Source organism: Panicum virgatum, chromosome 1N (assembly GCF_016808335.1).
Source record: "Panicum virgatum strain AP13 chromosome 1N, P.virgatum_v5, whole genome shotgun sequence".
Classification (NCBI taxonomy): domain Eukaryota; kingdom Viridiplantae; phylum Streptophyta; class Magnoliopsida; order Poales; family Poaceae; genus Panicum; species Panicum virgatum.
In genome coordinates, this window is record NC_053145.1 from 29,015,153 (window position 1) to 29,086,569 (window position 71,417).

Below are 71,417 nucleotides of genomic sequence, written 5' to 3' on the forward strand. Positions count from 1 at the left end.
TTGTGTTCCTTGTACCATCGAGTTCTAGAGCAATCGATCCCTACCTACAAACCCTACTGCTAAGGGTATCCCTGAGCAGGCTTGGCGGTAAACACCGACAAGCACCTCGGGGCTCTTGATGCGCCGCTGGAGGATCTCGATTAGGCTGCTCGGGGGGGGGAGGTGGGCACAAGGCGGCGGCGTACATGCTCGCTATGCTCCTGTGGCAAGTAAATCGTGGCGCCGAGGACGACCTCCGGACCAAGGAGCTCCTAGCGGAGGCGGCGGACGACGACCCAGCGCTCGCCGGCTGGAACAACCTCGGCATTGTTCGTCCACGCTAGCATGTTATCGAGATGATGAGGAGGTACGTCTAGCCTATCAGGCAGTCCCCGTTCGTCCCCGCCATGCCTAGGTCAGCCTGGAACACCTGCCATTTCCTCTCAATCTCTTCTAGGGAGCAAAGGTCATACAAAAAAAACCCTGAACGCACCCTTCAGTGTATCATTGTGAATATTGCACACAAGGTTCAACTCAATATGCCATCCGCATAGCCTATGCGGTGAATTCGGCCACACCACACTGATTGCTCTCTGCATAGCAAGGTCTCCATCAGTGATTACGGAAACAGGATGCTTCTGAGCATTAGCTTCGGTAAATGTTTTCAGCAGCCACACATATGACTCAGTATTCTCATGATAAATAATTCCACATCCGAAAATAATTGTGCGGTAATGGTGATTCACCCCAATGAAAGGCACATGGGGCATGTTGTACCGATTTGTTTTGTAGGTGCTATCAAATACAACGACATCACCAAATGCTGCATAGTCAAGCATATATTGAGTATCACACTAGAACATTCCCTGCATGTGTCCTTTCCCATCAGTTATGTACTTGAAAAAGAACTCAGAATCTCTGTTTTGACATTCCTTCAGGTGACTGATGACTGTTTGAGCATCACCATCAGCAATTATCTCCTACTTATAGAGATGGCAGAAATTATACAAGTCCCTTGATGTATAGCCAACCTTGTCATACCCACCATACTGCATTTCCATAATTTCAAAAATCTGGTGTTTGCAGATCCCAGCAACCCCCAGCTCCACAATTTTAGCTTTCTGCGCATCGCTGATTTTTCGATGTGAACGCAGCAGGCAACCAAGGTCGGCTGGAGCCAGCGGATGGTTGTGCTCATCGATGAAATTCTTCACGTACCACTTCCCGGTGTTCCGGTCCAGTGCAATTACCAATTTTGCAGGGCATCCAACACGAGTTATATCCCTTGGCCTCCGCTTCTTAATCTCCTTCTTCACGTACTTCTCTTCACGGTAACCTTGACGACTACAAACATACCTCCGAAGGGTCAGCTCAGTGTGCTCACTGTTCCACTCAACATACTTTTTTATCACACTAAATCCTTTACCAAGTGCGTGTGTGTTATAAAACTGAAATCCTTCATCTTCGTTTGTGAAAATCTTCCTAACAATTTCATTGTACTCCAGCAAAGATTCAAGATCCGCCACTTCCTTCTGCATCCATCAACAACATTAAACAAATGAATGATTGCAGTATACTGATTAATTCCAGTTATGCTGTATAAAAAATGAAATCAAAGATTGTAGTATAAAACCCAAAGATCAATGAGATGTATATAATTCACATATAGTTAGCCTAATACAAATGTCAGGGTGATTTAGATGAAGAGAAATAGGGAAAACTCGAAAAAGGTATAAGCAACGGGATACAATAGAGCCAAGGGAACTAGATGCAGCAGAGCCAAAGGCAACATATCAATAGCCACTTGTTTGAACTGTAATATCAACCAGAACTAGTAAAAAGTAAAACTAGTAAACTTTGAGATGTATGTACAATGCAGACCAATTACATGAAGTGAACAATATTATTATAACCATGTTAGCACTCTGAAGTTATACAAGTTAGACTGCAGAGAGGATGATGATAAACAAAATATATATATTGTAGACCACTCTATATAAAATGCGCTAATGACATTTTGTTGTTGTGATGCACAAATATGTAGGACACTAATTTGAAGAAGGGTTTCGATTGTAATCATGAAGCCAATCTGATTGTGGCATATACATTAATGGAACAAACAGATTTAGAGGTTATAATTCTTACACATGCTGGAGGTATAATTACTGTCACTTGAGAATGCAGACTACAAACAAAAAATTTCACTACAATCATCGGATATCATCTTGAGCAAGATATCATCTGATCATGAAACAAGGCACACAACAAGAGGAGGCGGCGTCCTTTGGCTAGATGATCAAACACAGGGCAGCTGTCGGTTGACGAAGCAGGCGCAAGTGGCAATGTAGTAGGAAACACAACCAGCGGCGTCCAAACCCTACCCGCGCGGAGTAGGGCGACAACCTTTAGCAACGGGGGTGAAAGAAGGGCGGTCAACGCAAAGAGCGAAGGCGGAGCCGAGGGAAGGGTGCGGCGGCGGCGACGATGACGACGGCAGAGCAGGGCGGCGGCGGCGATCCGCCAAGGGAGACCTGGTGAGGCAGGACAGTTGCCCGGGGGCGTGGGTTTGGTGCGAGGAGGGGGGCGTGGGGTTTGGGGGTGGCGAATTACCACAGTACCCATCCGCACCTCAAATTAATTAAATTAATTATTTTTGGGAGGCACCAAGATGCAAAGAGATCCTTTCTTTATTGGCAATTTTAGATTATAAATGGTATAGTAATATAATAAAAATAGCTAGTTAAAAATAGTTTATTTATCACTAAATATGTTAATAAATAAATACATAAAATGAAATTAGAAATAAACATATATTGCAATAAACATATAAATAATTTTTATTATATCTAAATAAAAAATATAGAAGTAATTTCAAGATAAAACAAGAATATTTAGAAGTAAATTAATTTTTTATATTTTTATTATAAAAATTAATATATGGGTTGTGAGAAATGAATATGATCTTTAAAATAACTTTTAAATGAAAACGGATACGAATAGTGTCGGATATTGTCAAATACGATATGGAACTGGATAGAGAAAATCAATAAAAATCTTATTCAAATATATCCACTTTACTATCATATTAAATTACAATACGTATACAGATATCCAATTTGATGTTTAAACAGATATGGATGTGATAATTTGGATATTTGCTATCCGTTTCTCATCCTTATAAATATTAGTTCATTAGGTGATCCAAACAAATATAGACTAAATTTTTGTTCTATCTCAACTAAAGTTTAGTCTATAAGTCCTCAAAGCCTACCTAATTTAAACTAAACCAACCTGCAAACTGCGAAAAGAACAAAATACCCCCTCACTATGCATAAGTAGGCACAACAATAGTATAATCTAAGGGTAAAAGAGGCATTTCTATATTGTCATATGTGTTCTACCTAAAGTTTATTCTATAGATTCAAATAAGCATGGAAAATTTTAGTCTGGTCCGGACGAGAGTTTAATCATAGGTGATCCAAATCCAAAAGAACCTCTCTAGTGTGGCATTGTGTCGTGAGAGCGACTCCAACCATTATCCGGGTTGAATCTCGAAACCAATCTTATGAGTAAGTGCGAGTAACTTTCAGTGGTTGTTGGATGCCAAATTTTTAGATCGTGTACATGCTGCGCTTTATGCGTTATCTAACAAGACCGTCAAGACGATATGATAACCTAGAAAGAGTAATAATAATTCACTAATAGTCCGGAGACGTACGGCCTTCTTCAGGCCATTGACTATATACGTGTCAGCGCGGCGAGTCTAGTGACAAAAGGTATTTGATGATAATCTGCGGGCTTCAGTTGTCACAACCTGTCCATTGGGAACTTGAGTCTACATGTGCAGCCGCTGTCCTATTTGACAACAGCCTTGCTGCTAAAATACTGCTCGAACAAACTTATAGCCATGTGCTTCTACGAAGCTTCGTTCCGTGCTTCGGCATACGTTGCCATGTGTGCCACCGCTCGCTATTGAAGTGGTATATAGTGTGGATGTCAAGCTCAGAGCTGACTTTTTGTTGGTTAGGACATGCACACACATCAACACATATTGTTAACACTTGCGTGTAATTCTTAAGCATTCGGGCTGATGTTTAGTACCATATCCGTGATGCATGATGGTCATATTAAAGATCAGATGTCAAAACGATGCGCTACTGTCTCTGCAATCAAGCATGTAAAGTGGGACATCCTTGTGTGGTTTCTCTTTAAAATCAACTCGTAGTTGAAGAGCTTTACTTCATCCGTTTCAAATTATAAGTCATTTCAATTTTTTTGAGAGTCAAATTATTTCAAGTTTGCCAAGTTTATATAATAAAATACTAATATTTATGATACCAAATAAATATTATTAGATTCTTCATCAAGTGTACTTTCACATGTAGTATATCTAATTGGTACTATAAATCTTTGTAATCTTTTCTATAATTTTGATCAAACTTATAAATAGCTTAACTCTCTAAGAAAGTTGAAATAACTTACAAGCTGAAACAGATGGAGTATTTCGTTTCTACACCAGTACTACCTCTGGAGATCTAAAAAAAAAGTACTACCTCTGGCAAAAAAAACACCTTCAAGATGTATAAAACGCACAATCAAGGGACTGATAAACAAGCTGTGAGTGTAAGCAAAGCTAGTACACATGTAGTTGATGTCCATATCAGTGGGGCCAAATTAAAATTCACACTAACAATACCTTCATAATACCTCAGAGAAAAATTATCAGCCCTTTAATTGCTACTACATCCACCTATATTCTCTCTCTTCATCTTTTTTCCACAATCTTCGGTACGGTGTCTCCCTCACTTCAGCTCTTTCCTTATGCTCTTGGCAGCTCTTCTTGTTGCCGGCTCCACCACCACCGACTGTTACCTTCATAACCCACCTTCATTGAGTCACCACTCTGATGCCCATCCGCCATCAACCACCGAATATCCCCTTACTAGGCTACTACCCTCGGCCAACAACATCCTGCCAAACAACTCTACCACCATCAACGAGCCACCGCCTAAAGATCTCCCTCTAAAGCCTGATGACACTGTTGGAGAACGGCACATTAGTGCCGGTCACAGGATGGCTTAGTGCCGGTCCCTGTGGCCGGCACTAAATGGCCGGCACTAACGTGACAGACGTTAGTGCCGGCCACTCTGACCGGCACTAACGCGCGCGTGTTAGTGCCGGTCCGAAATACCAGCCGGCACTAACGTGCCCGACCCCGCCCGAGTCCTCACTGCAACGTTAGTGCCGGCTGATATAACTAGCCGGCACTAAATGTTTTTTCTTCTTTATGTTTCTTTTCTTTTAATTTTTATATGTATGGCTATGCGTATTTCTACCGTATGTGACTATATAGTCGTACTCTTTGCATTGCACAGTATTATTAGAACAGAATATTACACTAACATTATATATTTATATATATATATATATTTGTCATGTATGGAACACTTAGGAATTCAAAAGTACATGAGATATTACAAATTATTAAGCACATCAACTATAATAACGTATCAACTTCCTCGTCATCGGATCTTCTTGGGCGACGCTTAGACGGAGATCGCCATGAAATTCGCCCTTAGGATTTATGACTTCATCGAGTAGAAATCCGCATATAGCTTCTTGAATTGCCCTGATCCGAGCGATTTCAATGAGTTCTTCTTTCATCCGCCAACGCTGTCACATTTTTCAATAAAAACATGAGAATAAAAAATAATGAATTAAAATAATGAGCAGATGTGATTGTGCTCACGTACATTGAATGCCTCCACTGTCATTTGCCCTTTTTCACTTGCAAAAGAGTTGATCCACTCGCATACGTAGTATCCACATAAGTTGTTTCCTTGGCCCTGTCTCCAACACTATGGACAAACGTGGGTTACGATATAGAATTTTTCTGATGTTTATTGCGAATGACATTAGTAGCGAGAGTATATTCATACCGGAAAATCAGTCACCCAATGAAGAGGCTCGATTTCACCTATGGGCAAGCCTATGTGTTTGTGGAGGTAGCGACTCCATGCAGTATTTACCACCTCGATGATATCTTGGTACTTTGATTTATCTTGCCTTAATGAGTCGTACACCAAGACCTTGTGCTCCTCAATCCGAATACAAAGCAATATCCAATGAAAGCTGTGCATATACATATGCATAACCAATTAATGTTGATTATAATAGTTATTAAATAGTATTATTAATACAAAGGGATTGAAAAAAAAGTCTAACAAAGAACGACTCACTGATGGTTGTATGGCAAGAGAATGAAGGGACACATGCTATTTTTACGCAACCCCCTGTATATAACATTGACTATGTCTCCAGGATTTAGCGCTAGCGATTTCTCGTGTATAATATCGGGGTCGAAGAACCCGACGTTATGGAAGTTCTTCTTTCGGCAAATTTGAATTTTTGACCTACGGGACACAAGAAAAACGGGGATCAGTCAACACACAAGGCTAAAATAATGAAACGAGAGACAATACTTACATGCACCATACACTGACGAGGGACTTGTGAAGGGCATCTTGATGGTATAAATCGTAGAGTGATGCAAACTCGATATATACATCATCTGCCCCCCGCCAGAAATGCTCATCTTTAATCCGAGCTGGGAACATCTCTAATTTACTAGCTTTAGATTGCACGGCATACCATTTGTGTAACTCGGCCATTCTCGTTGGTAGGAATGGTAGCAACTCTGGCCATATCAAAGGTTCGCCAAGTACAAATTTTTTCCTGCCGCGGGCATTCTGTAGGGCCTCCCCAAGCAATTGAGCCCTTGTTAGATCAGTTTGCAATATCATCCCAGCCATGGTCAACAGATCTCTTGATTCATCGGGACAGTCTTCATGCGGCACTATCAATGGAGGGATCGATTGTTTGGACTGCTCTCCGAGCTGGGGAACTGTCTTTGCATTAATCAGGCGATTCTTGGGGTTGCTGTAGCACTTTCTGATCTGCCGATCATAATCCGACTCTCTTTCTTTCTCCTTCGTGGGATCTTTAATGAAGTGTTTAACAAAGTGTGCCTTTGCAACCGGATCTATTTCTGGCTTCTTGTTCGCAGCCTCCCTCAGTAGCTTGCGCTTCAGCAAGAAGGTTTGAAACGATTCTTCTGCCTCTTCCTCTTCTGGAGCCTTCTTTTTCTTCTTTCTTTGCTGCTTTTGAGATGGCTGGACCGAAGGTACCGTGTATGCCTTCTGTCGCTGACTCTGATTCTGTTGTGCGGCTGGTGATGATGCCGGAATTGGCTCACTTTGTGCGGCTGGTGATGGCGGATCCATGCTGGCGTCCCGTGCAGGCGGTGGAGAAGGTGGGCCAACACTAGGATTCCTGTCAGCTGGCGTTGGTGATCTTTGCCTTGAGCACCGAGCGGAATCTGTGTCTGCTTGCACCAATCTTATGTCGCGCTTTGGCCACGCGATCCATGTGTGTACGGCATGTTGTAGTTCTGTTTCTTCAGGACTTATAGGGATCGGGAGGTCCATGTCTTCCCAGCGTTCTTCAGTAATTCGGTCAACAAAGACTCTGGCGAATCCTTCAGGAATCGGCTGGCAATGTATTGTCCCGCCCTGTTCTTGGACTTCCGCATAACCCTCAGCACAAACTTTAAGCTTTTTCCCATAAAGAACCAGAAGCTCACATTGGGTCCTAACGGTGATGTCGTCAATGGGGTCCCTCGGCCTGTCGGCACCCAAATTAGGGTGCTCCGTGGAAGCAACACTGCTACGACGCTGAGAAGAGGGGCTGATCTCCACATTGGCAGCTGGTTGGTCCGAGCGTTGCCCAACTGCTGCCTCAAGTGACATTATCCGGTTTTCTAGGCTATGAATCTTCTCAGCCACTACTGCCTTGCTTCTGCATCGGCTTCGGTAGGTTTCGAGATCTCCGAAAAAGCCATATTTCCATGGAACTACGCCCACGCCTCGGGTCCGTCCAGTGTGTTCCGCATTCCCAAGAGCGTAAGTCAGCTCGTCATTCTCTCTGTTGGGCTGGAAGTTTCCTTCTTCGGTACGCCTCATTGCGTCCTCGAGTCTTTGAGCAGCCTCTCTTAGTACGTCGCTAGTCACAAACATTCCAGTGTCGGGGTCTAGTGTGCCTCCATGAGCATAGAAGTAATACCTTGCTCGTTTGGGCCAACTCAAGGTTTGCGGTACGATTCCTTTTACAATTAAATTATTTTCCATCTTTTCCCATTTCGGAATGGCAACCTTATAACCTCCGGGCCCAAGTCTATGGAAGTTTTTCTTTTTGCTAGCATTCATTTTGCCTTGAATCGAGGCTGCCATGCTGTCAGCACTGTGCTTGTAATTCACGAATTCATTCCACCACTCTCGTTGCTTCTTCCAGACTTTATCAAAATCTGGTGTGAGGCCCTTGTTGACAAAGTTTGCCACCAATTTTTTCTTGAACGAGGCGAACTGAATTGCCATCTTCTTAAATGCCCATCCCTTTATTTTGTCAGCTTTGCCTGGGGGAAAGTTGAAGTGCAACGACACCTCTTTCCATAACAAATCTTTCTCTGAATCTGGCACGATATCTTCAGGTCGATCAGAGACTTTATTTCTCTTCCAAAGCTTATACTTTATGGGGACAGATTCTCTAACAAGATATCCCAATTGATTTACAAATGTTGTCTTAATTTGACCAGGAGCTAGTGGCTCGCCGGTTGCTTCGTTGATCTCCGTGATGTTCGTACATCCTACCATCTTCCTCTTGGAGCCACGTTTCCGTTTAGGCTTCGTCGATCCTGATGCCTGAAAGAATCGCAAATTTATCAAGCGGGTTGCTAGCAACTAGTGGACGTCGCGGCAGGTATGCGTAACCTTCATAACCCGCAAGCAAGGGTTCCAGATCAAAAATTATCATGATATTAGGTAACTTATTGACTGAAACATTCATAAGAATTTTTAGCTGGAGCACGACTCCTTACACAAGGACTGAAATCATCAACAAAGCTAGCAACATAACACAAATAGTTCGCAGCTTGGCCGCTTGTGTCACAAACAATATCTTGCTCCTAACATATATATTGACAAAACATTTATCCTGATGCCTGAAAGAATCACTAAACTTTTATACCTCGGCTTCCTCGACATTTTCTTCTTCCTCCCCACTAATATCTTGCTCCTCGTCGCCATGATAATGCAAGTTTAAAAATTGGCTGCCATCGTTCTCGTCCTCATCAAACTCTGGAGCTATGTGCCCAGTACTACCACGAATGAGCTCGTGCATTAACTCGTCCGGAGGATCCATTTCCACTACCTGAAACATTAAAAAAACATTAAGTATTTTCTAGTACCAATAAAATGTACATATTTGCAAAAATATTGTATCAGAAGAGAGTGTAGAATATTTCATGGCTACTCAATTATTTACCAAAGACATGAACCGTGAGAGTGTAAAAATATTGTATCTTGCTGCTGAATTACTTGGTGCAAAAATACAGCAGAATGAACACTGCCCGGTTTGTGTGATATTTCATGGTTTTTGACTTAGCATTAGTCTAATACTTCCATTTTGAAGTATTTCAGATCATGATTACTTGCATGCTCCTTTTGATAATCCTGCAGATTGAAGATGCCCGAGCTGCGATGTTCATTTACAACAAGCACAAGAAAGCATGGGAGAAGAGCATGAAGCGAGGGAAAAAGAAACCTGCTGAGCCCAATGTGAATGACCCCAATGTCCCCACTGTTCTTCTATAATACATCAGAACCTGTGTGAACCATTTCCCTAGAAGTCTTTCATTCTGACAAGGGGGTATGGATATGATAAATCCTACTGTAACTTTGACTCAAGTTAGTATCTGACCATGAAACTTTCAGAGAATACTTGACGCTAGTATCATGATCCCAATCTTTGATTCACAGTTCTATATGTAGCATTTTTCCTAGGGAAACAGTATTTGTAATGAAAATTTTGTACCTCAATATTCATGTACTGTAAATTCACACTTGCATTCAGGTTTTATAACAAACATTGTCACCATCAACTGAAAAATGTCACAGGTGACAGGACGGGGTTGCCGAGAATTGGATTCTGAGGACTGGGGTGCCTTGCAGCAATTGTAGCAGGTGTGAAACCTCTCTGCTGCTCATGCCGTTTCCTAACTATAAACTGGTGCTGGTGCAGTGGCAGGGAGTTCGTGTCCAACATGTGCAGGATGACCACCATGAGCAAGGAGCAGGCGAACATCGGGATGGGCCCGAAGATCCACATGAGCAGCGTAACATATTTGCAAAAATATTGTATGAGAAGAGAGTGTAGAATATTTCATGGCTACTCAATTATTTACTAAAGACATGAACCGTGAGATTTTCTATGGTTTTTCAGACCTCTACTTTCCATAAAGTATCCACTAATATGGTTTAGTAAGGATAATCAAAGGTATTCTTAATTAGCTGGCCGTAAATCATTTCTAGCATATGATGGTATGAGATGATTTTAAATGGCAGAGCAGAGTAACATAATACTAATCCGATTGACAGTAACATAAATTCTACATTAGCTAGCCCATAGCACAAAGCAAACATCACATGACTCAATTAGTAAAAAAACAGAGCACAAATCACAGAGCAACTAACATATGATGGTATGAGATGATTTTAAATGGCAGAGCAGAGTCACGCACAAGTAGTCAAGCAAGCACTAGAGGCACATGCAACTAGCTAATTAACCAAATAATGAGTGGTAAATAAAATCACCTCTAGGCCCCGCGTGGGCAATCAAATAATGAGCTGACAACCAAAATTTGGTAATGCTAGCAATTGTTGAGTGTTTCAGTTCAGAAGGTACTGAACACTGCAAAATGCTGAGTTGGGGGACAAAATTATCAGCAGATTTCAAGTTTCAATGCTAATAAAGTAGCATTGTTTGAGACAAGAAATTACAATCCTGATGTTCCAGCACTTATTGCATACTACTGAACTTGTCTGCATTGGTCATGAATCATGACCATGAGATTCTGATGCTCTGACTGAGAGAGTGACAGGATTTTTGACATGTTAAGGTCTAAACCGAGTTCACTCTTATATCTTGTTTATCAAAAGCGACTGCAGTGCAAATTTGGTAACTCAAAGTTGAACCTGCTAACAGAATTACAGCTGCATCAATCTTTGCAAATGTCTGAATGTGCAAGAAGGACAGAACTAGAGCGACTGCAATGCATCAAAGTAAGCTTTGTCAATCATATATCAAAAATTCAGAATTTAGTAATTCTGGACAGAACTAGAGCGAAGAAGAGCATAGCAGGGATATGAGGTCTGACTGTGCAAGGAGGTGAGGCTGCCCTTGGGCATGTAATCGAAGACGAGCAGCTTCTCCCCTTTTGGCCCCAGGTAGTATGCCCTGAGCGCCAGCAGGTTGGGGTGGCGGATCGCCGGGCCGGGGAGGTCGACGGGGACCCGCGCCGGCGCACGCAGGTGAGGGCTGGCCGGGGATCCACGCGCGGCCGCGTGGGCGGGGGCGGTGGCGCACGGGGCCGGTGCAGGGCGGCGTCGGGGGGCGCCGCGCCGGAGACGAGCTAGGTCGTGGCGGCGCGCGCACGGGGCCGGGGTAGGGCGGCGTCGGGGTGCCGAGGACGATGAGGTCAGGGCGGCGGGGGCAGGGCGGCTCCGGGGACGAGGCGCCGGAGGACGTCGTGCCGGCGCGGCGGTCGAAGTAGGGGGCGAGGGCGGTGCGGCCGGCACGGCGTGCCGGGCCGGGGAGGTCGACGGCGAACCGCGGCGGCGCACGCGGGCGAGGGCCGGCAGGGGATCCACGCGCGGCCGGGGGCGGGGGTGGCGCGGCGGCGCACGAGTGCGGGCGGGCGAGTATGGGGCGCGGGCGGGCGAGCGAGCAGGGACGGGTTGCGCGACGTCGAGGCGGCGGGTTGGGGACGACGTCGATCTGAATTTGGCGAAGGGGGTAATATGTTGGGGGATGGCTCGGTTAGTGCCGGCTGGCCTTACCAGCCGGCACTAACGTGCCCACGTGACGTCAGATGAACACGTTAGTGCCGGCTGGTGTTGCTAGCCGGCACTAACTTGCGCAAGTTAGTGCCGGCTGGGATTACCAGCCGGCACTAACATGTACCATTTGGCGGGAATTGAGAATTGGCCACGCCAGTTCCCAATTACACTAAATTTTTAATATTCATAAATTTATTCATAATAGGCTTAATAATTAGAATAATATAACAAAAATTTATATCTTATTTTTTAGCTACACAATAATTATAGTAATTATATCTACATAATAATAATAGTAATTTAAGTAAATTAACAAATATGCAACCATTATCAATTATGTGTAGCGTATAGGGTTTATATGTGTATATGTTTCTGTTATTCATAATAAATCGAAAACATTTCATTTTGATCCATGCAAAAATATTCAAAAAACTTTTCAATAGTAGCATATACAATGATGTAATCAATTCGCATATTACTTGATTATTTGTTTGTAATTTAATGTTTCAATGCTTCTAGTAATGCAAAATTAGTGAACATAAATAATATTTATACCATGCAGAAATATAATATTATCTGAAGATGATATTGTGTCCTAATTGGACAAATAGTATCGAGAATTGAGATAAATACGATGTGGTGCGTTACATTACATCACTGAATGAGAAAATACAATATATAAATTATATAAAACTACTACTCATTATTATTATCTACTGGAACATTGATAATTTTCCTTTTGACGAAAGTGCCTTGAGCGTGATCACAACGTAAAAGTAAGGTGTGTCCTCTTTGGATAAGAGGATACTAGGGTCAACGTCAACTGAGAATGGAGGAAGGTTATCAATCTGGTCATAATCTTCCGAATTGTCCGAAATATCCTCAACTCCAACTACTTTTCTTTTTCCGGGAAGAACTATGTGCCGTTTCGGCTCATTTCCAGCCTTGTCTGCTTCAGGCGTCTTATCCGACTTCTTCTTCGGTTTGCTCGACATGTCCTTCACATAGAACACTTGTGTCACATCCTTGGCTAGAACGAATGGTTCATCTTTATATCCAATCTTTTTAAAGTCAACTATGGTCATCCCATACCGGTCCTTCGTTACGCCTCCTCCAGCCACCCATTCACAATGAAATAAAGGGACAACTATGGGTCCATATTCAAGTTCCCATATCTCTTCTATGACACCATAGTAGTTGTTCTTTTCTCCATTATTGTTTACTATACACATACGGACACCACTGTTTTGGTTGGTGCTTTTTTTGTCTTGAGCTCTCGTATAAAATGTATACCCATTTATTTCGTACCCTTGGTATTGCTGGACAGTGATTGACGGTCCCCTAGCCAGCCATTGAAGTTCTTGATCAACTGTGTTGTTGCCCAATAATTTTCGTCTGAACCAACCGTCAAAAGTTTTTATATGTTGCCGTGTAATCCAAGCAAGATTCTTCTGTGGATTTTCCGACTGTATAATATTCATGTGCTCATCAATATATGGAGCCACCTTGGATGAATTCTGAAGAACCGTGAAGTTTGCTTGGCTGAATTCACTACAAGAGATGTTCATATTACATTTCTTTCCTAGTGTGCCTTTTCCCTTTAGTCGCCCCTCATGGTGTGACACGGGGAGCCCAATCGGATTGAGATCAGGAAGATAGTCAACGCAAAACTCAATGACCTCCTCTGTTCCATAGCCCGTAGCAATGCATCCTTCTGGGCGAGAACGTTTGCGCACATACTTCTTCAATACGGCCATGAACCTCTCAAAAGGGAACATATTGTGTAGAAAAACAGGACCCAAGATAGTTATTTCTGTCACAATATGAACTAGAAGGTGTGTCATAATATTGAAGAAGGAAGGTGGGAAGACCATCTCGAAGCTGACAAGACATTCGACAATGTCTTTCTGCAGCTTTATTAGATTATTTGGATTAATTGCTTTTTGCGAAATTTCATTCATGAACGCACAAAGCTTTACAACTGTCAATCTCACATTTTCCGGTAGAACACCCCTCAGTATAACCGGAAGTAATTGTGTCATCAGGACGTGGCAGTCATGGGACTTCAAGTTTTGGATTTTCTTCTCTTTCACATTTATTATGCCCTGTATATTTGAGGAGTACCCAGACGGGACCTTGATATTGTTCAAGCAATCGAACATACTTTCCTTCTCCTCTTTGCTCAGATTATAGCTGGCAGGTTTTAAATAGTGGCATCCTTTGTCTCTCTTCTCGGGTTGCAAGCCTTGTCGTTCAGCTAGCTGCTGCATGTCGCGCCTTGCTTCCAATGTGTCTTTTGACTTACCATACACTCCCAGAAAGCCTAGTAGGTTCACACAAAGATTCTTCGACAGATGCATCACATCAATTGCGTTGCGAACCTGTAAGACTTGCCAATAAGGTAGGTTCCACAATATAGACTTCTTCTTCCACATTGGAACATGTCCCTGGTCATCCTTGGGAACAGGTTGGCTACCGGGACCCTTTCCAAATACTACCTTCACATCCTTGATCATCGAGAACACACGCTTTCCATTACGGAATAGAGGCTTAGGACGAGTTTCGGGCTCTCCTTTGAAATGCTTCCCTTCGGTTCTTAGGGGGTGATTGGTAGGAAGAAATCGACGATGGCCCATGTATACGCACTTCTTACAGTGTTTCAAATAAATGCTATCGGTCTCGTCATAACAGTGGGTGCAGGCCATGTATCCCATGTTCGACTGTCCCGAAAGTTTTGCAAGTGCAGGCCAATCATTGATGCATACAAAAAGCAAAGCTCGGAGGTTGAAGGACTCCTGTTTATACTCATCCCACACACGTACACCTTCTTCTTTCCAGAGTAGTAAGAGATCATCCATCAAGGGTTGCAGGAACACATCAATGTCGTTGCCAGGTTCTTTTGGCCCTTCTATAAGCACCGGCATCATGATGAACTTACGCTTCAGGCACAACCAAGGAGGAAGGTTGAACATACATAGTGTCACGGGCCATGTACTATGAGCGCTGCCAAACTCACCGTACGGATTCATTCTATCCGCACTTAGAGCAAATCTTATATTCCTTGGGTCGTTGTCAAATTGAGGATACTCTCGGTTAAGGTTTCTCCACTGGGACCCATCTGCTGGGTGTCTGATCATGTGATCCTCCTTACGGTCTTCTTTGTGCCACCGCATCAACTTGGCGTTATCCTTGTTTTTGAAAAAGCGCTTCAGACGTGGTATTATAGGGAAGTACCACACCAACTTTGCGGGAACTCTCTTCTTTACCGGCTGCCCATCAACATCACCTGGATCATCTCGCCTGATCTTATACCGCAATGCGCTGCAAACAGGACAAGCTTCCAAGTTCTCGTATTCGCCGCGATACAGGATGCAGTCGTTAGGACATGCGTGAATCTTCTGCACGTCCAATCCAAGAGGGCAAACCATCTTTTTAGCTTCGTATGTTGTTGACGGCAGCTCATTACCCTCAGGAAGCATGTTCTTTACAATCTTTAATAGCTCACCAAATCCCTTATCGGTTACACCATTAGTTGCCTTCCATTTCAGCATCTCCAGCGTGGTACCCAACTTCTTTTGCTCCGGTTTGCAATTAGGGAACAACGGCCTTTTGTGATCCTCCAACATCTTCTCGAACTTTAATGCCTCCTTCACAGTTTCACTGTCTTTCTGTGCATCAAGCAACGCCTGACCTAGCTCGTCAGGTGGCTCCTCTTGTACAACATTTGCTTCACCCTCGTCCATTGGTTCATCTTGAAAGCCACCTGCTTCATGAACCCATGCCCAATCTGGAAGATTGTTATCACCATCGTCATCTTCTTCATTATCTTCCATCATAACTCCAACTTCGCCGTGTTTAGTCCAAAAGATATAGTTACTCATGAAACCATTCAAGGCCAGGTGATTCCATAGAGTATCTCTTTTTCGGAATTCCTTTTTATTTTCGCAAATACTGCATGGACAAAACATTAAACCCTTTGGCGACCTATTTGCCATTGCCGCCTTGAGAAAAGAATCTAAACCCTGAATCCACGCCGAGGTGCTCCGGCTTCCGTGCATCCATTGCCGGTCCATCTGTACAAATTAAAAAAAATCATGCTCATTATCCCTATAAAGTAAAAACAGGTTACTATGAAGTAATTCAAAAATAAATGTAAATGTGTCATAGGCCACCTATCTAGTAAATTTAAACTAAATAGCAAAATAAATTGGCACAATAACATATACACATGTCACCATGAAATAATTCAAAAAAAACATTCTAAATGTGTGATAGTCAAACTATATAGTAATCATTCTCTAAAAAGCAACAAATCAATTCTACCTTGCTCAAATTAATGAACAAATTAATAAATCATGCCCATTTTCCCTCATCCTTAAAATCCTTAAAATTTTGCATAATAACATATATACATGTCCCCGTGAAATAATTCAAAAAAAATCATTCTAAATGTGTCATAGTCAAACTATCTAGAAAACCTTCTCTAAAAAGTAACAAATCGATTCTATTTTGCTCAAATTAATGAACAAATCGGAAAATTATGCTCATTTTTCCTCAACCTTAAAATCACTATTTTCTTTATCTAGAAAGCATGAAACAAAGAATAAACACCGTGAAAGAAGAGTGGAAGAAGCTACTAACCTTTGGTGCACTTGGATGGGTGAAATCCTCACAAATTTGGAGGGAAATGGGCAGCACCTCCCCTCTAACACGCCATGAGAGAGAGGAGGAGCTCGGCCAAATGAAATGGTCGGGCTGGGGAAGAAGGAGTGCCTGATATACAGGGCAATTTAGTGCCGGCTGGTGGTTCTAGCCGGCACTAAGTGTGGACTTTTAGTGCCGGCTAGAACTACCAGCCGGCACTAACTTGCAATTGACCAAGTTAGTGCCGGCTAGACTTTCCAGCCGGCACTAACGTGTCTTATGACCGTTGTGGCATGCGAGCGGACCGTTGGGGGATGGCACGTTAGTGCCGGCTGGTGTTGCTAGCCGGCACTAACGTGCCCGCCTTGTACTGTACAGGCACGTTAGTGCCGGCTCCTATTGGACCGGCACTAACGTGCTGGTACCAATATAACATTCTCCAGCAGTGTGACCTTGCAAGTCCAATCCCCAACCCCAGTCCATACTAGAACCCTAATCTCACTGAGGAAGAGCATATCGAAGAGCCAATAACAGAGGAAAGAGGTGTGGGTGGAGGCTGGCTGACTGTCCACCTAGCTAGGCAAAACAGAAGATTTATGTAACGCTCACTACTAGATTTTAGGACTAATGCCACGGAGCCCATTGCGACAAAACAAGATATGTTACATTAAATAGGTGTTATTACAACCATTTTGTAATTATGCTGCAAATGTTTGATGCAATCACAACCATTTGAAATATGATTATGAGTAGCTGATAATTTTGCAACGTTTTTGTTGTTATAATTTTTATTTTCGTTGCAATAAGTAAGGGTTATTGCCACCAAATTCAAAGTTGAGTAGTAAATGATACGGCTACGAATTTGTTGCATTGCATTAAATCCTCGTGTTGCAATACAATTGTCTATATCTATACTATAAAGGATGAAAGAATTAAAAATAATTGTTACACACTCTAACCCACTCACCCCTCTCATAAAATACTTCTCTTAAGCCCACATTAAAAATCTTAGTATTTAACCAAACTGCAAAACACCATCATGAAAAATATTTCTGTCCAAAATACAATTCTGTCCAAACTGCCCACCGCTTGTACCCGCTCGCCCGCGCATCGCTTGATTTGGGGGCGTTTTCATTTTTTTTCCCTCGCGACGCCGCCTCCCCGCCCGTAGCGCCCGCCTCCCCCGCCATCGCACATTCTTTTTTTTCATCGTCCTTCCATCTGGATCTGGATCTTGTGGCTTGTGCTCCCGTGCCTTGCGCGCCCGCCGCTCGCGCTCCACCTGCAACGCACGCCGCCCGCCTCCGCGACGTCACGGGTTTGGGGCCCTCGACCCCAACGCGCGGAGCCGCTCCACCCCGACGCGTGGCCCTCGGGATGCCGCTCCGCCGCGACTTGTGGCCCCTGGTGCGCCGGCTCGGGGCTCCGCGGACGCGCGGACGCCGAGGCGAAGAGGGCCGCGACGCCGGCGCCAGGGCGTGGCTGCGCGAACTCCGGGACGTGTTGTACGAGCTCGGCGATGCCATCGACGATGGCGCGGCGCCCGCCGGCAGCAGGAGGGACGGAGATCGGTAAGCCCCCTGCTCCGCCTTCTGTTCCCTTGGATCCGGTGGGTGGGGTGATGCGGAGAAAATTTGAAAAGATTGCTCGTCTCATTAGATGCTCGCATGAATGCTTGTCCTTGACTTGAGTGTGATTAAAAACAAAATCTGCTTGTGTTTGCAACAATTTTTTCAGTTGATTTTTTGAGCAAATGTACTGTAAAGTGTGTTGATTGGACAAATTGCACGGTGTTAGTGCCATACTTTAAGGACATAATCTATGCTATTATGTTTCAAGTAAGTAGGAAATCATGGTGTCACTGCCGGCAGGATTGCACCACCGCGCCGCCGTCCGCTGCGTGAAGGGATTAGCACTAGGGTTTGTTGCTTTCCGCGATTTTGTTCTTTTGTTCATTCCAGCCTTCCAAGTGATTTAGTATTTTTTTTTCTGTTGATGGGCAGGTGGGTGTGATTGGATTAGGGCTGCTCGCTGGGAGAAGAAAAAGGAGGAGATCGGAGGAGATGGTCACAGGGATTTATGTCCTAGCGAGGGGACAGGGATGAGCCGGTCCAGCAGCTTCAGTAGCCACCGCAGAGGCGGAGTCGGCAGCACGGGCAAGGGTGGCGGGAGGGTCCTTGAGCCAGCCTCCCCTCTCATCTAACCACAGGTATTTCCTAATCTTTTGGAGTTCTTCATCCTGGATGTGTTTTTCCTTGTTGAGAGGAGCAATTTCTCCATTTGCTACTTCTTTCTGTGTTTATCAGACCTCTGAAAGATGCATGCTCACTATTCTTGCTATTCAATAATTGTTCATATTTTGATATAGACCTGATTGCTGAAACCTGTCAACCATCTGAATCTGTACCCGATCAGGCTATTAGTTCCCTATGCATGCGTGGGTTGCTCAATGCGTGGGTAGCAGTTCAGTTTGTTCCCTTTGTTATAGATTATAGAATTGTCCTGTTGCTACATTCAACAAACATAGGAATGATGACTAGAAAGTAGAAACAATGCCAATTATGCGAGTTTCCTAATCATGGCCAACAATCTGCCTGTTTGGAAGCTTTTGCGATGGATGATCTTTTTCTTGGGACCATAAAACCTACTATCTGACACAATGAGGTTCTGTAGATTCTGCGATCTATCACTCAATTTGACAAAGAATGCAATTATCGAACAAAAGCATGCTATGTTCCCTGTATAGAGCTTTTAAGCTGTTTGGTACATTGTTTTGTGTTTTGATAAATCTATTCCATGGTTCATGTCCTCATCGAGAAAGAAAACAGTGGCATCATTTGACATGCCTTAAGTTCATGAATTTGAAATAATTCACTTTATCAAAAGCACGACATGTTAAAATAATAAAGCTCAAGGCTGTCAACCAATCTGTGTTTAAATATTTACAAGACACAGCTGACGCAAGGCAACTTTCACCAGGAATCAATACTCTGCATCCAAACCTCTTAAAGATTTCTGAAGTTGTCTCAAACTTTAAAAAATAATATGTTTTACCTTTCATCTTGACAGGAAAATGCTCTATATAGTATTCAGATTCATTTACAATTCATGGGTTTTAAACATGACCTGTTCAATAGATATAAGAGGTAACTAAGGGGTATTTTTTACTTGCCAGCCGAAGGATTCATATAGTGTCCATGAGACCATGACTGATTATTTATAAGATATGCCATTATCAATTTCCAGGGCCATTTACCATTGTGTTGGAGTCCAGCAGACCTGATGAGAGAATGTTTTCTTTTAGGCATAATACGGTCAAACGAAATTCCTCTTACGCATAGATTTTATTATGTCTATCCTTGTATCAGTGTAAGGTGGTGTTTGGTTTATGCATCGGTAATACAAACGGAAATGTAATAAGGTCGCTGCGTATCCGCTCCTGTAATGGAGTTAACTCCCTTGTTGAGAGGAGCTTGTGGTTTAATGTCCTGTGAATTGGAGTTGTTTAGATCGAGTTTTGGCAGATTGATGCGGAGTTGGTCTGCTGTTCGTGTATATCATGTGCTGCATGTTCTTTTCTGTTGATCTCTGCACTGCAATTCTATCGATTGATTCAGTTTATTGGCGTCGATTCTCCACTTCCTGATATTTCCTTCCAATTTGGAAATATGATTTGTATTGTTATGCTTTAGACCCCTCTATTAATTGGTTGTGATGTCAGAAATATTACTTCAGTATGATTATATTCCAATTCTGATGTCAGAAATATTTCCTTCCAATTTGGAAATGTATATATTTGAGAATGGATGGAGTATTTGTATTGCTTCAGTTAGGCTCAAAATTTATGCAGGTTACCTTTTGCAGATTGAAAAACCTAGCGAACCTCCTGTAAGAGTTACTGGAGTAATCCGAGCAAGTGAGAAGCCAAGCGTATTTGTTCCAACGAATGAGCCCAGTGGTGGCCAGTGATTTTACATGGATGTTCCCATGATTACTCGTGCTTGTGGGCTTCCTGAAAATACTGTTTATATAGAAGATATAAACAAAGACGTCTCTCCAACAAACCTACATCCTTTTCCAAATGATGGCAACACCTTGATTCGTCACTCGGTGATGCTAGATGACCATCTCAAATACACTTTTACATGGTAAGCACTTAACCCCAAGCTCCCCTGTTATTAAAACGACGTTTTCACGACGTGAAAACGACGTTTTCACGAGAAAACGTCCTTGTGAAACGTCCATTTAAACGTTAAAACGTCTGTTTAAACGTTAAAACGTCCATCGTTTCGTTAAAATCTACCCTCTATTCGTTTCGTCGTTTTATCGTTTTAATAAGCTTGCCAAGCTCATCAGGCTTTGCAGATGGATTATTTCATTCTGTGTTACTTTTATTTTTTGACTGCTGTTACCAGTGGTTTCACTCACTGGAGAGAAATCAGTCTGTTGCTGCTCTTATTTGGTTGTTTGGATGGCAATATCTGAGTTTATTTGATAATTGATATTCATTGCCTCTACAAATCTACAGTAACTATAACTTGACTTTGAGTATGGCAGTTCATGACTTTGAGTACCCACTACTTGATATAAATTTCAAAATCCTAATGTTTTAATTTGCTCATTTCTGTTCCTCTATTCAAGGTCGTTGTCTTTCCTTTTTTTTCTTGATAAAGTCTCTTCTTTAGGGACAGTAAGGGTCCATTTGGTTGGATGGCTAACCCCCAATCAGGCTTCCATAAGCCACCCAACCCATGTTTGGTTGCCTGGCTAGCCTCCTAAGCCAGGCTACAGCAAGCCAAATCGGCCTCTTGGCCTCGCTCCACGGAAACGTCCGATTCCACCGTCTCCAGTTAGCCAGGCTTGCGCAAGCGCAAGGTGCTCTGACGACTTGTCTCGCGTCACCTCCCGTGTGTCTACCTCCTTCCTGTTCTCCGACAGCACCGGCGAAGCTCAATTCTTCCCCATCGCCCCCTGACAGCAGCTCCCGTGCGTGTGGCAATGGCGGAACTCGTCCTCGTGCGAAGCTGGAGCGAGGCCCGCAAAGCTGGTGGCAGAGTTCGCCTGCGAGCGGTGGCCGGCAACGTGCCTCCCTCCAATCCCGTGGCCTCCTCTCTTCCATCTGCGGCTGCTGAAATCGATCCAAGAAATTGATTTGTCATGAGCTGATTTAGACTTCCAATTGCACTCGCTCACTGAGCAATCAAATTGATTAGTTAAATCAATCACACAGGGAGATGGTGGATGAGCACGGGATAGACCTTCACAGCCGCGACAAGGATGAGTGGATGATGGAGCAGGAGACGGGCCTCCTGGGCGCCGGTGAGTTGACCCTTCTGGCCGAGATATGGCGGAGGCGCTGGTGGGTAGGACTGACGATGATGTTGATGGAGCGAGGGAAAAAGAGATGGAAAGAGATCGGTACCTTCACCCAACAGATAACACATGGTTATTATATCACATCCACAAGCAACCAAACACAATCTTGAGCTAGCCAGGCTTAGGTTGACCAACAACCAAATACGAGCTCATGGTTAATATTGGACAGGCTTGGGCTGGCCTGGCTCTAGATTCTAGCCAGGCTAAAATAAGCCCACCAACCGAACAGACCCTAAGCTTGCTGTAAGATTTTCCATTTATTTTTCTATGAAGCAGTTTTTGCTGCTAATAACATACTCTCTACCCATGGTCAAAAGAATTATGGCTAAATGTTTGATCTTATGAACAAACACGTTAAAGCAACATGTTTGCTCACAAGAGTACAAGCCATTTATTTGCAGCAATTCGAATGGTTAGTTGGGACACAGTACAAGCCATTGGAGCTGAAGTCAGACTTGGCCTCAGTTAGAAAATCACCTCCGTGGGCCATTGATTCTTGGGGACTGGGTGAGCAGCACTAACTCTTAATTATTCCTTGTCCTGCTCCTGCATTGCATGCTTGCAGTGATTGCATCTATAAATTTGTTGGCTACTGTATCGGAGAAATTGTGTCGGAACACTTACTATATGAGAGAAATTTATCTGCACTTATGTCCATACCTCCTAAGCTTTTATGTTAAATGCTACTGAGTTTTTGCATTATTTTATAGATAAAGCCAGGAGGCAAACAGTTGTCTGGTTGGAGACTCTTCAGCGGTAAGTATGAGGAAGTTGCCTACCTCCTCAACAAGGCCGGCATCTCCTTCGAGCTCTCCAAGAACAATGATCCCATCGCTACACTTATGCATTCCTTTTGCAGGTTTGTTCAGCCAGGGTTCAGCTCGTTAAAGCGCAGTCATCAATTTGGAGATATTATCTTGTTTGCTTCCTGTTAGATTTTTTCCCAGTCTCTCGCCATATAATTCTGAGCTTGTGTCCTTATAGGAGCTAGAGCTACCAATCACGTTTTAGCTGTGCTGATTGACTGATTCCCAAGTCCCAAATTTAGTAGGTCGTTGGTTGGGAAACTGTTGTAGGTGCAACCTGTTAATTATTTGTGTATTTGTTACTACCTTGACTCCCTAAGCTAGAAGCTTGTTTTTTATAAGAAAATTGTTTGTTGTTGAATTCCTTTTTGCTTTCTTGAATTGGATTGGCCATTATTATTTCTAAAAAGCATATTACTAATGAATCGCTATTTTTAGTGACTATAAGATCTTGCTTGACCGAATGCTCTCTTGATCTGGCTTATTTTGGCACATGATGGACCTAATGGTGTTGCCCCTCCCCCCTTTTTTTTAGATTCCCCTTCATCTCTGGTGGATAACAAGTATCGACTGCTTAATTCCACAATAGGTGACACTATGTAGGATGTGAAGCTCTGCAAATTCTTTATACTCCTTTTGTCCTCGAGTTGTTGTGGAATATATTGGATACTAGGATTACAATTTTATTAAGATATAAGAAGTGTGTAATGTCAAAATAATATGACACGCAAATTATGTGATGATATAGAATGTAAGAAAATTTCAGAGACACTATGTCGGCATAAACTCTCCAGATTTTTTTTCCTGGATAGTCGGCCCTTGCAGTCCATGGAATGTATTATAATTCGCAGTCTGGTTTGCATAAATATTATAAATCACATTTTATTTTCTAAAATCAGCAACATGTTGTGTGACCATGAGAAAGGTGATAACTGCTTCCAGTTTTTCATGGTTACATCTTCAGTCTTATTTTGGTTGGCACTTTTTATTTGGCTAGAAATACCAGGAAATAATGAATCTTGAATTCAGGTTGTTAATTTGCAGAATGCAAGAATTCTGAATGTCAAACACTTGTATTGTATACTATTTGTGTTGGTATCTTAGTGTAGTAAGATGTTACATATGGTTCACACTAAATTTATTTAAACCATTATGTGAAGATCAAACTGTCTGTTTGCATCTCTAAGAAAAATTATAATTTGTCTTAATTTTTAATTATGTGACTTTTCTCTCTGTCATGTGAAAGGTCAAATTTTTATATTGTATTGCTGTGATATACTAATAAATAATTAAACTATTAGTAGTCTTGATGCAACTCAAATATTTTTAAATAAAATTGTTCTTTAAACACAATGTTTGTGGCACGTGCATCTAGGGGTGGTAAAAGGTCTAACATTTTGAACTAGAAATCTAAGGGCCGGGCTCTAAAAAGACCGGGTTCTAATTTTATATAATTTTGAACTAAAAAATTTAAGAGCTTTGTTGGGCTGTGAAGAGGCCACTAGGGTCATGGCCCATTATCACCCCTACATGCATCTCTACTAGTTGCAACAAAAAAATTGGTGGTTGCAGGAAGATGGTGCTATTGTCATTGATTATATGGTATATGCTAGTTTAATTTGTGGCAATAAATAAATACTCCCTCCGTCCCCAAAAAACAAGTCATTCTGGGATTTAAATTTAACCCAAAAAATAAGTCACTTTACCATATTTAGAAAGTACATGTGCATGTAAGAATCAACTACTACTACCAAATATGGGTAACAAATAGGGGTAAATATGGTCATTTTACCTTCTTGTTAATTTGTCCTAAAATTTCTAAAATGATTTCTATTTTAGGACGGAGGGAGTATATTGCAACAAAATATATTTCACTGGTTCAATACGTAGGTCGATCCACGTAACCAGCATTTTGGCTCGGGAAGAAAGGAATAGATTGATCGGGACTTGTTCGATTTTACGATGTATTGCAGTCGTGCCGTGGACGAGACGGGCGCGGACAGACGACCATGCAGCGTGCCATGGTGAGTAGAGCAGCTAGTACGGCTGGCTGGCTGGCCGGCAGGCAAAGCCGTCCAGTGGCCGGTGCAACATGTGCGACTGTTCATGCCCCCCAAAAATCAAGGGCCCCAAATCTTACCTTAAGTACTAATTGACACCAAAGCTTAATTAGTAGAAAAAGGGAAAGAAAAGCAAGCACACCTGAAAGTCAATCTAATAATGGTTTGGATCAAGACCGATCTCTACAGTTCGGTTTTTTCAATTGGGCCAATCTGATTTGGTGGTAACCGGGCTGAAAATACTACTGGCCTTGTTAGGTTGGGATTGAAGATTAGAATGGGTTTGTCTGGTCGCTTCAGGAGTTAGAAGAAGGCTAGGCCTCGTTCCCCAAGTTTGGAAAAAAAAATCTATTCAAAACCGCCATACATCCCGTGAGCTTCTAGACTGGTTGCTAGAGCTTCCATATCCGTGTTGATGTTGAAGACACTTGGGCGGGTTGAGCTTCCACCGGAATTTGCAGTAGACTGTTGAAGATTTCCTCGAGGTCGGGGAAGAACTTGTGGTGAGTTTTAGTTTTGGCAACCACGTCGTCCACCTACAGAGGCGGAGCTCTCCATGCGGCAGGGTGGGGCAGCTGCCCCACCTACCGCCGGAGTTGCCCAACAAGACCCCCCTCTTCATCTTCCCTTCCGGCGACCTTGCCGGCCATGGTGAGCGGCGCCGCGGCAGCCGGCGGCGGCGTGAGTCGTGTCGCCTGTGAAAAACGGGGAGAGGGAGCCGTGTGGAAAAGGCCCAAGGCCCAATTGAGTTGGCCCATCCGCCCAAATTCCCCATCTCCAAACCCTCCTCACGGTCACGGGATCCCTCCTCCTGGCGCCCTCCAATCCGTGCCGCCGCCCAGACCGCCGCCGCTCGCCATCGCGGCATCGCTAGTAGCGCGCCGCTGGCCCGCCGCCGCCTGCTCCGGCCCTCCTCTCCGCTTGCGGCCTGCAGTCTGCAGACTGCAGACCTGCCATCTACGCGCTGCGGGCTGCGGCGCTACCTGCAGCCGCGGAGCCGCCCTGCGCAGCCACGCCGCCGGCGAGCCCCTGAGCCACGGTGCTGCGGATCTGCGCCCTGCCCTGCGGACTTGAAGATGTGGTAATTGAGATTTTGGTGATTGTATATGCGCAGATTTGAAGTCATTTTTTCAAGCATGACTGTTGGTTCTGGATCCCGCCCAAGTACCCATGAAAGTCAAATTGGTGTGGCTGTGGAATCTGAGGAGATACATCAAGAACTAGTTTCTCAAGTTGAATCAACTCATGCAGAAGTTAGGACACTGGTTAGGACAGAACATGCACAAGCCCAAACAGGGCAAGCTGAAACACAGGATGAAGAAGAAAGTGCAAGTACTGATCTCATTAGGGAATTTGATGCAGATCTTCATATTATTGTTGATCCTGGATGTCGAATAGCAATTGATAGATTTCATCCCAACATTAGAGATGAGGTTAAGAGGGCTTATTTGTTGAAGGGTCCAACCCAACCTAGAGGTCATGCATTTCCAAAAAAAAATCGTAGATGTTTCTGAGCAGCATGGTTTGATGATTATGATTGGTTGGAATATAGTGTTTCAAAAGGTGTGGCATATTGTTTCTATTGCTTTTTGTTTAGGAGAGAAGCAGAGCATGAAAAGTTTGGCCATGATGTTTTTAGTAAGACAGGCTATGATAATTGGAAGAATGCAGCAAATAGAGGCTTTCCAGAACATTGTCGGGCTGTTAATGGCTGCCACAACAAGGCAAGAAAATGTGCTGATGACTTTAGTAACCAAAGGGCAAGTATCTCACGTAAAATTGAGTCCAATACTATAGATTATGAGAAGAGATACGAGGTCCGAGTGACTGCAGCTTTAGACATAGCAAGATTTCTCATTGCCCAAGGTCATGCATTCCGTGGACATGATGAATCTGCAACATCCTTAAATAAAGGCAATTTCTTAGAGATGCTAGATTGGTACAAGAAAAGGAACAATGAGGTGAGGGCTGCATTTGATGATTGGTGTCCAAAAAATGCTAAGATGACTTCTCCCGAGATTCAAAAGGCCCTTACAGAAAGTTGTGCAAAAGAGATTAGTAAAGTGATAAAGGATGAGATTGGGGATAATCTTTTCTCTGTTCTCATTGATGAATCTCGTGATATCTCAATAGCAGAGCAAATGGCTGTGATTGTGAGGTTAGTTGATGTATGTCTCCTAAGTTGTTCCATTGTTGATTTAATTTTATTTATAACCTTGTTGTTCCATGTGCTGCAGGTTTGTGAACAAAGACGGAATGGTTGTTGAAAGGTTCTTGGGTCTCAAGCACGTGGAGGACACAACTTCAAATGCAAATTCGTGATGAGAACCCATATGCTTTCTATGTTCACTGCTTTGCACACCAATTGCAAATTGGTCATTGTTTCTGTCACATCTAGCTGTTCATCCTTTGATGATTTCTTCAACTATGTCAGTTTGATCATGACAAGTGCTAGTTCATCTTGTAAAAGAAAGGATAAGTTAAATGCAACACATCAGGAAGAAATTTTGAAAAAATTGGAGACAGGTGAGATTTTTTCAGGAAAAGGCAAGCACCAAAGGACTAATTTAGTTAGACCTGGAGAAACAAGGTGGGGTTCTCATTTGACAACCTTAGCTCGTATTGAGACAATGTGGAATTCTGTGGTTAAGGTGTTGTCCATGATTCATGAGGATGAGCGTAATACTAGTCGAGCGGGTGGTTTGGTGCGCAAGATGGAGAGTTTCTCCTTTGTTTTGAATATGAAATTGATGTTGAAGGTGCTTCGCATTACTAATGAGCTATCTCAGTTGCTGCAAAGAAAGGATCAAAATATTGTTCAGGCTATGTCATTGCTTGTTGATGTAAAAACAAGGTTGATGTCCTTGAGAAATGAAGGTTGGGAGCCGTTGCTTCATGAAGTCAAATCATTTTGTACTGAAAAGAAGATTCCAATACCAAATATGGATGACTCAATACTTAGATGGGGTCGATCAAGGCTAGATGGTAACTTAATCACCCAAGAGCATCATTACCGTGTTGATACTTTCTTGGCTGCTATTGATGCTATTATCACCGAGATGGACCATCGCTTCAATGAGGTATCATCAGAGTTACTTGTTTGCTTCTCATGTCTTGATCCAAGAGACTCCTTTTCTAAGTTTGATGTTGAAAAGATTGCAAGATTGACTGAAATATATAAAGAAGATTTCTCTGACTTGGATCGCTCTAATATAAGAGACCAACTTGAGACATTCATCCTTCATATGAGAAGAGTTGAACAATTCAAGGCTTGTCATGATTTTGGAAGTTTGGCTATACAGATGGTTAAAAGTGAAAGAGACATTGCTTTTCCAATTGTCTATCGCCTCATCAAGCTAGGATTGCTTCTACCTGTCGCAACTGCCACTGTTGAAAGAGCCTTCTCGGCTATGAATATAATCAAGACAGATTTGCGCAATAAGATGTCCGATGAATGGCTTAATGATTTGATACTCTATTACATTGAGAAAGAGATTTTTAGAGGCCTTGATGAAAGTGAAGTCAGGAAGACATTTCAAGCCTCCAAAAACCGGGCTATTGACTTGCCTAGGCCACCAAGAAGGCCTAGACATGATTAGTTCTTTAATAGTAGGCTAGTGGTGTAGTGGTATGTCTCCTCTCCTCATAATTGTTTTATTACATTATAATTCATAATTTCATATATTACTCACCAAGTCACTAACTGATTTGCTCTTCAAATTTACAGGTTTCTTAGCTTTTGGAATATTGAATTTTGGTCTATAAATTGGATATTTTCCTTGTTTGATTGATCTTTGTTGAATTAATGGACAATTATCTTCAAATTAGAGGTACGATCATCAATCATTATTTAAATTTGACATAGATTAGTTATTGATGTGCGTCCTCACAATATGATTACAAAGTTATGTTTGCGATGCGCCCCACCTAAAATTTCATCCGAGCTCCACCACTGTCCACCTAGGCATCAATATTGCAGTGTAATTGATCAGCAAAGCAAAGCTAGATGACTCGCTGATATGTAGCTATTGTGTTCTTCAACCCGAAGGATATAGTCTTATACACGTATGCTACGTACGGGGTGATGAACACCTTCTTGATCTGGTAAGGAAGGAGAGCAGAGTACAACATGCTTTTTTGATATGATCTTCTTCCTTAAGGGCAATTTGATGGTAGTCCGAATAACAATCAAGAAAGAAGAGCAGAGTACAGCGAGTCGATGCGTGGGAACCCGAAGGGATACCTCGGGCACTGCTAGACGACCATTGGTGTTAGCTTTCTTCTCTTTTTTTTTTAAGGCTGCGTCCGGTGAGGGGTCTGCTCCGTTGCTGTTTCGTTTTGCTATTTTCTTTTCGTATAAGTTGGTAACCCCAACGCTTGGGCGGTACCCAACCCTTATTCGCAAAGCAGGTGATCTCTATTCCCTCCGTTCCAAATTATAAATCATTCCAACAATTTTGGAGAGTCAAACCATCTCAAAGTTTGACCAAAATTATAGAAAGGAACACAAATATTTATGACATCAAATAGATGTACTATGAAAATATAGCTAATAAAAAAAATCTAATGATACTTAATTGATATCATAAATATTATTATCTTATTATATAAATTTGGTCAAACTTGAAAATTTTTGACTCTCTAAGATTCTTGGAATGACTTATAATTTAAAACGGAGAGAGTACTAAAAAAAAGAAAGCCTTCCAGTTGATTTATTAACATGAATCTACCGGTATTACAAGTTCCGACTCACGCTTAAACAAGAAACCAAAACGTTCCGAAGAGAGAGAGAGGGAGGGAGAGAGAGAGAGAGAGACGTTATTAACAATTCAGCCTTTGACACAACCAAGCAAAAGATTCTCAAGCACAACACAGCACAGTACAAGATCCCTCACGAGCCAAACCTCTCCCTGTCATGGGGGGCATTGTAGTCGATGTTGGGGCCCGCCGGGATAATCCCGTAGGGGTTTATAGATGGGTGGCTTCCGTAGTAGTGCTTCTTGATGTGGTCCATGTTCACCGTGCTGTTGATGCCAGGGATCTGGTAGATGTCCTTGGTGTAGTTGAACAGGTTTGGGTATTCCCTCAGGAGCTTCTTGTTGCATTTGAAGTGAACAGTGTAAACCTGTAAACGAAGTTTTGCAAGATTAATCAGTATTCATGGAACATCAAACTGAAGAAAATCATTCTAGTTCAGTTCCGTTTATTTATTAATTCTTTCTTCATCCAGCACAAATAAAACTCCACACAGGCTCTTGTTTGCAACAGGCTCTACAAGACGGGAGATAAGTCTCCAATGACCAAGCTGCTGTGACTTTTCTTCTTTCTGGATTGGGCATGGCCGCCTCACTTTCCCTACTGTCGGATCTGCTAGCAATTTTTCAAATCTGCGTGAGATTGGCGGCGGTACTTGGTCAGCCTACAGAAACAGAGGAGTTGCCCAAAGTGATGAATTTCCAGGACATTTGCCTTCTTTCTACATTCTAATTAAATTAGTAAATGAGCTCAAAATTTGATTACTTCCACTTCGAGTGGATCATACTGACAGGTTATTGAGGTGTTGAATTATGCAATCCTGAAACAGGCTACAAATTATTTCAACATTTTTCAGCAGTAACCACTGGATTGTTTGACTGGCCATAAACAAGTGGATGATTAAGTGGCAACTTCACCAATTTTGCAAGATGCACTGCTAAGGAACTGTAGACGTCAAACCAAATACATAAAATATCCGAACACAGCTGAGTTTTAAATTGAAATTTTTGAAAATTGGTTACATGTTATTGAAGCCAGCTCAGAACAGGTTGGTTGCTTTAAAAGTTCAAATGTGAAATGAGTTCCAAATATATGCAGTTGATATTAAACTCTGACTATATAACAAACCTCTGCAAATAAATTCAGACTGAAAAGGTTAGACAAATGCGCCATATGATAAGATAATGCACTGTGTTTTGTTTTGTTTAAGCATAGTGATTCTAGGTTGTACCATGAAAGCTTATATATAAATTAACGAGATGAAAAGCATAACTGCTTTAAAAATGTGTTCAGCCACTTGATAGCTGTGTACTCGCCAAATTATGCCTTGATGACCACAAAAAATCAGTACTGTCAACAAAGGAGATTGGAGGGAGTATGTGTATTAGGTGGTATAGCCAATATATTTAGTTGATATAACAACAAGATTGCAGTACGTTAACAAACATTTCTTCTATGCTTTTCACAGAACTATAAGGTACACCCCACCCCCCACCCCCGCGCACGCGCGCCAACACACAAAAAAAAACTCAGAGCTGCAATCTCTTTGCTGAATGAAATTCTCTGTGCTACAGAGGTTAAGCGAACATAATAAGGGCCTTATGTTTTCAATCAACTTTTTTCTAGTGAAACATATACTTGAAGGCGCTCCTTTCCATTTACAGGTTCAGCTGACTACATAATCTGTGCAATGCAATGAACAGCGTTAAGTTGGTCAGTAGCATTTATCCTATGGACTACCATCAATCCTTTATGAGTGATCTACACTCTCTTTGTACCCATAATAGTGCCCTACCACCAGAGTGCCATTTTTTGGAGACTTTTGAGACCAGTTCTTCTGGGTGAGAGTTCATGCATGAGTAGGTCCTGCACTTAAGACGCATTACCAAATACAATAAGATTCATTCTTGCTCCAAATGTAGTTCTCTTTTCTCATGCTTTCACTATAAGCATCCAGTCATTTGTGACACACTCATCTATCATTGTTCTCTGAATATTAGAACGCTATCAATGTTTCGATCCCGAACTCGTAATTTGGTATTGCCCAGTTGTGCTTATTAATCCATGGTCCTTTGCTGAAGGTAAAATCACAAACAAAGGATCTTGAGGTAGAAATAGTCAATGGGAATGTTGTGGCAGCTGATGTAGATGCATTTCATCATCATCTGCCTAATTGAAACATTTTTTTGCAGCAGCCACATTTCTCTCATGTACGATGTTTGTGAGATAACTTACTAGGTTTTTTGCGTTTGAAGACATTGAAGAAAAAGACCAGGTATGAGCAGAAGCACAGAAAAAACAAACTGTAGGTGCATATGTTTGCATGACCTTATATTGGACAAAGAGTGTATGCATAGAAAAATAAAATATAACGAAGACTTAACTTTGTGCCTATGTGCCTAAATGATTGCAAATTTAGCGATATCTTCAGGCTACAAGAAGAAACCTTATCCATGTAGCACTACCTCTCTTGTGAGCCCCTGGCCTGATATGCAACAAATAAAGCGGCCAATCTCCACAAAAACACACTGGCAAGCTTGGAAAGGGCCGCTCTAGGAGTTCTAGTTATACCAAAATACCTACAGGTAAAATTTTAGTCCTCTTTCCTAAACTCTCAGATCTGAGGTGCTTATGAAAATGAACAAGATGTATATTTAGTTTTACGCATTCTGCAAATTGATATAAAGACCCTTAATGCTGATAGTACAGACTTGGTCTTAATTGATGGTCACAACTAATGAGCTAAAAAGAGAATCCACCCAAACAATGTGCTCATACTCAAATCTATAATCAAGATATCATCTCCTAATGAACGAAGGAAGTGGATTCCACTCTGTAGTTTTGAAATATCAACTTAGTACACAAAAACAGAAGATGCTAAAAGCTCCATCACAAGGTAGGGTCTGGGGATGGGAATGCGTAGATAGCCTTACCTAGTTACCCTTGCAAAATTCTTTTAAAATTCTGCATAATGTCTAGTGATAACAGCTAAGACTATTGTTTTTACTAGTGAGCACTGTTAATATTGCAATCTCCAGCATAATGTCTAATAATACAATGTATAATATTTCTATGCAACGTACAAATGACGGCCTGAATAAGAAAAGAAATACAATCGAAACAGTAACCAAATCAAGGGTGCAAGTGTTCTGATGATTTTTTTATTTAAAAGATGCTGACTAGTTTAACACAGTCAGTGTTACATGGACACGGGTGCGGGTGTCCGATTCGTTAGAATTTTTGGGGACACGGCAAATAACACTTGGAATCCGACACGGGTGTCGGAATCCGACACGGGTGCGGGGTATCCGACTCGGCAAAAAAATTAAGACACGGGTGTCCGGGTAACACAGAACACAGTGGCTCAGTTTAGTAATCAAGTACCAGCAACTAAGGCCTAGAGAAAATGTAGCAACACTACAGATGTAGGATAATTTGTAGTACTGCTTTTCCTGCTAGAAGTCTGTAGTCCGTACCTCATCAAATCGTATAAGGGTCACAAATAGGCGAATATCAGCCTCCGTCAGCTGGTTGCCACATATATACCGTTGCTTGCCCAGAATCTCCTCGCATTTGTCAAGAGCCTCATATAATCTTGTCACAGCCTACAATTATTGACGACACAAGATCCGGTCAGAATTGGGAACTTGTTTGATCAAACCCTGTCTCCCATAAATCATAATCGCTGAATGTACTACCTCGTCATATGGCCCCTGCTTCTTGGCAAAGCCACACTTGTACACGCCATTGTTTATGGCGTCGTAGACCAGCTCATTGATCTCGTCAATGGATGCCCGGAGTTGAACTGGATAGAGGTCCAGCCCTGGGTTCCTAGCGATGTCATTGAACTCGGTGTTGAACATCCGGATGATCTCGGAGCTCTCGTTGTTCACCACCGTCTTGAGCTGCTTATCCCAGAGGACCTGCAAATGGAACAGTAAAATCAGTTCAAATGTTCAATTGTTGTGCCTGCTGAACACAGATGGGGGCGTTCTTCAAATTGAGACCCACGGGGACGCTTGGCTTCCCGGCGTAGTTCGGGCTGGCAATCTCGTAGAGCTCCCTGATACTCTTAGCACTGTTGAAGGGGTCCGGCTCGGCGCCGGGTTCCTCGTCGGCAGTGGTGGGGAACACCCACCCGAGATGGTCGTCAGTCTCCTTGGTCCTCTCAAAGATGGGCTTCACGGCCTACGGTTCCGTACAAGAAACCCAAATCAATCGATGGTTGAGCAAGCGAAACAAAAGATCCGTTCACATGCGCTTGCCGGCTTGTTGGGAACTTGGGATTACCGAGACGCCGATGACGTGGTCCAGGCCCTTGAGCTTGAGGAAGGCGAGGCACCGGGACGCCCAGGGGCACGCGTAGGAGACATAGAGGTGGTACCGCCCCGGCACGGCGGGGAACCTGGCGGAGGCGTCGCTGGACACGGAGCTCCGGAAGGTGGACGGCGACCGGTCGAAGGCGCCGGTATCGGTGACCTCGTCCAGCGCCGACCGCGCCATCTGACGCGCGGCAAGGAAACAGAGCACATGGATCCAAAAGTCCAGAGTCAATAACGCCAGCAACTAGGAAGAGAAGCAAACAATCAAGCCTCACAATCAACCAGGCGAGATGAGAATACCTTGACGATGGTGGTGGAGTAGCCGGCGGAGGAGGAGGTGGAGAACGTCCTGGTCCTGGCGGCGAGGAGGCGGCGGGTGAGCAGGAGAGATGAAGGGATGGCGAGAGTGGGCATGCGAGTTGGTAATCTATGGAGTGATTGAAGCAAGCGATGGTGTGATGCACCGTGCTTATGTACTATGTAGTGGGGGCTGAGAGGCCTGGGGCCTTGGGGGGCTTGGGGCAGGTGGGATGCTCCGGTGCCGCGCGAACCTGGTTCAGGATCTCGGGAAAGTGGTGGCGGCTTGGGGGCTGCGCGATGACCCGGGCCATTCGGGTCAGCCCGGTGCTGGTTGGCTTCTCATTGCTTTTGTTTTTTGCAAAAGCGAACAATCAACAAAAAGTTTAAAAAAACTCTAGGTGCTTTTTGTCCCAAAACATTTTTTGATGTAGTACAAATCCAAAAGCATCCTCTACCTTCTATCACTTATTTTTGAGATAAAAATTACCCATCTACCACTGTTAATAAAAAACGGTTCATTTCTCCCTATTCCACTGCCCCCCTCCCCCGACCTGTTCCCAATCCTGCGTGCCCCTCCACTAGGGTTTGGCGCGCCGCCGCCCTTGGCCCGCCGCCACCGCCACTCCGACCGGTCGGCCGTCGGAACCGACCCGCGCCTCCGTCCGCCTCCCCTGAGTCCACGCCCACGCCAAACGGGCCTGCACTTGCTGCTCGACCAAAGGGTTGGGCGCCGCTGCCCCTTGGCCCGGCGCCGCTCCTCCGAGCTCCGGCCGCCGTTCGCCACCCTGCCTGACGCCGCACACCGCCCTTGTCGACGCCCTGTCCGCCCCACGACGCCCGCCGCCCCTTCCATTGGTTTTTTGCTGGACGCCCGACGCTCAACTCCGGCAGCTAGACGTAGGTGAGTTCCGAATCTGACATCCCGCTCTCTTCCATTGCTAGTGTGCTGGTATTATCATCTTGTCATTGAAATTGGTAGTACCATCTTATCATGGAAATTGGTAGTATTATCTTAGGCTCCCAAGGTGCAGCATCTTGAAGTAGAAAAGGATTAACGCTACCGCTCCTGCCCTCACAGAAAAGCCCTACCGCTCCTGCCCTCCACCGCCGCTGCCTACACCGCCAGGGCTCGGTCCCCTCTCCTTCTTCTTCTCCGGTGTGTTTGCCGGAGACGAGAAGGGGAGAGGACCCACCCTTTTTCTTTTCTCCTAGTTTTATAGTGTCTTAGGGTTTGCTAAATAAATTTCTGGTGAAATCATATGATTTTCGGCCAGATTTGTGTGATCTGCAATGACTTCGGTGATTACCACGACGAGATCGTCGTTACAAGCATCGATTTCATCAGCAGGTGGCCAATTTGTGGCCATTATCTGCAAGGGGAGGGGTCCTTCTGGGAGCCCCCCACGAAGACAACGACTCCGGGTCAAGATCTCATCGTCGATGGTCGTGGAGAGGAAATCAAGTTTTGAAGGTGATAAATCTGCATCCTATGTTATACCCGATGATGCAACTGCCGATATTCTTTCAGCGATTTAGATGTGTTTTGGATTGGTTCCGAAGTGTTGGATCTTGCGGCATGTCCAATATTTTGGGGTTGGTCATCAGATTTGGCATAAGGACTGCACTTTGGCTTCGACATTCGATGGAAGTCATTGGGGAAGAAGACGATGCAAGAATCTGGATAGAATATTATGTATCTTGTATTTCATATTTTTTTCATGTGTAATTTGGGGATGTACTTTATCAAAATTTAATATAAATATCCCTTCCCTTCGCAAAAAAAAGAGATTGTCTTTTTCTTTCTGCAGGAACGCACCGCAGCTGCGGGAATGGAGGGCCTGGCGCGCACGCTGATTCCTCTTTCTCCTGTGTTGTGTTGCGCCCTTTCTCCCACGCCGTGCGGTGCCGCCCCGCCCTCTGCTCCGCCCACGGCGAGTCAGCGCCACCCGACGAAAAGGAAACAGGAAAGGGTGACCTGCTGCCATGGAGGAAAGAGGAAAGGGACGCTACCCTGCTGCCATTAAGGAAAGTGAGGGGGGCGCCGCTGCAAGGACCTCATGTTGATGTTGTGGAGAAGGTAGCGAGAAGGGGGATAGGATGCTCTTAGGTCGTCTTTGCCTCTCCTGGCATTGTAGCCAGCACATCGCCCGGGCCTGGCACCACGCTCACCGCGCTCCGCTCGGGGCACCGGCCGGCCGCCCAGCAGCCTCACTCGGCGCCACGCCACGCCCCGCACGCTTCGCCCGGGTCCGGCCTGCTCGAAGCCCTGCCTGCGCGCTCGCTTGGGCACACTCCTTCTGCCTCTACGCTCACCTGCGACCACATCAGGCCTCGCCCCTTGTTGGTGGTCGATATCGATGATTTTCGCCGCCAACGCTCCGTCTGATTTCATGAAACATATGTCATAACCATGTCATAACCATTATTACTAATGAATTCCACAAGTTTTGGTGTTTATTCTCTTTCAGAAACAACATATTCAAAGTTGACCCAAAACAGACTTTCTGTGGAATCTTGGCATGAGAATTTACCAAAGTCATCTAGAGGGAGAATTAAAGTCATTCCAATGGGTAGTATTCCAAAATGCATAAGTTAGACCCGAAAGACTTGAACCCATATCCAAAGTGAAGGAATCCTGGGCTATGATCAGACACAAGATGTCCACCCCATCAAGGAGTGATCTATGCCCAGAGAATAGGACCCCCCTCACCTCACTTTCAACACACACCATTTGGAGAGGAGAAGAGTCCCAAGCAAGATGTAGTCCATCTTTAGTAGAATAGAGAGAGTGTGAGGTGAGAGTCTTGGCGAAAGCCAAAGTAAAGGAGCGGTGCCGAGTTCTCTCGGCCTTACTCCAATTTTGTAAGCCACCTCGGAGGAATGAAGTATCTTTGGAGTGAAGTTCCTCATCTCTCATCGGTATCTCGGTAGTGTTTCTCTTTACTTCAGTTACTTGTTTACTTTTTTCATTGATCTGTGGGATCCCTTGTCTACGTGGGTAGCAAGTTCTATCCATTTGGGGTTTCTTCTAGCCTTAGCGTGAGGCGGAAGTTAGTAACTCGATAGTTTAGGCGTGGTGCCTCGGCTTGGTTAGTTACCTCGGGTTGTGTTCCACCCCACGACACCGCAGTGGTAGGCGGCAGGTGGTGACAACCCTGTCCGTCCTTTGTAGTCCACTACATTCGAGTGTTTTCATAGCAGTAGTTGCCGACGGACATTGGACTCCCTTCTCATCCAAGTCTGAGTCCTTTTCTTAGGCCGTCGAAGCAGATCAAGATAGTTTAGTTGCAAGTCTTCTGGGTAATGAGTTGGCTAACTGGCGTTAGACCCTCTACCCACTTACCTCTCTTCCCCTGGTGGGTCTAGTGGAACTAGTTCTAAGTCTGGTCGCGTTTTACCGTTCTCCGTGGATTCGATAGCCTGGAATACTCCAAGGTGAAAGCTACATCGGTCTCTGTGCGCTTGCGGAGTAATTCGTTTAGGCTAAGGAGTGCCAACATGCTTTCTGGTGCTGTTGCCGGGGATCGGTAGCAACACTAGTTTGGAATTCATTCAGATGTACACCTTTCCGCACATTCACATGGAGTTCTACTCCTAGTTATTCGGCAGTTCCATCCCACGAGTATTTGGAACAGCCACCATCCTACCAACCCCCTTATCCGATGGTTATGAGACCAGTCCCAGTCTCGCAGCCATGGTTCGCGCATAGTCCTTCTCTAAGAGAAAGGACAATAATCCCTATCCTCACCCGCGGGAATCCAACCATACCCGGTCTGAACCAAAACACCTTACGGTGGAAGCTCTCCCCGTTCTCTCTGAGGGGTGAAGCAAAAATTTGGTACGGCTAGACGGCAGGGAGAGTTGGAGGACATTGGATCAAGTTGAAGGATGGATTTTGCTTCCCTGCTACCAAAGTGTTCGCACTTGGAATAGCGTGGGAAAGATCTTTGCTAATGGCAAAATCCGGGACACCTCATCGTATTCCGGAAGATGCTGAAGGGAGAGTTGGAGGACATTTTGTTGGTTTTCAGAGCCCTTCTTCCAACCAAACCAACTGACCACCCTATCAGCTGCATCCTCTCACCTCCACTACACATAGTGGAAATTACCGAACCAATTAAGTCCACAGATCATGAGCCACTCTTTGACGATATGCCAGTGCTCATCATGACATCGGCCATGTTTCAAACATGGTGAAGGAGCATAAGTGCATATGCTCAAGATCCGAGGCATTCATTCCAGATGCTACATCACAGATTGAGGGTCTTACTGTGATCACTAGCAAGGAATGGATAAATCGAGTGGAATTCAATTCCTGAAAACTCCTCTGCACTATTAGGGACGCTGCACCGCAAGAGAACTCCTACGATCCGAAGGAACTTGTGTCCTTCTCCCGTAAGCACCCGAAGTGGATCGACGGACAAATGATGGAGAGTAAGGAGATTTTCCATGTTATGTCCCTGAATATGGGGCGTAACAAGATCTTTCTGGATTTCCACATCTTCGATATCCTTGAAGGTGGTAAGTTCTCTTGATCGATCAGCCAATAGGGCCACTTGTCAACTCCAATGGATGCCGAGCTACTCTTCACAGCTCGAGGTTGACAAAGAAAAGATCCCGGTCAGTCTTGTCCGTTTAGACAATACACAAGGCTAGACCGAAGAAAGACCCAGTGGAAAAGGCAGTCTATCTCTGAAGAAGATGTCATTCACTTCACCTAGGAAACAGATCTGGGCGGCCACCTCAAGCTCAACGAAGAAGAAAAACCGCAACACCTTCTTCCTGAGCTAAAACCACTACCTCCTAGGCTGAAGTTCGCCTTTCTCCAACAACAACAGTAGCATGCCAGTCTTCATCAGCGACAAGCTGACAGAGAGTGAGACTTGGCTGCTTGTTGTAGTCCTAGAGAAAGTATCGGTCTGTCATCGGGTATTCTCTCCAGGACTAGAAAGGGGATCAGCCCCGACTTGTGCACCCATCACATTTTTATGGAACCAGGCCATGAGTCATCTTGAGAGCACCAGTGATGGCTGAACAATGCGATGAGAAAGGTAGTGAACCAAGAGGTATTGAGACTACTGCACATGGGCGTCATCAACCCCATGTAAGATAGTGTTTTGGTCAGCCTAGCTCAAGTGGTCCCCAAAGAAGGGAGCAATCACCTCTGAGAGTAGAGATCTCATACCTCAAAGGGAAGTCATCAAGGACGTGTATCGATAGTCAACAAGACTATCCGAAATGACCACTATCCTTTCCCCCTTCTTTGACGAGGCGCTTGAACGGCTGGCTAAGCACTCATTCTTCCAATACCTTGACAGATATTCTGGTCATCACCAAGTTCGTATGACCAAGTAAGACTACCTTCACCTGTCCCTTGGCACATTCACCTACCAGTGAATGTCGTTGGTCTTTGCAACGCACCTGCTTTACTTCAGAGGTGTAAGATGGCGACTTTCTCTGACCAAATTGAGAGCATCATGAAGGGTTTCATGGATGATTTCTCAGTCTCTGGCAAGAACTCTAAGAACACCTTGAGAATTTGGATAAAGATCTCAAGAGTTGCCAAGAAACACACCTTGACCTTAATTGGGACAAGTGTCACTTTATGGTCAGAGAAAAGATTGTTCTTGGACATCGAGTGCCATGTGGCACTCATTTGTTTCACCCATTATACATCATCCCGATTGAAAATTTCCTTTCGAGACCACGAGCGATGCAAATGATTACGCTGTCGGAGCAGTGCCTAGTCAATGTAAGGATAATCAGCATTATGCCAAATCCTATGCAAGTAAGACATTGACCTGATCTCAGTTATGCAACAACTGAGAAGGAACTTCTAGCATTGGTATTTGCCTTAAGTTCAGCTCCTTCTTGGTTGGTGCTAAGGTGATAGTATATACGGATCATGCTACACTAAAACACCTGTTGATTAAGAAGACGCCAAGCCACGACTCATCTGTTGGATTCTGCTCCTACAAGAATTCGATCTGGAAATCAAAGATAAGGAAGGAGTAGAAAATTGTGTGGATGCTCATTTCTCAAGGTTTCAAGCAACCGATTGATGACTACTTGAGAGATGATACTCTTCTGGAGGTCACTGTATCCAGCCCAAGGTATAAGAACTAAGTGAATTTTATGGAGACTAGATATATATCTCTAGATGAAGACAAGTAGAAGCTATATTCACCTCAGCAAATACCACCCTTGGGAGAACCCCTATCCATTCAAAGTGTGTGCTATTGGTTTACTCCACTCCTGCATCCCGCTATGTGAGACCCAAAAGATTATAGAGCATGCTACTCCTTACCATAAGGAAGACACCATGGAGTATTCCGTATCCATGCTTGGGTTTGGCAGAATGTACAATTCTAGCCAACTGAATTTTGAGATGCTAAAGAATTTGTGCGGTGCCTGAAATGTTAGATGCTACGTCACTGAAGAGTAACCTTCAGTTGGAAGTAATTGACATATGGGGAGTTCACTTCGTGAGTCTTTCCCTATGTCAGAGCAACATAAGTACATCTTGGAGGCCATGAACTATTTGTCCAAATGGATGAAGCACTTCCTGTGTTGCGGTCGACTTGAAGAATTCAAAGAAGATGATTCAGGAAATCACATTTCCTTGCTTTGAATTTCCAAGAGTCGTGTTTGGTAGTGAAGTCTCACACTTCACAAGACAAGACCTACAGGAAGTGTCTCAGCGAGATGAGAGTAAAACTACTGGGCTGCTACTCTATACTATCCCTAGACCAATGGCCAGGCAGAAACATCTAACAAGAAGATCAGAAACATTCTACAAAAGATAGTGAATTCCATGGGGAAGGGATGGAATAGCATGATACCCGAGTCACTCTGAGCATATTGAACAACCATCAGGACGCTGATAGGACTAACACCGTACCAGCTGATCTATGGAGAAACTTGCCATATACCAGTTGACCTTGAGTTCAGATCTCACGGGGCAATTAAGAGGTGGAAAATGGATCTCCAATCAGCCAGGGTTAAAAGGCAAATCCAATGGACTGAATTGGATGAATGGAGGAAGAAGGCCTACCATAGCTTCAGGCTCTACATGGAGCGGATGAAAAGATGACATGATAAGCGAATCAAGATCTAGCATTTCAAAGTGGGAAATAAGGTACTACTCTTTAATTCACACCTTCATTTGTTTGGTCGTGGTAAGCTTAGATGTAAGTGGAAAGGGCCTTGTCTAATAAACCCTCCAGGACGATGACGGGAATATCTTCAACATATTCCTCGAGCCCGAACTACCGAAACTCAAAGAAATAGACGTCTATGAGTTATTCGAGTTAGAGCCCCCGTCTATGGTCATCACCAGACCTTAAACGTGCCTTACCCTAGTCTAGAATAATGGGCGCAAGTGTATTTCTCAAGTTTTGTTTCAGTAGCGCCTAATTATGTTTGAAAAAAAGAAAAAAAAATAAAATAAAATAAATGCTTCATGCTTGTGCTTTAGTTGGTTTGTACACATTTGTGTGACAACCGACCCCCCCTATTCTAATATTTTCATCAAGTGCGCAGATGAACATCATGAACAACACTAAGACGAACTCCTTGGCCAAGTTGACCAAAATGTGATGCAACCCAAGACTAGACAGCCAGACTACACCCGTGCCTAATGAAAACATCGACATGACAACTCGTCACGGAGGTTTGCGATCCCATCTTTTTTTTCCTTCCTGGTTTTTGTTCAAATTAGTTCTAAATGAAATAAAATTAAAATTTGGATGAAACTCATGGAAGAGATGAATTCACACATGACTTCCAAAGGTGCCTATGTTTTATTTCTTATGCGAGTACTTGTTAACTTTGGAACTTACATGATAGGATCACTTGAACTTTTGTTTATTGGACCTTATGATATGACAAAATGAGACATGTTCTTTCTAATTCGAAGTCTTGGAGTGTTTCTTTGAAAAGCAAAAAAGAGGCAACTCTCATTCACTTTCAACCGTACAAAGTCATATCCTGAGCCATATAGAATAGAATTGAACCCACATAGCTATCTTTTGACATTTTGAGCTTGATCAAAAATCATTGCCTTCTGAGAAATGTCATGATCATCGAGTACTTTGGTCATCCACTATGCACATTCATCAATAAAGTCCATCAAAAGTGGTTCACCAGAAACTCTCCGTCCCCCTGAAAAAAGAGAAAAAGACAAAAAGCGAGTGAGCTTACAATCTTACTCGAGCAAAAAAAAAGGACAAAGGAGAAGGATGGAAAAGTCAAAGTCAAACACCACTCAAGAGGACATTCATCCCTCACACACACATGCACATGACCAAGTTCTAAAGATGACATGATCTTTCAAAGACAAGATCTTTGATCTTGCAAAATAAATGAGGAAGATATGCACGTTTATCCCTACCTTGAGCCACACAAAAGCCTATTGAAACGTAGGAGTGGTTTTCTCGAAAGACCTTAGTGAGGTTCAAACACAAAATGAGAGATTAAGAGTGAGTTGAAAGAGATGAGAGCATGCATCCTATTTTGAAAATCTTGCAAAACCTCCAAGTATAGAGAAAGGAAGTGAATCATGTTCTCCATCGAGTTGTTCTGGGGATCAATATTCGAAGGTGAAGGTGTTAGCCACTTGGAATCCAAGGTATGAGGAAAGCTTAGAAATAAATCTTATGCATTCTTTTTGTTCATGAAACCAGGCTTCGCTCTTTTCGACCTTATTGCTCGGGGCGAGCAAAGTCTCGCTGTGGGGATGTGTTGGCGGTCAATATTGATGATTTTTGCCGCCAACAACTCCGCCTGATTTCATGAAACATAGGTCATAACCATACGATAACCATTATTACTAATGAGTTCTACAAGTTTTGGTGTTTATTCGCTTTCAGGAACAACATATCCAAAATTGACCCAAAACAGACACAGTTTTGACCGGAAGGCCTGAATCCGGCCGACTGGCATACTTTTTGTGGAATCTTGGCATGAGAATTTACCAAAGTCATCTAGAGGGAGAATTCATGTCATTCCAATGGGTAGTATCCCAAAATGCATAAGTTAGACCCGGAAGGCTTGAACCCATATCCAAAGTGAAGGAATCCCGGGCCATGATCAGACACAAGATGTCCACCCCATCAAGGAGTGATCTATGCCTAGAGAGGATCGTGTTAGAGCAATGGAGGACCGAAAGGCCTCCAGAGGTAGGCCTTCCAACCCCATGTAGGCCGCACGGCCCAAGACGGAGTCAGTTGAGCGAACCGCTAGAGGAACCAACCTCCAGAGATGATCAGGACCGTCCCACGGGAAGGCGGTACCAGGTGGCAGCAGGCCCGGGCCGGCCGGCCTAGGCCAGGCCGTCCAGCCCCACTTTTTAGCGTCTGATCTCCAACCTTAGCGTGGAAGTCAAGCACACCTTCTACAGTTGCTTACAACCGGCGCTAGCAGAAATAACTGCCGAGAACCGACCATCGAGTGCCATAAATAGGACCCCCTGACCTCACCATGGGGGCGCCAGTTACGCCCTGAATCTAACTCCATTCAGGTCAGCCCGGTGCTTTTGGTTGGCTCCTCAAGTTGCTTTTGTTTTTACAGAGACGAACAACCAACCAAAAGGACAAAAAGCTCTAGGTGTTTTTTGTCCCAAGGCACTTTTTGGTGTAGTACAAATCCAAAAGTATCTTCTACTTTTGCTTTCACTTACTTTTGAGGTAAAAATTACCCATCTACCACTGTTAATGAAAAAATAGTTCGCTTCTCCCAGTTCCGCTGCCCCATCCCCTGACCTATTCCCAATCCCGCGCGCCCCTCCGCTAGGATTCGGCGCGCAGCCGCCATCCCTCTGACCAGCCGGCCGTTGGAACCGACCCTCCCCTCTGTCCACCAACCCTGAGCCCACGCCCACGCCAAACGGGCATGCACTTACTGCTCCGCCAAAGGGTTGGGGCGCCGCCGCTCCTCCGAGCTTCGGTCGCTGTTCGCCGATGGACCTTGCTCTCCAGCCGACGCGCCTCCCCTCAATGCCCCTGCAGTTGATGCCACCCCTCCTAACGTCACGCACCGCCCTTGTTGATGCCCTATCTGCCCCAGGACACCCGCTGCACCTTCCATTTGTTTTTTGTTGGACGCCCGACGCCCAACTCCGGCCGCTAGACATAGGTGAGGTCCGAATCTGACGTCCTGCTCCCTTCCATTGCTAATGTGCTGGTATTATCATCTTGTCATTGAAACTGGTAGTACCATCTTATCATGAAAATTGGTAGTATCATCTTGTCGTTGAAATTGGTAGTATCATCCTACAAATTGATTGAACAAAATTTTATTTGGTTCAACAATGGGTAACAATGTAGATTGGGGTGATGGTTTAGTGATGCATTTGTTTGATGCTTGCAAAGAAGAGATAGAAGATGGGAATAGACCGATGGGAATTTTCACTACTACCGATTGGAAGAATGTTGTTTCCAAGTTTGCACAAAAATCTGGTGACAATCGAAACAAAAATAATTGAAGAACAAGTTATTGCGTTGAAAAAGGAATATTCAACGTTTATGGAGTTCAAGAATTATGCCACTTGTCTTGGATGGGATGAGGCAAAGCAAACTATTGTGGGCTCACAGGAATGGTGGGATGCACTATAAATATATTATTTTTCTATTCTTTGTTGAAGTGTGCCTTGCTAATCTTATTTATCTGACTTCAAAGATGAAACAATCATGACAAAGGAATCAACTGCAGTCATGTTGTTGGTACTTTGTAAAGTCGTGAATAAAATCCGCAAGCACATGAATACCGCTGTAGCTTTCACCCAGGAGTATTCCAGGGTATCGTATCCACTGAGGAACGTGAGTACACTATCTACGGGTTCAGACTCATCCAAGGACAAACACACTTGTGTAGGAGGGATATGACATAAACGACTTCCTAAGATCTAGAATCTATGTTCAGAAGAAGAGATAACTTCACCTTGTACTTCGAGCTACAGGTTTCCCCTGGCTTAAACAAGCCTATTGTTATGACAATAATGCTCTATCCTATAACCGAACGTGGCGGCTTACTAGGGCTCAAACAGGGTTGTCATCACATGCCGGCTACCTCACAATCTGTGGGACTATAAAATAACCGAGTGGTAAAGTCTAGCCTAGACACCACGTCTACGCTATTCCGTACTAATTCTAACCTTGGACAAGATTATCCTTTTCTATCCAGAATCTTAAGATAGGATCAAATGCTACTCTAAGCATACACTCAATTCAATAAAAGGCAGAAGAAATAACTTATGACTAAAATCTAATTCCAAATAAGAAAGTCTCGAACACTTACAACCGAATAAGCATCCGTCGAGGTACAAGCAGAGAAGAGTGCCGAAAAACCCGGCACTTCCCCCGACTCCCCCTCACTCTCCTCCTAATCTCCTACACTCCTAGGCTACCTAGAGCATCTAGGATGAAGACCTTCAAGCTCCAAGTGAAGAGGTATATGTTGGGTGTAGTGTTGTGTGTTCTAATTCTCACCCCTCCCCTACTATTTAGAGGAGGGAACCACCAGCCATTCGCCCGGGGATTGAGCCGAACCGCCATAGAGGACCAACCACACTCTGCCGTGTGTGTTCAGAGAGGCGATGGGGCCCGTGAGCCGCCAACACATGGTCGGCCGACCGTGGGTTGTGCCCTTTCGGCCCAATTTTTGGTCAGAAGGCTGCTAGGTGGACCCCCATGTCATGTACATGGGCAAGGGCCTGTCTTGAGTCGGTTTGGAAGCTCTGGTGGGCTCGTAGATCCTCGTGAACACGCCTGATTCATCGAGAAGATTTTGCCTCGGATTGATGACGTGTCACCTTGCTTTTGGGCTGCATTCTCCTCTCATTTCCAAGCATAAGCATCCTGCACACAAATGTATACCAACACTTTGTAGAATTCGTTAGCAATAACTCCTACCACTAGTGTTGATGCTCGTCTTTCATGTGCTCATGCAGGAGCTGATAGCTTGCTCTGATGGTTGGGTTCGTATCTTGACATTTGAGGCATGTTTTACCTGCATTTCTGCCTGAATTCCAATATAACAATATTTCTAGGAGGAAACATGGAATTGGCTCTTTCTGGATAACATAAGCAGGCATGAGATTTTATTCTTATGATTTTAGGCTCAAGATGATGCTTGAAATGAGTCATTATCGAGCGTCAACACATGTCAAGTTTCAAAAACAAGGACCAAAGTTCCTAGATGATTTGCGTATCATTTTTGGCAAGTCACATGTTAGTGGGGCTGAAGATATATCCTCCGATGAGGCAGGTAATGAGGATGTAGCTGAGGTACCAAAACCTGTAGAGAAGGCTGAAAAGACAATGAACCCCAGAAAAAATAAACGCAAGGTGCTGACCAGTACTGTTCGTGATAAGGATGAAAACAGTCCATTCTCTCATAGTCTTATATGTTCAAGAGCACTTGTGAGAAGATAGAAGCAGCAGCCGAGAGGATTTTTACAAGTGTTGAAGCATCATCAGCTTCTCCAATGGGTGATGAGGTGCATGGATCATCCAAGGTATTTTTATAAGATGTCTCAGATGAGCTTAGAGATTTTTAATGCGCTTCATGACTTGTTGGTCTCTACCTACGGATTGAACTCGACCAACAATGTTTCATCCATTGAGTCATTGGCAATGTTTTTGTGGATCGTCGGAGGGCCACAGTAAGCTGAAAATCATTTCACAAGGTCACTTTGGACGGTTCACATGAAGTTTCATGAAGTATTTGTGCAATTTAGGAAAACACAATATTACGCCTAGAGATCCTACTTTTTCTATGGAGCATGAAAGGTTGAGAGAGGATCGATTTTGGCCATACTTCGAAGATGCGATTGGAGCAAAAGATGGTTCACATATTGCAGTGGTAGTGCCAGTTGATGAAATGATTAGCCACACATGTCGTCATGGATATCCATCTCAGAATATGCTAGCTATTTGTGACTTTGACATGAGGTTTACCTTTGCGGTTGCTGGTTGGCCAGGTTCTCCACATGTACTCGCGGATCCTCAGGCATGCATTGGCAAATTTTCCTTCATTTCTTGTGCCTTCTAAAGCTATAAATGGTTCCTTCATTAATTTTGATTTGGTACACTTGTATTGTTATTTGCATTACTAATTTAGTTTTATAGGAAAATATTATCTCGTCGACTCGGGTTATGCAAATTGAATAGGGTATCTTGCACCTTACAAAGAAACCACATACTTATACCAGAATTTTGGCATCGTTTAGGACCTCCTCAAGGAAAGTATGAGATGGTCAATTTCTTGCATTCATCATTCATCCCTTCGAAATGTTATTGAAAGGTCTTTTAGAGTCTTGAAGCAAAAGTGGCGTATTTTGAAGGGCATCCCAAGTTTCTCAACTACTACTTAGAAGCATATCATCATGGCTTGCTTGCTTTGCATAACTTCATCCGTGATAGCAATTTATGTGATAAAGAGTTTGATCGATGTGATACTGATGAAGACTATTTACTACAAAGTGGCATGACAGAAGATGAGAGTCATGATGTGGAGAACCATGACACCATGAATATCATTTGTACTAGGATTGCTGATGCTTTGGTTAGTGCAGGTGGAGGATAGTTATGTTGAGAGATGGTATTATTATATGAAACATTTATGTTTTGTTCTATTTTTTAACATTTTACCATGAATTATCAACATTTTTATTTTATAAAGTAGCAACTTTTATTGTGTCAATAGTTGAATAGTATAGTATTTTACAATCGTTTTACATATATTCATCAGCGTTTGAAGCAGACAGAGGCACTACATATATTTTACACAGCTCACAACTTACAACAGCTTGTTCGCAGCCGTTCCAGCCAAATGATTTTTAGCTTTCTCACAGCCCACAGACCACAACAGCCTTTCTCATAGCCCAAAGCCCACAACAGCTTTTCCCACAGTCACAGCTCAACCAAACATAGTCTAAATGCCCTATGCAGTTGAAAGTATCACTACACAATGTAAAATAAAAGGATACAACTCCTCCTGACATCTCTCACTTCTAAGAAGTACGAATGAGCGACTCGTAAGTCGTGTGATCATTGCATCAAACCTTCATCGGTCTGCCACCTGTGATTTCGCGCCGTCCGTCATGCGATAGCCCTGCTAAGTTAAATCAATAACCATTGATTGCCCGCACTTCGGTCGGCTAAACATCCATACCAATCAGTCTGCCTCTCAACTTGAGGTTATTTAATAATTTACCATCCTTACAGAGGGTACACCTTGAGATGTCAGTTTTACATAAGCTCCTATATTTTTGCCACTAAGCACATAAATATGTAATGTTTTTCATTTTTGCTAACTTGGCAAATGTTCATAGGGATCTTCACTAATTTCTCCAGAGAAGGGTTGCTTCCAAACCATGGCTATAAAGCCAGGGTCGAGTTCGTAGCTAGATAAGGTAGGTGATGATGGCTCAGAGAACTCGCCCTTAGGAGCAGAAAGGTTATGGATAGAAGGCTGCTCCGTGGTAGTGGGGTAAAGATAGCAAAAAAATTAAAAAAAGTCGAATACATCTCTTAGGATAGAGAAGCTTTTAAAGGATAGCTTCTCCATGGGTAGCGGGGGTAGAGGTAGAGTCAAGAAAAAATAAAAAAATACGAGGATGACTGAGTCTAAAGATAAAGTTGTTGTCATTCCTCGGCAACGGTGCCAGAAAGTTTGTTGGCACTTCCTAGAGTCACTACTGGTTTAATAACAACGGAGCCGGAAAGCTGCCTTGGGTAGCAGAACCTCACGAAAGAATCCGCATGCGTACGGATACCGCTGTAGCTTTCACCTCAGAGTATTCCAAGGGTTATCGAATTCAAGGGAACGTGAGTACGATATCTACGGTTCAGGCTCAACCAAGGATACAGCACCGGTAGGATCAATGGGTAGAGAGGTCTTATTCAAAATCAAGGTAAGATCAGACTAAGAATCAACTGTAAACATCGGGCACCGGCTTCGCCTGGTCAAACTAGAAGTTCCAACATAGGATTCTCTCATGCAACCGAACTTGGAGGATTACGATGGCACTAAATAGGTTTGTCACCACCTGCAGGCTACCTCTACAAACTGTGGGAGGCACAATGATCAAATGGTAAAGTCTAGCCTAGGCACCACGCCTACACTATCGTTTACTAACTCTAGTCTCGGCTAAGATCATCCGTCTCTATTAGGAGTCTTAGACTAGAGATAACTACTATAATACTAGTAGACACTCAATCCAATAAACAACATGAAACTACTAACTGAATTTGAAATATAAATTATGAAATTGAAGTAGTCATGAGCACTTACAGACTGAGAACTTACAGATCGATAAGCATTCGTCAAGGTACAAGCGGAGAAGAGTGCCGACAGGCCCGGCACTTCCCCCGGCTTCTCCTCACTCTCTCCCTATTTCTCCTTGACCTCCTAGGCTGGCTAACCTCCTAGGAAGAACTCCCAAGCTCCAACTGAAGGATGAGAGGAGGGGTGTGAGATGTGTGTGGCCTATTCTAGCCCTCCCCTCTCAAATTTATAGGGAGGAGCAATTGGGTCATCATCCAGTGTTTACAGCAGGGGAGGCACTCCAAACTGACTTAAGGATCCTTCCTGGAAGCTACACGCAAAAGCTAGAGGTCAGTGGTGGGACCCACTCGTCGGCCGACCACTCTGGATGCCCGACTGGTGGGCCCCTCCTCTGGCCACTGCCTTTAGCCAAGAAGCTTCTAGGTGGGTCATGTTGACCTTGCCACGTGCCTAAGCCTCTGTAATGTCAGTTTCCTTGCTTTGGTGAGCCCTTTGAGCCATGTGACGACACATGCCGCGCTTTGATTCGTCGAACTTTTGTACCTTGGATCATGACCTGCCACTTAGCTTCATTTTTAGCTCAAATTCACTTGCATACAATTTCAAACCAGCATATGTGCAATCATTAGTTTTTAATTCTATGCTACCATTTATTCCACCGTTATGCATAGTTTCATGCCGGAGTTGGCAGTCAAAATGGGTCAAATTATACTGTTAACACTCGGGATGGAGCAAACTACGAAGACGGTGCAGCAACGATAGGAGGTAAAATACTAATGCGATTAGATCGTGTTTTGGTGGAGTCCGATAGGTCAGATATATAGGAGAGCCCACGACCTCGCGTCGTGATCGGTTTCGAACTATTAGGAACCGATTTGCCTTCCATGTCTCGTAAACTTAAAGGCCAATCAACCAAAACACAAAATGCCAAAAGGAAGCAACACCCCCGTAAGGCGAGGGGTCGGATTTTGGCGGACCATTCACGCGAATGTCGTGCACCCGCGCCCTTGTCCATGCCACACCCGGCGTGACGAGGCAAGCGAGCGCGTGTGTGGATCTTTTCTTCTCACCCCATGAAGCGTCCCCTCCTAAGAGGTGACTAAAATGTGATACAAATATCAGTCCCAGGAGGCTGATACACATTTATTATATCAGATGGTACATCACCGTACAACTCTACGCGGTAATGGGAAGTGAAGTGCCACTATCGCGAGGACAACAACTACAACCCAAATAAGAACGTGAAGCACGAAGAGGTCATCAGAGTCTTGCGCCATACGAAGCTTTCTGCGGGTGACCCTATCCACAGGCAAGGTTGGGTGCAGAACGGAACCCCTACTCAACGTCCTCGGGAATAAAGTCTGGATCTTCCTATGTAAAAATTAAGCAAGGGTGAGAACAAACGTACTCAACAACTCCAACCACACCCACGGAGGGGGTATAAATAGAATATATGCACAGGATAAATCAAGGATAAGGCTAGGGTTTAATTTGCGGAAAGCTAATTTTTATGCAGGGGTTTATTTTGAAACCGTGTTTTTCATAAAGCGAATCTTTAGCAATTGAGTGGAGTTGATCTTATACCAAGGATCCAAGTATTAGACTCCTACCGGACTCCTCATCCGCTGTAGCACACGGCACAGCTGCCGGACACTTTTCCAAAACAACTCACACCAACCCATCCATTCCCCGAAGAAGTACTAGTTGTGTGACCAAACCGTAACTCACCTAGTACCGTGGGCACGGCTATTCGAATAGATTTTATACTCTGCAGAGGTATGCAACTTTACCCACAAGCGGGGTACCATAACACGATCACCTTAGTGTCGGTGCAGATCCCATCAAAGCCATTACCCACCTTAGCTAGACCTGACTAGCCACCACGAGATCCACAAAGGGGTCATTGACCTATCACCGAGGTTTAACCAGGGCATAGGTCACCACTATCATATCCTTTTTCCTTGATCACACGTTGCTCTCAGCTCTCCTGATGACTATCAGACTAACTAGTGGGGTTTATGCTAAGCTGTTGCCACATACAACGGTCGAGTGGTTTGCACAATAGTTGAGTTAGGCAAGATGACACATCAACTCGGTCCTGAATTGTGAGAAGATGGATATCTCCCAATCTTGCTCAATCACACAGGTACAAGCACACCATTTGGCGTCCCACACAGGGATCACCGTCCATCTCATCTAAGCATGTCTTTATTTTATTTTCCAAAAATCTCACTTTTCCCATTTTGATACTCACGCCTTTATTTGTTTCGGAAACATTTAATAATAATATTTGAAGTGCAATGAGTAACCGGGTCCTAAGCGTTCTAGCAAGGTTTATCATCCAAACAGAGTAACTCATATTCAGAGACAAACCTAGGTCATCAAGGAATGGTCAAACCAATCAAGGAGTGGCTATCCAACCAGGTTTTAGCAGCAAAATAATTTGCAGATTTGAAAACAGGCCGATAGGTGGTGTCAATAAAACTGGGACAAAATATGCATCAAAGGATGAGATTGAACTTGTCATTCACAAAGCCTTCCGGGAAGTCCTGATCGAGGTACTGTCCTTCGAGTTCGAGGCCGCGGTACTGGTCCTCGCACACTTGTTCGCGGTACTGCTCATCGACGGGTTCTTCCCCGGTCACACCGTGATCTACAGCACACACAAACAAACACACAATAAATAAAAAGAAATAAAGGTTTTATCGTTGAGCTCGAATCGGGAAGAATTAAGATAGGGAGATAGGAATAATATTTTTGGGAGATTCTCAAATGGCGTGGCTAAAATACTATAAGGATTGGCGTGGTAAAGTTTCAGGATGATCGAAGGATTTTTGGTGCATGAAATGATGAGTTAACGAGGTGTTTAGGGGCTACATAGGGATCCAAGGGCCTGTTGGTAAATACTTTGGAGGTGGTAAGGGCTTGATTAGAATTTCTAGAAATATTAGGATCACTCTAGAAAATAGGCAAGGGTCTATTTATGAATATTCTGTATAGTGGAAGGGTTGGTTTCGAAAAATAATAAAAGAGGGGGCTTCTTTCGCAAAATGAATAGAGGGGGGTTCTTATTGGAAAAAGGGGGAGGACAGGGGGCTAAGGGCAAAATGCCCTTTCTCTTCCTCCCCTCTCCCGTGAAACAGGGGAGGGGGCGCAAGGCCCCGGCGGCACCTGGGCTGGCGGCCTCGGGGCACGTCGGCGGCCATGGGGAGGGGAAAAGGGAGAGGGGTCCGTGGGGATCCGATTCCCCTACCAACCCTGGGTGGAGGTGGCGTGTGGAGGCGGCTCTATTGCAGTGGGCGGCGGGCGGCTCCGGCGTGCGTGGCGGCGCCACTGCGGGGCTTTGCTGCGGCCGAGGATAGGATGAGAATGGAGAGGAGAGCAAGGAGATTCTATCCCCCTCCTCACCTAGGGTGGAGGCGGCGCAAAGAGGGCTGGCGATGGTGGCGGGCAGTGGCCGGCACTGGAGCTCAGCGCGGCGTTGCTGCAAGGCTAGGGAGGAGGCTAGCGGCGGCTGAGGTTGTTGTGGTAGTGAGGCTGCGCGAGGGGCCTATTTATAGGCGAGGAGAGGTGGTGGAGTGGGGGCGCCGGTGGCCGGCGGCCGGCAAGCTCTACAGATCATCTTTAATGGCGTGGGGGCGGCTCCGACTACTTGCAGGCGTCGTCTAGCGGTGCGAGCGTCGAGGGCGGCCGGCGGTGGTGCTGTGATGGACGACGGGCAGCGCGGCGAGCATCCGAGGGCGTGTGGAGCGCGTGCGGTGCGTGGGCGCACAGGATGCTACCCATTGGAGCACAGGGAGTGGCCGGCGGCAATGGCGGGCCGCCGTGCATGGCTCGGCTCGCGGGTGGGCGCGAGAGCTCGGTCGTCGAGGCGGGCAAGCGGGGTACGACGGTGCGGTGGGGAAGGCAGGGGTGGTGGCCGGTGATGGCGCCGATGGGGGGCGGCGCTGAGCTGCTCTGCAGCGCGTGGGAGAAAGGAGAGAGAGAAGGAGAAGGAAAAGAAAAAGAAAAAGAAAAGGAGAAAAAGAAAAAAAGGAAAAGAAAAAAGAAAAAGAAGAAAGAGGGGCGTCAGCGCGATTCGCGGCGGCAGTCGGCCACACGCGCTCTGCGACGTCTGGTTGGACAACGACTCACGCGGAACGAGGACGGCGTATTGCCGAAAGATGATTTCGGGAGATTGAGAGCTCGGACGGGAAAGGATTTTTGAAACGGGTTGAGCTCAACGATGGAAAAGATTTTGGAATGAAATTTTTGGCGAGCGATTTATTTGGATGAATTTTACGGATGTTACAAACCTACCCCACTTAAAAGGAATCTCGTCCTCGAGATTCGGCTGGTTTCTAAAGAGATGGGGAAACTCCTTCTTCAGAGCATCTTCGCGTTCCCACGTAGCTTCTTCTACTCTGTGTCTACTCCATTGCACCTGCAAATCCGTATTTCTGAGTTCCTTGTTCTTTTTGTGATAGTGTCCAGAATTTTGACCGGTACTTCCTGGTATCGCAAGTCTGGCTGCAAATCTATTGTCTCCACTGGCACGTGTTCTGTCTCGAGTATCCTCAAACACCTTCTTAATTGAGAGACATGGAACACCGGGTGTATATCTGACATTCCTTCTGGCAGTTGGAGTCGGTAGGCTACTTTCCGACTTTCTTTAGCACTTGGTACGGTCCAATGTACCGAGGGGCTAACTTTCCGTGTATTTGAAATCTTCGGGTCCCGCGAATAGGTGAAACCTTAAGATAGACGAAGTCTCCTGGATTGAAACTTTTTTCTCGTCTTTTCTTGTCCGCATAGTTCTTCTGTTTGGACTGGGCTGCTTTCAGCTTTTCGTGGATTTTTGCTACTTTTTCTTCTGCTTCCTTTATGAGGGCTGGTCACACTAATGAACGCTCTCCTACTTCTGACCACATAAGAGGGGTTCTGCACTTTCTCCCATAGAGAGCCTCAAATGGCGACATGCCAAAGCTTGCCTGATAACTGTTGTTGTATGAGAACTCTGCATAGGGCAAACTCTGTTCCCAATCTTTACCATAGGTAAGGACACATGCCCTTAACATATCCTCCATAATTTGGTTTACCCTCTCAGTCTGTCCATCAGTCTGCGGGTGATAGGCCGAACTAAAATCCAATTTGGTCCCCATGACCTTATGCAGACTTTTTCAAAACTTGGAGGTGAACTGGGTCCCTCGATCTGAAATGATTCTACTAGGCACACCATGGAGTTTTACTATATTATCCACATGGAGCTGGGCTAGCTTTTCTGCTCCATAGTTGGTCCGTACAGGTAGAAAGTGAGAGACTTTTGTGAGCCAGTCCACTATTACCCAAATGGACTCATAACCTTTTTGGGTCTTGGGAAATTCTACCACAAAATCCATTCCTATCTCGTCCCATTTCCAGACTGGGATAGGTAGGGGTTGTAGTAATCCTGCTGGCTTCTTGTGCTCAGCCTTGATCCTTTGGCATGTATCACAATGGGCAACGAACTGGGCAATGTCTGACTTCTTTCCATTCCACCAATACCTTTGTTTTAAATCCAAATACATTTTGGTGGACCCTGGGTGGATGGAATATGCCGAGTTATGAGCCTCGTCCATGATCACTTGCCGAAAGTCCCCTTCTTTGGGCACACAAATTCTATCATTATACCACAAGGTTCCCTTATCATCCACTCGGAAATCCGGTGCTTTATTTTCTCCAGTATGTTTGCGGATTTTCATTAAATCCTTATCCGAATCTTGGGCTTTTCTGATTCTGTCCTCTAGTGTGGGCTGGACGTTTAGCGTGTAGCTGGAGCCTCGAGGGACAATGTGCACATTCAATCGTGCCATTTTCTCTTGCAGATGGGCATCCTTGGGTCCATAAGGTTTCCGGCTTAGTGCATCTGCTACCACATTAGCTTTACCTGGGTGGTAATGAATTTCCACATTATAATCCTTGACCAGTTCTAACCATCTTCTCTGCCGGAGGTTCAGATCTGGTTGGGTGAAGGTATACTTCAGGCTCTTATGATCCGTGTATATCTCACACTTGTTTCCAATCAGGTAGTGCCTCCAAATTTTGAGGGCATGCACTACAGCTGCCAACTCCAAATCATGTGTTGGGTAATTATGCTCATGAGGCTTGAGCTGACGAGAAGCATATGCCACTACTTTCCCATCTTGCATAAGGACGCATCCTAATCCTTGTCGCAATGCATCACAATAGACGACGAAGTCCCGATGAATGTCCGGTAGGGTTAGCACTGGGCGGTCGTCAACCTTTTCTTCAATTCTTGGAAGCTCCTTTCACATGACTCGGTCCAGGTGAATTTCTTATCCTTTCTGAGTAATTCTGTCATGGGCCGGGCTATCTTGGAAAATCCTTCAACGAATCTTTGATAATACCCAGCTAGTCCAAGAAAGCTTCTGATTTCACTAACATTGGTCGGTTGCTGCCAATTGGAAACTACCTCAACTTTCTCGGGGTCAACTGCTACTCTTTCTGCGGTCAAAATATGACCAATGAAAGCTACTTTCTCAAGCCAGAATTCACACTTGCTGAATTTGGCATATAGCTTATGTGCTCTTAGCTTTTCCAGAACCACTCTTAGGTGTTGTTCATGCTCTTGAGCACTTTTGGAGTAGATGAGTATGTCGTCTATAAAGACTACGACAAACTTATCTAACTCATCCATAAACACCTTGTTCATGAGATTCATGAAATAAGCATGTACATTGGTGAGTCCAAAAGACATCACCGTAAACTCAAACTGCCCATAACGGGTGACAAAGGCCGTCTTCGGGATGTCACTTGCCTTAGTCTTGAGTTGATGATATTCCGATCTTAGATCAATTTTGGAGAAATACTTGGCTCCTTTTAGAGATCATCAATCCTGGGTAGAGGATACTTATTCTTGATGGTGACTTCATTCAGTGCACGGTAATCTACACACATCCTCATACTCCTATCCTTCTTCTTGACAAATAGGACTGGGGCTCCCCACGGAGATGAGCTAGGCCTAATAAAACCACTTCGTTGTAATTCCTCTAGTTGTTTCTTCAGCTCTGCTAGTTCTGAGGCTGCCATCCTATAGGGTCTCTTGGCTATGGGAGAGGTCCCTGGAACAAGATCAATGGAGAATTCTATGTCCCAGTCTGTTGGCATTCCAGGGAGTTTCGTCGGGGAAAACATCAGGGTATTCATTCACAACTGGAACTCCTTCTAAGGTTTTCACATCCATACTGAAAACCATTGGGTCTGGTCCACTTCCCCGAGTATGGCAGGTTACTCGCATCCCATCTGAGTTGGTTAGGTGTACTACATTGTCAGCACAACCTATGAGGCCATTGTGTAGGCTTAACCAGTCCATTTCAAGGATCACGTCTATTCTCTTAGACTTAAGTACTACTAGGTCTGCTAGGAATTCTACCCCACTTAAATTGATCCTTACCCGTAAACAACCTAGTTGACACTTGATGCCACCTCCAAGCGTCCGGGTTAATAGGGGTGTTTTTAGTAGTATCGTAGGTATTTTATGCTTATCCACGAAGCTTGACGATATGAATGAGTGTGATGCTCTAGAATCAAATAATACTGTTGCCAGAGTTGAGCTAACTAGGAACTCACCAAGTACCACTCCTTGTGCACCCTGAGCCTCTTGCGCGTTGATGTGGTTGACGCGGGCTCGTCCATAAGGCTGCTGGTTGTTGTTGTTGCCCTTGTTGTTGCTGCCGACGGGGACACGGTTGGCTCTGAACACCGGTGGCCTAGGCCCATTCACCGAGTTGGAGAAGACTGATGCAGCAGGCTTGTTTTTGGCATAGGGGCAGTTGGCAATGTAATGCCCTATTTCACGGCAGTTGAAACAGGCCCTAGCATTGTTGTGGGTGGTGGTGACTTGGCTGGCATTGCTCTGTGGGGCTTTCAAGGTGTTTTGGCTCTTGAACTGTGTGTTAGGGGCCTGGGAGCCTGTCACTTGGGATCGGGTCCTATACTGCATTGGGGCCTGAGATCTTGGTGCAGTATAGTTGGAGTTTCTTGGTTTCTGGAAGCGGTCCTGCTGGCGGGCCTTGCTTTCCAGGAATTTATGCTTGTTTTCCTTCCTTTCTTCCGCTTTGGCCCTTTCTGTGAGAATGGCCATGTTTATTAGAGTATTGAAGTCTGGGTATATCTGAGGGGTAGGCAAGGTCCAAAGTTCTGGGTTCAATCCCTTCTTGAATATGTCCTGTTTCTTTTCATCCTTATCCACTTCCTCTGGTGCATAGCGGGCAAGCTCTATGAACTGGTAGGTGTACGCCTCCACAGACATGCTCCCTTGCTGCAGTTCGCGGAACTCATCCGCCTTGCGCTTCATGGTGGCTGTGGGGATCAAGGTTCACCAAACCGGTGGGAACCGGTCCGGTTTGACCGGTTACCGGTCAAACCGGTCCGGCCCGGTTCCGGTTTGGTCCGGTACCCAACCGGCCACAATTCAAAATTTAAATTTAAATTCAAAAAATGAAAAAATTCCAAAAAATTCCTAAAAATACTTCAAGGTGCAATGAATCTAATAGTGTCAAATTTTCTCAAAAAATCGTTCATTTAGTATAGTTTGCGGGGATTTAAAGTTAAATCAAAAAAGAAAAAAGAAAAAAATGGGCCGGCCCATTAAAGCCCACCGGTCAAACCGGCCGGTAAACCGGTTGCACGGGAGCTTTTGAATTTGAATTTGAATTCAAACCGGTCAAAACCGACCGGTAAACCAGTAAAACCGGCCGGTAAACCGGTCGGAACCGGTTGCATGTGATTTTTTGAATTTATTTGAATTTGGATTTGAATTCAACCGGTTTCCACCGGTTACCGGTCAAACCGGTCCGGTAAACCGCTACCGGAGGGCGGCGGTTTGACCGGACCGGTCAGTTCGGTTAACCCTGGTGGGGATACGGTAGCGGCGGAACTCCTTCACAAATTCATCCCAAGTGATGGTGGAGGCATCTACGGCCGCGGCACAGTAATTCTCCCACCACGATAAGGCAGTTCCGGTGAGTTGGTGAGCTGCCAGGAGAACTTTGTCTCGATCTTGGCATTCGAACGGCTCGAGCTTCCTTTCGATCACACGAAGCCAGTCACCTGCCTCCAAGGGGTTGCTGGATCTAGCAAAGGTGGGTGGCTTGGTTCCCAGGAAAGCTGTCAGCCTGTCATTCATGGTCTGCTCTCGTGGCCGCTTGTTGATGAGGGCATTGGCCAGAGCTTCCAGTATGAGGGTCTGATTACTTATCGCATGTGCCAGATCCCCGAAAGGTGGAGGTGGTGGCAGTGGCGCTTCTTCTTGGTTTCCTCCTCCGTTCTGGCTCACTTCTTGTTCTCCCTGAGGAAGGTCCTGTCCGTTAGGCGATACTCCCGCGCCAGAGGCTGCAGGGGTCCGACAACCGCGTCGGGAAGCAATCTATAGATTGGGTAGAGTCTTTGTGAGACTGAGATTAGGATTAAGTGATGTTTAAGTTATTTAGTTCATATTTTTGAAAAGGCAGAATCCACCTCCTGCCTATAAGCACACACATTAACAAGCACACAGACTAGCAAACAACAAGCACAAGCAACTTCATTACTGCAAGGGGGGTACAACACTGGGACAAGGCCAAAACACGTACTACACGTTCGGGTACAAAGGCCACAATTAAGGGTACAACTTAAACCAAAAGGGGCTGAGAGGGCTTCTTCTGGGGTGGCTTCGGGACTTGCTACTCGCGGGGTGAGCCTTCTTCGGAGTGTGCCTCCAGGGGAATGAGCAGTCCTTGCTCGCCGTTCTCTAGGTTTCTGTTTTCCAGGGGTTACTCAGCAACTTCTCCTTCAACGGCGGCAGTAGACCCTTCAGGGTTCTCGGGTGGGGATTGTGGGGTCCCCAAAAGTGGTCCCCATCCTATGATGGGCGTCTCAAGTTGGACATGATTTTCCCTAATTGCCGGGACTGGCGTTCCACTTCTGGTCCATTCTTGCATACGCTAGTCTCGGGCCTGCTTGAGGCTTTCCTGGGCAACCGCTTCACTACTGACCGCGGCTGCGGCTCTTGCCTCGGCTTGAACCACCCGGATCTGATGCATTCTTACCGCGAACTCCGCTTGCTCGGCCCGATGGGTCTGCTCCTTCAGGATGCTGGCTTGCTCAGCAAAGAGCTGATCCAAGGAGGCTAGGTAAGTAACCACTTGGTACAGGGGGTCCTCTTCATGGCGGCGCCGTTTCAGGCTTCTCATGCGAGCTTCCCAAACTGGGGTTCTGATGGCCGGAGGGAAGAACCTCATTGGTATGGGGGCGAGGTGTCCCTCAAAAATCCAGCACAGATAACGAAGCGCCTTCCTGACGACCAAGGGATAGGTGTCTTGGTACCTAAACCTCGTGGCGGTCACTCGACATGGCTGGATGTCGGGGTAGCGGTCACTTTTGGCGATGACTAGGATCACCCTGCAGCGGAGGGTACCATGGTGCTCGTACTCCCTGCTGTAGTACCTTGGGCATTCCGTAACGCCCAGGCTCTCCAGGGCATTCATCAAAAGGCCGGGGAAGCCAGGTGCAGCTTGGCAAACGCCCTGGGTCCATCCTTCCTCAGCTATCTGAAAACAAAGATAGGGTGAACAAGCTTTGCATAAATATTTGGGTACAAAAAGGGATAGATGGTCCATATTATTACAACAGGGTGGGGTACATTTTTCATGGATACACGATTATTAGGATAGGGGCTCTAGCTTAGGTGTGCTACTCTCCTATCATGGGGACTCTCCCTCGATCTGGATAGGGCGCTTCTTTGGTGGAAGACACTGCTCCAATACCTCATCTTCGGTATGAGTACCCTTATCCCAATGGGTTTCTTCGGGTTCTTCTTCTAACCATCCACCTTTGCCCTGTGAGCCTCATGGTTTTGCCAATGGGTTTGGAGAGTGGCTAGGGAATTCTCGGCTCGTATAGCTCTTATCCGTTGTTCCTCCATCTCATGGATTGCTTTTTCTGTCCTGGGGATTTGGAATTTCAGTTGTGCCACCAGTTCGTGGTAGAGTTGGTCCAAGCCGGTGAGGTAGATGGATAGGTGGGAGTCTGTATCTTCTAGTTCTTCTTCTTTCCTCCCAAGTCCTCTCATCCAAGCAATCCATGAGCGTCCTCTTCCTCCAGTAGGCGGAAAAAATCTCATAGGAGTCCTCTGAAGATGATGTTTGTAGACCACACGCAGACATCGCAGGGCTTTTCGGGCGGCCTTTCGGTAGGTGTCTGGGAAGCAAAAGCCAGTGGTGGAGATGAACCAGGGTTCCACGTCAGGATAGCGGGTGCTCTTTCCCACGACGATCATCATGTCGCACTGAAGGGTGCCCCTAGAGTCGTACGCCCAGTAGATGTACTCCGGAGGGTCCACAACTCCGATGTGTTCCAGGCTGAGTAACAATAACTTAGGGAGGCTAGGCTCTGCGGGACAGATTCTGCCACTCCATCCATTGTCAGCCATCTGGAACAGGGCAAGAGTCAACAGTCAGCGTTTGTGTAGGAAAAAAAAGGTTAAGCAGGGAAAGTCCTAATGTGGGGAGGCTTGGAAAAGGGTCTCGATCCTAGGGGTCACGTCCTACGGCCAACCTACGGCTCTGATACCACCTGAAGCGTCCCCTCCTAAGAAGTGACTAAAATGTGATTCAAATATCAGTCTCAGGAGGCTGATACACATTTATTACATCAGATGGTACATCACCGTACAACTCTACGTGATAATGGGAAGTGAAGCGCCACTATCGCGAGGATAACAACTACAACCCAAACAAGAACGTGAAGCACGAAGAGGTCATCAGAGTCTTGCGCCATACGAAGCTTCTTGCGGGTGACCCTATCCACATGCAAGGTTGGGTGCAGAACGGAGCCCCTACTCAACGTCCTCAGGAACAATGTCTGGATCTTCCTCTGTAAAAATTAAGCAAGAGTGAGTACAAACGTACTCAGTAAGTCCAACCACACCCACGGAGGGGGTATAAACAGAATATATGCACAAGATAAATCAAGGATAAGGCTAGGGTTTAATTTGCGGAAAGCTAATTTTTATGCAGGAGTTTATTTTGAAACCGTATTTTTCTTAAAGCGAATATTTAGCAATTGAGTGGAGTTGATCTTATACCAAGGATCCAAGTTTTAGACTGCTACCGGACTTCTCATCTGCCGTAGCACACGGCACAGCTGCCGGACACTTTTCCAAAACAACTCACACCAACCCATCCATTCCCCGAAGAAGTACTAGTTGTGTGACCAAACCGTAACTCACCTAGTACCATGGGCACGGGCTATTCGAATAGATTTTATACTCTGCAGAGGTATGCAACTTTACCCACAAGCGGGGTACCATAACACGATCACCTTAGTGTCGGTGCAGATCCCATCAAAGCCATTACCCACCTTAGCTAGACCTGACTAGCCACCACGAGATCCACAAAGGGGTCATTGACCTGTCACCGAGGTTTAACCGGGGCATAGGTCACCACTATCATATCCTTTTTCCTTGATCACCCGTTGCTCTCAGCTCTCCTGATGGCTATCAGACTAACTAGTGGGGTTTATGCTAAGCTGTTGCCACATACAATGGTCGAGTGGTTTGCACAATAGTTGATTTAGGCAAGATGACACATCAACTCGGTCCTTAATTGTGACAAGATGGATATCTCCCAATCTTGCTCAACCACACAGGTACAAGCACACCATTTGGCGTCCCACACAGGGATCACCATCCATCTCATCTAAGCATGTCTTTCTTTTATTTTCCAAAAAATCTCACTTTTCCCATTTTGATACTCACGCCTTTATTTGTTTCGAAAACATTTAATAATAATATTTGAAGTGCAATGAGTAACCGGGTCCTAAGCGATCTAGCAAGGTTTATCATCCAAACAGAGTAACTCATATTCAGAGACAAACCTAGGTCATCAAGGAATGGTCAAACCAATCAAGGAGTGGCTATCAAACCGGGTTTTAGCAGCAAAACAATATGCAGATTTGAAAATAGGATGATAGGTGGTGTTTATAAAACTAGGACAAAATATGCATCAAAGGATGAGATTGAACTTGCCGTTCACAAAGCCTTCCGAGAAGTCCTGATCGAGGTACTATCCTTCGGGTTCGGGGTCGCGGTACTGGTTCTCGCACACTTGTTCGCAGTACTGCTCGTCGATGGGTTCTTCCTCGGTCACACCATGATCTACGGCGCACACAAACAAACACACAATAAATAAAAAGAAATAAAAGTTTTATCGTTGAGTTCAAATCGGGAAGAATTCAGATAGGGAGATAGGAATAATATTTTTGGGAGATTCTCAAATGGTGTGGCTAAAACACTATAAGGATTGGTGTAGTAAAGTTTCAGGACGATCGAAGGATTTTTGGTGCATGAAATGATGAGTTAATGAGGTGTTTAGGGGATACACAGGGATCCAAGGACCTGTTGGTAAATACTTTGGAGGTGGTAAGGGCTTGATTAGAATTTCTGGAAATATTAGGATCACTCTAGAAAATAGGCAGGGTCTATTTATGAATATTCTGCCTAGTCGAAGGGTTCGTTTCGAAAAATAATAAAAGAGGGGGCTTCTTTGGCAAAATGAATAGAGAAAGGTGGTGTTCTTATTGGAAAAAGGGGAGAGGACAGGGGGCTAAGGGCAAAATGCCCTTTCTCTTCCTCCCCTCTACCGTGAAACAGGGGAGGGGGCGCAAGGCGCCAGGCGGCGCCTGGGCCGGCGGCCTCGGGGCACGTCGGCGGCCATGGGGAGGGGAAAAGGGAGAGGGGTCCGTGGGGATCCGATTCCCCTACCAACCCTGGGCGGAGGTGGCGTGTGGAGGCGGCTCTACGGCGGCGGGCGACGGCCGGCTCCGGCGTGCATGGCGGCGCCACCGCGGGGCTTGGCGGCGGCCGGGGATAGGGGGAGAATGGAGAGGAGAGCGAGGAGATTCTATCCCCCTCCTCACCTAGGGTGGAGGCGGCGCGAAGAGGGCTGGCGGCGGTGGCGGGCGGTGGCCGGCTCTGGAGCTCGGCGCGGCAGTGCTGCAGGTCTAGGGAGGAGGCGAGCGGCCGCTGAGGTGGTTGTGGTGGTGAGAGGCTGCGCGAGGGGCCTATTTATAGGCGAGGAGAGGCGGTGGAGGGGGGGCGGTGGCCGGTGGCCGGCAAGCTCTGCAGCTCGTCTTTAATGCGTGGGGCGCCACTTGCGGGCGTCGTTTAGCGGCGCGAGCGTTGAGGGCGGCCGGTGGTGGTGCTGTGCCGGATGACGGGCAGTGCGGCGAGCATCTGGGGGCGCGTGGAGCGCGTGCGGCGCGTGGGTGCACAGGACGCTGCGCGTGGGAGCACAGGGAGCGGCCGGCGGCAATGGCGGGGCGTCGTGCGTGGCTCGGCTCGCGAGCGGGCGCGAGAGCATGGTCGTCGAGGCATGCAAGCGGGGTACGGCGGTGCGGCGAGGTAGGCAGGGGCGGTGGCCGGTGATGGCGCCGATGGGGGGCGGCGCCGGGCTGCTCTGCATCACGTGGGAGAAAGAAGAGAGAGAAGGAGAAGGAAAAAAACAAAAGGAGAAAAAGAAAAAAAAGGGAGAAGAAAAAAAGAAAAAGAAGAGAGGGGGGCATCGGCGCGATTCGCGGCGGCGGTCGGCCACGCGCGCACTGTGATGTTCGGTCGGACAGCGATGCACGCGGAACGAGGAGAAGTGGGAGATGGAACAGTGATTGGTACAGGTGTCGGGACGGCGGATTGCCGGAAGATGATTTCGGGAGATTGGGAGCTCGAACGGGAATGGATTTTTGAAACGGGTTGAGCTCAACGACGGAAATGATTTTGGAATGAAATTTTTGGCGAACAATTTATTTGGATGAATTTTACGGATGCTATACCTTACACACATAGCTTGAAGAGGTAAAGACAACCTCCATATTTATATTGGTCATCCTCCACTTTAACCAGCAAGGTGGGATTAAAGGGTTGCACCACTTGCTCACTTCCTCACACACACATGAGCTTTTGAGATTTATTTAGAATTTCTGAAATATTTAAGGAGCCAAGCCCAAAATTCTATCATTAATCCCCTTTTTTATTAGGTTTGGTTTGCTATATATGTGCGACATCTAATCTTCTTAGCCTGGTAAAGTGCATATTCTTACGTAGTTAAAATTATGGATCTGTCTCCTATGTGACTTAGATATTGCATTCTCGTAAGTCACTAATAACACTAGACACAAAAACAAGATATAAAAACAAAATAAAACAAAACAAAAACAAAACAAGACACATAGATCGATTCTGGATGGAATCCAATGGTCCGCGTTGGTGACTTACGCAAATACAAGATTTAAGTCATCTTAAAAAAAGTAAATCTCTAAAATTATATGTGGCCTTATGGTAATATGACATCATCCTTATAATTTTTGGCGTAGCGTAGAGTATTATTCTCCTAACCATATACTCCCTCCGTATATGTTTAGCAGTATCGACTGCCTCGAGAGAAGCTGCAACAACCAATCGAGCTGAATTCCTTTAGCATCTACGATACACCAGTAGCCCTATTTAATAATAGCCAGAAAACTATCAGATGATTTGTTAGAAATTTATTATTTTTATATCTCACAAACAAAGTCGAGTTTGGAAAAGATATTTTACAAGGTTGTGTATCATCATATCATCTGCATGTGTGATTTTTTTGGTGAATTTAGACGATTTTTTTACTGTGATTTGCACGAGTTTTCACAGTAGGCTGTTTCCATAGCATACGTTGCCAACAAAAAACTACATTCTAATTAATCATTTCTTGGTATGCACAATCGTATTCTAAACAATCTCTAAACTATACTTCCTTCATATTAGAAAGAAAGTCATTTCATACAATCTCAAAAACAACTTTAACCACTATCTTTTCGCTAAAAAATTATAAAATAATTAATATATATTTTTATGAAACATATTTCAAGATGAATCTACTTATATCGCTTTTATATTTTCAAAACTCAATCTAAAAAAGTTTATGACCCAAGTGATTTTTGTTCATTACATGGCTTTTATATCAACTTTAACGTCTTCCTTTACTGTACCGATAGAGTATCTTCGTTACATCCAATCCAAGTGATCGTCACTTGATGACCCATGGATGTGGTGGTGTTGGTCAGGCTTCCAGATGCAATTAATTTAGGTGAAATACCACCAAACATACTATTTCCCGTTCTTGGTCAAAACAAGCCAAGCGCCACGGTCCGGTCCAGTTGGTTCACTGCTGATAAAATAAATAAAAACTTACTGGTTACTAGTAGAAAAACGCCACCAGGTTTGATGGGCGACGGAAGAAGTGTATAAATGCGACTATGCCACCAGCCTTCGCCGTTGTGGACCAAACCCAGAGCCACGAGGTTCAAAAAAATCAAAACCCACTTGGCCTTTTGTGCGTTCCATTCCTTGCCGCCGCGGTGGAACTCTGACCCGGTGGGAGACATATCCTGTGCAATCAGGAGACATATCCTGTGCAATTAAGGTTATGGTGCAATCACCATATAATCCAACTAAAAAAAGTCTCAAAAAATTTTGAAAAAATTCTTGAATGTGCATCTCAACCTACTTCATCTATATATAAAATTTCAGGCTCAAATTCGTCCTCCTCTAGAAGTTAAAAAAAAACAAATTTTCTGACAAAAGTAATAGTTCAAATGCAACCTAAATTTGTCTTTTTTTAACTTCCAGAGGAGAACGAATTTGACCCTGAAATTGTATATATAGATGAAGTAGGTTGAGATGCACATTCAAGATTTTTTTCAGAATTTTTTGAGACTTTTTTTAGTTGGATTGCACGGTGATTGCACCATAAGCTTGATTGCACCATAAGGTTGAGACTTTTTTTATCCTGTGCAATCAAGCTTATGGTGCAATCACCGTGCAATCCAACTAAAAAAAGTCTCAAAAAATTCTGAAAAAATCTTGAATGTGCATCTCAACCTACTTCATCTATATATACAATTTCAGGGTCAAATTCGTTCTCCTGTGGAAGTTAAAAAAAGACAAATTTAGGTTGCATTTGAACTATTACTTTTGTCAGAAAATTTGTCTTTTTTTTAACTTTTAGAGGAGGACGAATTTGAGCCTGAAATTTTATATATAAATAAAGTAGGTTGAGATGCACATTTAAAAAAAATTTTAGAATTTTTTGAGATTTTTTTTAGTTGGATTGCATGGTGACCCCCGCCGCTTGTCCGTATCCCGCGAACGCGAACCGGGCGGGGCCGCCATTGCTTAGCCTGGGAGGAATCCGGGAGCGACCGGCACCCCCAGCGTGGTCTGCTCACGAGACATCCCGGCAACAAAACCCCATCCGATCCGATCGCCCGCCCGGAAAGGAGAGAAAAACCCACTCACGCGGCATCGGCGCCCGCACCCACAAGGCCCCCCGCCCGCGCGGCTGCCCATGTGACGAGCTCCCCGGCCGCCACGTTCCCCCGCGGCCGCCGCCACGCAGCGCCAGCGCGCTCGGAGAAAATATTTTTCCCAAATCCCCCCGCCGCCGCCCACCCACCACCACCGGGCCAACCAGCGGAGCAGGTGGTGCTGATGACGGCAGCTCCCGCACCCGCAGCTCGGGGCGCGGTCGCCGCGTGAGAGAGAGAGAGAGCACGCCCACACCGGCTGGCTATTTTACTGCGCCCCCGCCGCGGTCGCGGCTCTCGCCTTTCCGCCCGCGGCCCGCCGCTTTTCGTCCCCCCGCGTGTGGCCTGTTGGCCTCCCTCGCTCCGCCGTCTCGTCGGCTCCCCGGCACGGACACGCGCGGCGTTCGCACGGGGTTCCGGCTGTCCTGAGGAACAGCGAGAGCAGGAGCAGGAGCGGTAGTGCGGCCGCGCGCGCCGCAGGCCACTGGACCGGGCACCAGCGGAGGAGGCTGCCGCCGGCCCGTGAAGTGAAGGACCCTCGCCGCGATGGATATCACGGAGGTCACGGTGGTGCACCACGCCGCGCTCGTGCTGGCGGCGCTCTGGGCTGCCGCGTCCGCCGGCTGGGCGCACCCGGCGCTCTTCATCGTCGCGCTCCTCTACATCTTCGCGGTGAGTGCGCATGCTCCGTCCACCGCCCACCCGAGTCTCCCTCTCGCTCGCCTCGGATCGATTGCTTCGCCGCGTTGATTGATTCCTGCCGAGAACCCGGCGAATTAGTCAACTCTGCCGCCAGTTTGCTTACTACTACATTTGGGAGCTTAATTTCCGGGCTGCTTCTCTTAATTTTTTGCGGGTTTCTATTCCTCCTTGTTCTGAATTCATCCGCATTGTTATGAGCATGCTTTGAGCTAGATAGATTCACGAACATGCTCTGTGTTTGGTGCGTGCCTGATCAAGATCAACTCAATGTGCTTTAATTTGCCCGGTCGCTGTCGTGTGGAGACGTCATGTCTGACCAAAACGGGCCATGTGACAGCGTTGTTCAAAGCATGTCATTATCATATTTAACGCGCTGGAGATATTCATGTTCCGTTGGTGGAAGGATGATGTACGCTTCCTCCGGTTCATTCTCTTTTACATCCAAACGTGTTGAAACAATTTGAAAAGTTAGAGCAAAGTGGACTACATTTGGTAAGGGAGGGGGAACATGGCAGTTCTTCTATTTATACATGACAACTAGATTGGCATCAAAGTTCGTATCAGTGTATGTTGGTAGTTCAGTATTTTACGTAATTAGAAAATGTGGTGGTCAAAACAAGCTATGGGAAATACAAAGTAAGGAGAGTAGATGTGTTTCGAACAAATGCCTTGGTAGCACATCCGCAGCTATGACGTACTCCCTCCTTTCCAAATTATCATTTTGGCAAATCTAGATACATCGTTTTTGCTACATATCTAGATATAGTGTATACCTAAATGCATAGCGAAAAGCCAACACGACATATAGGGGCCATTTAGTTCCCAAAAAGTCCCAAAAATTTTCGGACTGCCAGATGTTCCCTGTACAACCCAAAAACTTTTGGTCCTTAGTGGTGCAGGCGTTTAGATGCCGAAAATTTTTGGACTGCACAGCAGCCGCATTCAATGCATGCATGCAGTGTGGAAACATGCAAAGCTGGACTGGCCAGCATGTGCGGCGCCACTGTAGCATTTGGGGCGGCGAAAATTTTCGCGGTGTGGACGTTGGGCTGTTTAGTTAGCGAAATTCGGAACGGGCTGAAAACCGAAATTTTTCAGGCCAGGCCGAAATTTTCCGGGAACTAAACGGGCTCATAATTTGTAATGGAGGGAGTATTCAATATTGCTATGTCTTGTGTAAGCTTATGTCAAGATTGCAGTCTGTCCTGCAGTACAATCAGTCAATTGAAAAATGTAATTTTCTTTTGAAGCAATACATTGTTGACTTATTCCCCTATGGTCATTGAGGGCCATTCTGCATTATTCCGATCTTGTTAGGGGAACATTACACTGACTTGTATTCACACTAGATGTAGCCTTCTGGAGCAGGTGTGTAAACATGGAATAGTTGAAGGTTGAAGCAGTTAAAATCAGTTACTGGTCAATTATTCCTTCTATATTCCTTTTAAATACGATATCATGGTCATTATTTTAATAGTGTGACTTGAATCAGCCAAAATAGCTACTCAATGGATTTGTTAGTGTTTTTAGTGCATTGGACCTATGACTCAGTTAGACTTGTACAATTTCCTTCAAGATTCAAATACATTAATCAGCTACTCGATTTTGACCATCATCCGACTCCAGTCTGTGTGGTGCTTTGTAGGTTACTATAGTTTAGTCAAAATACAAAATAGACAGTTGAACTCATCTCTTTGCAACATGAGTCAGAGATTTTTCTTTGATATGGTCTGTCGACCCAGTACCAATTTCCTCATGTGCATTTTAATTTTATCATCCCTACCCTTGAAGGTAGTGTTGAGCACACTGGAGATCCTGCTTAGGAACTTCCTATGTAGCTGTAATTTAAGTTGTTATTTTCTTAGATTGTGTCTATCTATGCTAGTCTTAATATATTGGATAATCGACACTAATATTAAGTTTGAATAACCACAATGTGGTATGGATCTTAATACTGTCGACCAAAAATGCCTAGAGACATGACAATTGAATGCAGATACCCTATTCAGCATCCACTGTCCAGTCAGTCTTATAATTACCTCATTCATAGTATCAAATATGATTTTAGGTGAATGAAAGGTACACAATGAGACTGAGGAGAAGGCTACAGTATGAGGAAAGGAAATGTTCGAATCAGAGAAAGGTAACTTATGATTCATTTATTCATTTCCTAGTTCAGCTTTCATGTTGATCCAAAAGTCTACTTTCACGTCTTATTGCTCATTATATGTTTGGTCCAGCTTCTCTCTGATGCAGAAACTGTCAGGTGGTTAAATTATGCTGTAGAAAAGATTTGGTCAGTTTGCATGGAGAGAGTTGTATCGCAGCAGTTCCTTTTGCCCATATTCCCGTGGTTCCTACAGAAGTTCAAACCATGGACGGCGGTAAGTACGAAGTTTGAACTGCTAGTACCTATAGCTTCCAGTTATAATATTTCTATTCGCGCATGAATTGGTTTTCTTTAGAGTTCTAAATTTGAGAAAGTAAAACAAGTATTTTCTCCCGGTTAATATTCTTTATATTCTTTTCAATAATAGTTATGTACCTTATTCTAATACCCAGTTATGTCGTTTTTGCAGAGGAAAGCAGTTATCCAAAGCCTTTACTTGGGTAGGAACCCACCGATGTTTACAGATATTAGGGTTGTTAGACAATCAACTGATGATGATCACTTGGTGCGTAATGATGATTCTTTTTTTTAAGATGCGAGATGCCCTTTCTAATTTCTCATTGTATGGACCATGAGAAGGCTATCATTTACACATTTCTGCCAGGTTCTGGAGATAGGGATGAATTTTCTTTCAGCCGATGATATGGATGCACGAATGGCTGTACAACTAAGGAAGAGAGTCGGATTTGGCATAACAGCAAACATGCATATAACTGGGATGCATGTTGAAGGGAAGGTAAGCATCCAACATAACCTCTCTGTTTTCTAATCTTAGTATGACTGTATGAGTGCTTTGTCAACTAGTTCTTTTTTTAAAAAAAAAGGTTGTCAACTAGTTCTTTAAACACTATCCATCGAGTCCCCAGTGTTAGGCAGACTAATAAATGTGCATTATGGGTGAGCAATGGTAAGGATCAGAGCAGCAGATAATTTTACAAATAGTCCCATATGAAGAAAGGAGAATATTTGTTGTCTGTTCCTTTGATCTTTTGAGATTGCATTGCATGTGAGACATGTTTCTGATTGTGTTGTGTTTACTAAACTTCTGGGGCCTGTGTGCAGGTTCTGGTGGGGGTGAGGTTTCTGCGACAGTGGCCGTTCATTGGGCGTGTTAGAGTGTGCTTTGTTGAGCCTCCATACTTCCAAATGACAGTGAAACCTTTATTCGGTCATGGGCTTGATGTAACTGAACTACCAGGAATTTCTGGATGGCTTGTACGTCTGCCTGTTTTAGTTTGTTTTTTATATTTACTTTTTTATGTTTCCATTTAAATCTCATTACATTTCTTTTGGCACTCAGTTTGTTTCCTCTTTCAAATCTTGCAGGACAGGATGTTGGATGTTGCATTTGGGCAGACCCTTGTTGAGGTTAGGTTTCTGAAGCCATGCGTCCCCACCAAAAAAAAAAGCTCTTTGTTTTGAAGTTCCCAAGTTTGTTGCATTAAGGGTGACCTATGGTTTTTCTATCGACCATATTTTAATCAATTTTTAAATGATGAAGATCAAGAGAACCTTTTGTATTTGCATCTGTAGCATGCTAGCCCTATTTCGACGTAACACTGTGGTTCAGCTTGTTACATGGTGTAGGCGTGTGGCTGTTTGCCAAGGCATTTAGTAGACAGTGTTTTTTGTAATATCTTATACCAGTATAGTTAATAATTTTAACATTTTTTTTATTTTTGCAGCCAAACATGCTTGTTATTAATCTGGAG

The 71,417-nt window shown here is 44.8% G+C and overlaps 3 protein-coding genes and 2 long non-coding RNA genes across 11 annotated transcripts in view; 4 read left to right on the forward strand and 1 right to left on the reverse strand.

The window, feature by feature from the left end:
* The first annotated feature begins 8,837 nt into the window (after window positions 1-8,837).
* On the forward strand, window positions 8,838-9,936 carry LOC120654034. Its single transcript, XR_005666948.1, has 2 exons — window positions 8,838-9,445; window positions 9,552-9,936. It is a non-coding gene; the product is annotated as an uncharacterized LOC120654034 (long non-coding RNA).
* A 7,814-nt stretch (window positions 9,937-17,750) lies between these two features.
* On the forward strand, window positions 17,751-23,651 carry LOC120655579. 6 transcript variants are annotated; one of them, XR_005667591.1, is made up of 6 exons: window positions 17,751-18,145; window positions 18,446-18,494; window positions 18,578-18,783; window positions 20,439-20,722; window positions 21,805-22,457; window positions 22,661-23,120. It is a non-coding gene; the product is annotated as an uncharacterized LOC120655579 (long non-coding RNA). The 6 variants fall into 6 exon arrangements; XR_005667593.1 differs by lacking the exon at window positions 17,751-18,145 and adding an exon at window positions 23,292-23,651 and having other exon boundaries at window positions 18,152-18,494; window positions 22,661-22,809; XR_005667592.1 differs by lacking the exon at window positions 17,751-18,145 and having other exon boundaries at window positions 18,152-18,494; window positions 22,661-22,706; window positions 22,810-23,120.
* Window positions 23,652-27,446: 3,795 nt separating this feature from the next.
* LOC120653439 lies at window positions 27,447-28,415 on the forward strand. The gene has a single exon (XM_039931188.1). The coding sequence runs from the start codon at window positions 27,447-27,449 to the stop codon at window positions 28,413-28,415; it is 969 nt and encodes a 322-aa protein (XP_039787122.1).
* A 1,086-nt stretch (window positions 28,416-29,501) lies between these two features.
* On the reverse strand, window positions 29,502-34,364 carry LOC120655580 (glutathionyl-hydroquinone reductase YqjG-like). Of its 2 annotated transcripts, none has more exons than XM_039933471.1 (6): window positions 34,194-34,363; window positions 33,862-34,074; window positions 33,583-33,759; window positions 33,270-33,494; window positions 33,048-33,176; window positions 29,502-29,941 (listed from the first exon to the last, which is right to left on the reverse strand). In XM_039933471.1, the coding sequence occupies exons 1-6, from the start codon at window positions 34,305-34,307 to the stop codon at window positions 29,708-29,710; spliced, it is 1,092 nt and encodes a 363-aa protein (XP_039789405.1). In that variant the 5' UTR covers window positions 34,308-34,363; the 3' UTR covers window positions 29,502-29,707. The 2 variants fall into 2 exon arrangements, with proteins under 2 accessions (XP_039789405.1, XP_039789407.1); XM_039933473.1 differs by lacking the exon at window positions 29,502-29,941 and adding an exon at window positions 29,991-30,235 and having other exon boundaries at window positions 34,194-34,364.
* A 32,503-nt stretch (window positions 34,365-66,867) lies between these two features.
* Window positions 66,868-71,417, forward strand: part of LOC120655581 (C2 domain-containing protein At1g53590-like) — a 6,902-nt gene continuing 2,352 nt past the window's right edge. Inside the window, 8 exon segments of the mRNA XM_039933474.1 lie at window positions 66,868-67,505; window positions 69,604-69,678; window positions 69,776-69,919; window positions 70,115-70,210; window positions 70,310-70,441; window positions 70,768-70,920; window positions 71,032-71,073; window positions 71,391-71,417. The exon segment at window positions 71,391-71,417 is cut by the window's right edge and continues 22 nt beyond it. Of these exon segments, the coding sequence (XP_039789408.1) occupies window positions 67,380-67,505; window positions 69,604-69,678; window positions 69,776-69,919; window positions 70,115-70,210; window positions 70,310-70,441; window positions 70,768-70,920; window positions 71,032-71,073; window positions 71,391-71,417 (795 nt within the window). The 5' untranslated portion in view covers window positions 66,868-67,379.

Excerpts from the sequence above, each read along its gene's own strand:
- LOC120653439 (XM_039931188.1), top strand. The coding sequence starts at position 27,447 with ATGTGGAATTCTGTGGTTAAGGTGTTGTCCATGATTCATGAGGATGAG.
- LOC120655580 (XM_039933471.1), bottom strand. The coding sequence starts at position 34,307 with ATGCCCACTCTCGCCATCCCTTCATCTCTCCTGCTCACCCGCCGCCTC. Across the intron at positions 34,075-34,193 it reads ACTCCACCACCATCGTCAAG|ATGGCGCGGTCGGCGCTGGA; the intron begins GTATTCTCATCT and ends GCCGCGCGTCAG. Across the intron at positions 33,760-33,861 it reads ACCACGTCATCGGCGTCTCG|GCCGTGAAGCCCATCTTTGA; the intron begins GTAATCCCAAGT and ends ACGGAACCGTAG.